Source organism: Mustela nivalis, assembly GCF_964662115.1.
Source record: "Mustela nivalis genome assembly, chromosome: 16".
Taxonomy (NCBI): domain Eukaryota; kingdom Metazoa; phylum Chordata; class Mammalia; order Carnivora; family Mustelidae; genus Mustela; species Mustela nivalis.
In genome coordinates, this window is record NC_139035.1 from 29,116,887 (window position 1) to 29,187,002 (window position 70,116).

General features: G+C 51.8%; 1 protein-coding gene and 2 long non-coding RNA genes across 9 annotated transcripts; all 3 read right to left on the reverse strand.

The window, feature by feature from the left end:
* Positions 1-7,038: 7,038 nt before the first annotated feature.
* LOC309850186 lies at positions 7,039-13,572 on the reverse strand. Its single transcript, XR_014304123.1, has 2 exons — positions 9,915-13,572; positions 7,039-9,703 (listed from the first exon to the last, which is right to left on the reverse strand). It is a non-coding gene; the product is annotated as an uncharacterized lncRNA (long non-coding RNA).
* Positions 13,573-14,608: 1,036 nt separating this feature from the next.
* LOC309849693 lies at positions 14,609-25,230 on the reverse strand. Its single transcript, XR_014303841.1, has 2 exons — positions 23,243-25,230; positions 14,609-14,843 (listed from the first exon to the last, which is right to left on the reverse strand). It is a non-coding gene; the product is annotated as an uncharacterized lncRNA (long non-coding RNA).
* Positions 25,231-50,059: 24,829 nt separating this feature from the next.
* On the reverse strand, positions 50,060-59,052 carry H3-3A (H3.3 histone A). 7 transcript variants are annotated; one of them, XM_082704145.1, is made up of 5 exons: positions 58,984-59,052; positions 58,663-58,739; positions 56,964-57,114; positions 55,584-55,737; positions 50,060-50,554 (listed from the first exon to the last, which is right to left on the reverse strand). In XM_082704145.1, exons 3-5 carry the CDS (start codon positions 57,089-57,091, stop codon positions 50,426-50,428), a joined length of 411 nt encoding a protein of 136 aa, XP_082560271.1. In that variant the 5' UTR covers positions 57,092-57,114; positions 58,663-58,739; positions 58,984-59,052; the 3' UTR covers positions 50,060-50,425. The 7 variants fall into 7 exon arrangements, with proteins under 7 accessions (XP_082560271.1, XP_082560272.1, XP_082560273.1 ...); XM_082704146.1 differs by having other exon boundaries at positions 58,980-59,043; XM_082704147.1 differs by lacking the exon at positions 58,984-59,052 and having other exon boundaries at positions 56,964-57,109; positions 58,663-58,799.
* Between the last annotated feature and the right edge of the window lie 11,064 nt (positions 59,053-70,116).

Consider the following 70,116-nt stretch of genomic DNA (forward strand, 5'->3'; position numbering starts at 1 on the left):
TGTCTCCCCGGACAGCACCACCCGTCCCCCCTGACCCTGGTGCACCTGCTAGCAGCTGTGAGGCTAAGCAGACAGGAGACTGCTCTGGGCTGGGCTTGGGTTTCTTCGCTGGGAAATGGGCGGGTGGGACCAGATGACTGGTCGTGGAGATGTTTGGGACAGCCGTTCTTCCATCCTGGGTTCGCCACATCAGCAACATCCTAGGTGTGATCTGAAGCCGGCGCCCGGACATGGTGGACAGGGAGGGACAGAGGAAAGAGGAACCCACTCCAGATGGGTTGAGTGAGCCCAGGAAATGGGCCTCTGAGGCTTGTCTTGGGGCCTGCAAGATGGTGGATCTCTGCCCACCCGATCCTCGCTGTTCTCAGATCGGCCTCAGCAGGGTTCGGTCCTGTACCCCCTCCCTCCTGATGGTCCCAGCCCCACATCCCCGTCTCAGGGCCATCCTAGGGGCAGCTTCTGGGCAAGGGCAACCAGAACCCACATTCCAAGGACGGGAGGGGCTGAGGAGCATCCGGGAGCTGGGGTCCAGCTGCCGGGTTAGCCAGGACTCACATCCTCACGATGGGTGATGCTTCCCTGTGCAGAGCTGTCCCCGTTTGTTCCGGCACCCCTCCTACACCCCAAGTTCTGGGGACACATTTAAAAGAAGAGTGAGTGGCCAGAGCACATTCTGGACTTGTACCTATCCCAGAGGGGGAGTCACCATCCACCCATTGACGCTCGCTGGGACTGCCCACCGCCAGGCTCAGCCAGACCCACCAGGCTGAGCTCCTGGGGCTGTTCCAAGGCTCACAGGCTCAAAGCCTCAGCTGAGAACTGCTGCATCCAGTTTCACCCTCTCCCAACACCACACCTCCCTAAAAGCATATAATTTGCAGCAAAGCCCGACCTAGCTCTGGAGCTACTCAGCTATTTTACCTGGAAACCGCTTTTTAAATTCCTGGGTTTTCTTAGTCATTTTGCAGGGCTTTGGTACGTGCGCTCCGGGGGGACTGTCCTGTTTTACCTGTACATACAGGCCATGACCTTGTGTCTCCTTGTTGCCACGTGGGGAGCCACGGAGATTACTGGCTCACAGGAGGAGGGTTTGCAGCCTGAGGAGAAAAACAAAAGCCTCCAGCCCAGAGCCTGTTTGCACTGCTGGAGGAAGCCCCCTGTTCCTTGTTAGGTGCTTCCGGTCCTGTGGCCTTGACCCTGATATCCCCTGAATCAGCCATTCCTGGCCCTGACCTTGTGGATCCCGCCACCAGCAAGCCAAGGGGCCCCGCCCGAGGCACCTCCTCTTCTCCACTGACCTTGCTCCCCTCCCCCCCCCCCCCCCGTCACTTCCTCTTCAGCAGGTGAGCAGGCTGAAGGTTCATCATCAGAGGAAGAAAGTTGGAGCCCCTTGAGACTGGCCCCCGTTTGCTTTTGCCCCATCTCCGTCCCAGTGCACTCTGCAGGGAGGAGTCGTGGCCCCTGGCCACCTCTGGCTCAGCAGGAGGCTGGCTTCTGCCCCTGCCAGACGAAGGTCACCAGCAATCTACGGAAAGCCTGTGATCCCTTTGCATCCTAGCTGCTTTACAATATTCGACCCTGTTTGTTTAGTTCCTTTTTGAAAATCCTCTGCTGGCTGCCAGCGTCGTCCTGATTTCCTGCTGCTGCTCGGGGCGCGCTCCCACCCCTTCCTGGGCCCCCAGGCCCCGCGTCTGTCTCTCCTCAGGCCGGTGTGCCTGGGATCTGGCTGCAAGGGAGGCTGGTTCCTGGGCCGCCTCTTCTGTAATCCAGGAGAAAGGATTTCTTGGATTAGGATTCCTATGGCTTTCTTAGCTGGGGTAGGGAGGTTCTGTGTAAAACCCCTTTGGCAATCAGTAGGTGGTAAACAGTGCTGGCAGTTTTGACAATCTGGGGGAGGAAGGCTCCTGGTTTGGTCTTCAGTCCCCGTGGATAGGCTGTTTCCAGGGACCCTCTGTAACCCTGTAAACCAGATTTGAACATGTGGGTAGCCCTCCTTCTCAGCTTTCACCGCGTTCTCAAAGGGCTCTAACCCAAAATGAGTGCTCCCTGCTCTGTGCTCAGGAAACCCACCTCCCCGCCTCCAACCACCACCAGCTCCTGCCTTTACGGCAGGCCAAGCTTCAACCCAGAGTAAGGGGCCAGTGGTGCCCCTCCAGGGAGTGTTGTCATTCCCACCCCCCAGCAGGAGATGGGGCAAACCGTGGCGCCAAGAAATGCCAGCCCTAGTGCCCCGGACCATACCAGAGGAGGTGGCTATGTGTGCACACAGCACGTGTGTCCCAGTCTGCCTGTCACTGCGGGTGTCACCAGATCATCTCTGCCTCACACTGTCACTAGATGCTGTCCTTGGAAACAGGGATGTCCCCAAGCTACACAAATGGAACTTTAGGGCTGGACCAGGGGCTCTAGAGTGTTCAATACACTGAGAAAATAACCTTGAGCCCCAAACCAGTGTAGATGTTGGGGACACTGGGGCATCGAGCCAGCAAGGGCCCCGCCATCTGACAACTGACAACCTTTTGGGCTGGGATAGACCCAAGTAAACAAGGAAAGGAAATATTGTCCGATAATGAAAGAGTGATCAGAACACGTATGATGATGTAGTCTGTAGCTGGCCACTCATTTAGTGGTGGGGAGCGGCAGGGGGTAGGTAATAGGAATAACCTCTCTGAGGGGAGCTCCAGACCTGAAGTCTGCCTCCTGCAGGTCCGGGGACAGACCCTTCCAGGGAAGGAACCACATGTGCAAAGGCCCTGCGGTAGGAACGGGGTTTGTCCATGTGCAGAAAGATGGCCACGGGAGCTCGGGGCTGGAGAGGGGAACTGGGGATGAGGTCAGGGGGATGGCAGGGGCACAGCTGGGAGGGCTTGGCAGGATGGCAGTGGTGTAGATTGCAGCTGGGTGATGCTAGTCACACTGAGGGACCCGCACCTGGTGTGGTCTGTGAGCAGTGTTAGAAGTCCCCAGGGGTTCTCTGCTGGGGACCTCAGAAGCCCTTGACACCAGGGCAGGCTGGGGGCCACAGGGAGGGGGAGGGAAGTCTCCTGTGGATACTGTGGGGAGGGGCGCGTGGTGTGGGGACATAAGGGTGGTCCCCAGCACCCGGTCCCCCCGTCATCTGTTGGATTCCTCCATGGAGTCCCACTGGCCTCCGACCCAGTATGTCCCAAACCTCCCCAAATCTGCCCTTGCCTGAACCTCCCTCACCTCCGGCGGTGAGCGGCAGTGTCTTCAGATCCTCACCTCATCCCTCCAGAGCCCCAGTGATGCCCACCCTACAGGTGTCTTTCATGCCAGCCACTCCCCCCTCCGCAGGGCCCCCTGCCCTCCATCCCTGGGCCCTTCCCTGTGGCGCAGGGAGCTTTGCAAAAGCATGTGTCCTCCTCCCTCTGCGATTGGAAACCCCGTGGGTCCCCAGGTTCCAGATAGATGCCAAACCATGAAGACAGAGCTGGTTACAGTGCTTTCCTCCACTGGGAAATAATATGATACTGGGTCCCCACTGGGTCCCTCCCTGCTCCCCAATGGCCTCAGAATTCATCAGAGTTGTCATGCGGGGGCCTTTCTTCTGGGTGTCTGTGCTACCCACCCATGGACGCCCTGTGCTTGCAAGGCCACCCCCAGAGCCGCACAAGGGAGTCCGCCTGGCTCTACCTGACCTCGACCCTGGGGCTGGAACCTGGGCTGGACACAGGGCTGCCCTCTTCCTCCAGGGATCCTGCAGTGCCTGTCCCCGCACCCTCTTCCCAGGGAGAAGGGAGAAGACTAAAGCCAGTCAGAGGAGGGGGCAAATCAAGGGGAAAGGGGACTTGAGCTCCGGGAGAATTGGGTGGCATTTCCTGCACACTGGCGGGCCCCACCTTGTTGTGGTCCTCAGCCTGAGCCAGGGGAGCTACTGCGGGGGGCCGGGCATCTGGGGAGGGGGAGGGGCCAGGAGAACGGAGGTGGGGCCTCCAGCCCGCCTACCCATGGTGTCCCAGCCTGCCCCCTTGCCCGGTCCTCACTCCCACCTCTGTGGCCTGGGCATCCAGCCCGGTGGCAAAGTTCTGCTCAGTGTGAGGGTGGAGGGGGACAGGGAGCCGCTTCCCTGCAGGGAAAGCCAGGGAGTCCCCGCCGGGGGGAGAGGCGGGTGTCCAGGTCCGCAGCAGAGCCCCAAGCAGGGAATAAGACCAGGTGAAAGCTACCTTCTGGAGTTCATTTCCACCTGACAGAAGAATCATGCCATTGCCCAGCGTTTCTGTGCCTGCTAAGGGGCTAAGTGCCTTAGACACAACGTCACTGATGTCACAAAGCCATGTGCCCTGGAGAGGTAAATAATTTGCTTAGTGCAGACAGCACGCACTTGGCAGAGCTGACACCAAGACAAGTGGCCGAGAGCCCCTTCCCGAGGGCAGGTCGCTGCTCCGTGCCCCCCGCCCCCACCCCACCTGCTGTCTACATGGACTTGCTGTGTGACTCTGCTTCCCTGTCCTGGTGCGTCCTGAGCTCACCTCGGGAAGTTGTTCCGAGGGGTGACGTGAACTCACGAAGGTGCTGGGCAGGGGCGTCTGTATCAGACGGGGTGGGGGTGGGGTGGGGTCTGGGAGTGGCTGGAAGTCGGCCTCCAGCGCTGAGCCCCTGTCCTGGTGGACTGCAGCCTTCCTCCTGGAGCCGGACGATGACACGTGTGCCTGCTGCTCTCCAGGCGCCTGTGAGGTGAATGAGTGTCCCTAGATGCCCAGCCCTGGGACCCGGGCTCCCACGCTCCTGGCGGGTTCCTGCATCTGCTGGGAGGACTGCTGTTGCTCATTCTTCCTCTTGTTGCGCTCGCTTTTGTTCAGCGGCTTTTGTTGCTAAAGCCTGTGAAGGCCTTAAAATTGATATTGTGTTCGTATTTGGAATGAATTTTTTTTTCAAGATTTTATTTATTTGACAGAGATCACAAGTAGACAGAAGGCAGGCAGAGAGAGAGAGAGAGAAGCAGGCTCCCTGCTCAGCAGAAAGCCCGATGTGGGACTCGATCCCAGGACCCCAAGATCATGACCTGAGCTGAAAGCAGCAGCAACTTAACCCACTGAGCCACCCAGGCGCCTGAATTTTTGTTTTTAAAATACCATTGAAATATCTATCTTAGGGGCGCCTGGGTGGCTCTGTCAGTTAAGCGTCTGCCTTTGTTCAGCTCAGGTCATGATCCTGGGGTCCAGGGATCCAGCCCTGGTTTGGGCTCCCTGCTCAGCGGGGAGTCTGCTTCTCCCGCTCCCTCTGACTCTCGTCCCTGCTCATACTTTCTCTCTCAAACAAATAAATATCTATCTTACTGACTTTATCTTCCACCCCTTACATTTTGTGCCGGAGGCAAGTGCCTCACTCACCCTCATTCCATCCCTGCCCCGCTGGGCCAACTGAGTGGCGTGTCTTCACAATTTGGGCAGCTGGCTTCCCCCAAAGCCAGCGATCCAGGAGCAAGGAAGAAGCTGCAATGTTTCTTACATCTGCCATTTACTCTCTGTAACATGCGTTGGCCCCACTCAGTGTGGAAGGGACGACACAGGGATAGGAAGACCAGGACCCAAGAATCACGGCACCATCTTGGATGCTGGCTACCAGGTCTCCCGCCCTGAGGCTCAGTGGTTGGGACAAGCTCCCATAGCCTGGAGTCAAGGATCTGCTGGTCGTCCCTTCATTCTTTACCACATCATCCTCAGGCCTCAGGCCCTGAGTGGTACTGACCCAGGCCTGGACTGTGGGGAACCATGCAGGCCCCACTCACCCGATTTCCGTTCATTGGTCTAGGGAGAAAGTCCCCGACCCAATCAGCCCTCCCCAGGGTTTCTTAATTTGGGTGGGAGTGAGTCAGAACTGCCTATCAGTAACTGTTCACAGCTGGATGGGAGCTACAAGCCATGAAAGACGAGAGAACTCATTCCTGGCCTCCCCTCCCATTGTCTGTGAGCCGTGACGTCACGGTTCTGCCTGGTGCATTGTCAAGGTTTTAGAGCTGATCAACCCCCACCTTCCTCCGAATCACATTTGAGTTGGGTTTCTGTCACTTCCTCACCTTCTTCCTTGGTGGCCATCTGTCGAAGATGATACTGGAGTTCTATTACCTGGGGCTCCTGCTGAAAGTGTCAGGGGCCTCATCTCAAATTTACTGAGTCTCAGGGGTGGGTCCAGGAATCTGCAATTTTAACAGTGAAGTTTGGGTGCTCTTGTGCTCAGTGTCCTAACATGAGACAGACAGCCACTCCCTGCCTCTGCTCTGCGGAGGCCAGGGCGGCCAGTGGGGATGTGGACTTCAGGATCCAGCACGAGGACCCATGAAGGGGGGGTGTTCACAGCTGTAGGGCAGAGCGGAGTTAGGAGCTGTGGGCATTCCAGGTGGGAGGGAGGACTGCCTGGGTGGGGAGGGCGGTGGCTGGAAGGGGAGAAGCTTCTTCCAACTGTACATTCTCAGTGAGTGTTCTCAGCAAGCCATGTCAACTCACGGCCGCCTTCGTCCCCAGGTAAAAGAGGAGCTTGGCCCAGTGATTACAAAGCTCCCTTCTAGCTCTGGAACTCAAGCCAGTGACCATGGGAGGTGAGTGATTTCCTTTCCAGAAGACTTGGTCCTAAGATTGTTCCCTGGCAGAGGGCTGATCCCTCTTTGTTTGTTTGTTCACTCTTCCCCAGGGGCGGGGTTCCCTCTGGGAAGCGGGTGCCAAGGAGCCTGGGCACTGCTGGCCTTAGCCCTGTTTCCACAGCAACCAGCCACCCCACCAGCAAGATATGGGTTTCTCCTGGTTGAGAACCGGAGGAGCTTGACCCCCTCTGGGCCGGCCATACTGCTGGACTGGACAAGAACGGAGGACTGGAACACCCAGGAACTGGGATTTGCAGGTCCCAAACAGCCTTTCATTCAGGCCAGTAGTTCTGGGAGCAGCAAGTAGCACCCAGGAACTGCTTAGAAATGCCAGTGACTGGACTCCACACTAGACCCACTGAATTGGGAACTCCTGGGGTAGAGCCAGCCCTCTGTGTTTTCCTAAGTCCCCAGATGTTTCTTTCTTTCTTAAAGCTGTATTTATTTATTTGAGGGAGAGAGATTTTGAGTGGGGTGAGGGGCAGAGGAAGAGGGAGAAGCAGGCTCCCTGCTCCATCCAGGGACCCAGGGATCATGACCTGAGGTGAAGGCCAACAAGACACTTAAACGACTGGAATGGCAGTTCATCCCCAGCCTTCGGCTTTGTGTTTCATTATCTGATGCTGTGAGACACCACCAAGCCCAGAATGGAATCACCTCAAACAATGTGCCTGTTAACAAATCTGCAATTTGGGTTAGGGTAGACTTCACGGTTAGGGTAGACTTCACGGTGCTCGAGGACCCAGGGGGATGTCCCAAGAGAGAGCAACCAGAGGCACTGGGAGCAGGACCACCACTGAACTTCCCAGACATCTCCGGTCCCAGCAGAGGCAACGGAGCCCAGCCCCACACAGGGTGTGCATGCTGCCCTGGGCTGAGGATGCTCACCCATGAGATGGTGCGCTCCACAGCAGCTTGTCTCTTTGTCTGTTCCTCCTCCACAAAGCCCTTGGAGTACCTACAGTGTGCCAGGAACTTGGGCTGGGGGCTCATGTTTCTCTGCAAATTCATTTATTTAACTTTATTTAAAGAAGTCAGGCCAGAGACCCAGTCTTAGGAGCTGAGGACAGTTACTGGTGCTGGGAGAGGCTGTGGGGCTGCCGTGGGAGGACGACCTTAGTGGGGGGGGGGAGGGGGCGGACGCTGAACTTGAGGACAGAGAGGATGAGGAGAGCTCCGGAATCCTGCAGCTTTCCTGGATAGAGCGGCTAAGGGCCACACCCTCCCACCCCTGGACATGTACTATGGGGGCTCCAGCCACCTCCCACATGTCATCCTATCTGATTGGGCACTAATCAGTAGAGCGGTGCTCAGAACACATGTTGGGGTCTGTCAGTGCCTACTTCCTCCACCCAAGAGCAGGCCCCTGGGCAGGGGCTATCCTAGAGCCATTCCGCACCTCAGTAACCAGCAGAGAGACCTCCCTCTCCCCCCACCCAGCTGCCTGGCCCGTGTCCCCAAAGGGGGAGCGCAGAGGACCCTGCCTGTAGCCCCCGCGCCCCCCAAGTGCTCCCTGAGCTGCTGCGAATTAGAAGGCAGCGCCTGTGGACTATCGCGCGCTTCCCCCTCCCTCCACTCAACCTCCCAGCGGTTTACTCAGACAGGCAGGCCTGGGAGAATTCGGTAGCGCTTCTAGTTCAAGGTCTGGACCAGAAGTCCTCCAGGCAGCCACCCGGCCTCATCTTCCTGGCGTGGGCGCCATCTAGTGGCTGCCCCTGCGCAGAGCCGCTGCGCTCCGGCCGGGAGCAAAGGCTGCTGGGAAGATGGCGGAGCAGGAGGACCTCGGGCTCAGCTCTTGACGCGTCGTCGCCTGGAAGCACCAACATCGGCATAAATAACTCGGAAAGCAACCGGATAGCTGGGAGAACGGACTTTCCGCGACCTGACATAGACAAGAGGCCACAGCGAAGCAGATAAGACCGGCGGAGAGGTGGGCCCCGCGCAAGGGAGGGCGGCGCGGCAGGAGGAGGCAGCAGACCTGCACACCCGCGGAGCCCACGCGGAAGACACGTTTCCGGAGCATTTGACTGGGAAATCCGGAGGGGCCGAATAGCTTGAGTTCTTAACCAGCGGGACTTAACATCTGGGCTTTTAAAAGTTAGCAGCTTGGCTCTGGGAGATTGGGCGGGTGAGAGAAAGCCCAGTCCTTGCCCTAAAAGGACAGCAGGACAAACAGCCCCTGAGGTACTGGGTAGAACTAGCAGTTTGAAAAATGCCTGGGGTATACTAGGGAGTTTTTGATTCATCGCAGCCTGTGTCCCGGAGGGACAGAGGTCTGTGAGGACCCCTCCAGGGTCAAAGGAGCTTGCAGGCGCTTCCCTCTCCACCCTAGTGTCCTAGCAACCTGCCTGTGGGAACCAGCGTGGAGACTCTCCACCTAACCAGCTCGCACCACCAAACAACCCCTCGCTGCTTCTGTGGAGCCACCCCTCTGGCCTGGCCTGTCCAGGTGCGGGAGGACCCTCCCGCAGGGAACCACCACCAGATTGCAAAACCTTGCTAACTAACCCTGCCCCTCCCGCGCACTGCAGATCCATCCTCTCTGATCAGTCTCCGCAAGATCCATCAAAGCACCGCCACAAGCCTGACAGTTTGTGAGCAGCCCAGAGGAGGGCCAGCCCGGGGAGAGTGGAGGACAGCCACTCAGCCAGTCAGCCTGCAGGCCAGGCCCCGCCCACCACCAAAAGCTTCTCAGGGGACAACACAGGGAAAGTGCCTGCAGTTTGGGTTTACTTCATCTCTGGTAGATGCCTGGTCTGTAAGCCCAAGTCAAGCCCAAGGCGGCTCCTGACTGGCCCACCAACACCACTGCGACCAGACTCTGCCCACAACAGGCAGAGAGGCATCGCTGGCAGGACTGAAAGCAAACAGAGCTCCACCACAACAGTAGGACACCCCTGGGGCAACACATGCAGGAGACACCCCTGAAGTGCCAGGTTCTGGGGAACAGGGGACATTGCACTGCGGGACCTCTTCATCATAAAGCCACTACTTGCAAGTGCAGGAGACATCACTAACTTTCCTAACACAGAGAAACAGGCACAACAATAGACAGAATGAGATACAGAGGAATATGTCCCAGATTAAAGAACAGAAACAGGGCGCCTGGGTGGCTCAGTGGGTTAAGCCGCTGCCTTCGGCTCAGGTCATGATCTCAGGGTCCTGGGATCGAGTCCCGCATCGGGCTCTCTGCTCAGCAGGGAGCCTGCTTCCTCCTCTCTCTCTCTACCTGCCTCTCTGCCTGCTTGTAATCTCTCTCTGTCAAATAAATAAATAAAATCTTAAAAAAAAAAAAAAAAGAACAGAAACAAATCACAGCAAGAGACCTAAGCAAAATGGAGATAAGAAACATGTCTGATACTGAATTTAAAGTAACGTTTGTAAAGATCCTTGCTGGATTTGAGAAAGGAATGCAGAACTTCCATGAGACCCTCCACTAAGAGTTAGCAGTCTTAAAGAACGAATTAGAGCCACTGGACTTACCGAATGGAAATAAAAATAGACCACCTGGAATAAATAGCAAGCAAGAGAAGTAGAAGAATGGATCAGCCACCTGGAGGACAGAGTCTTGGAAAGTAATCAAGCTAAGCAGATGAGAGGGGGAAAAATAAACAAAATGAGAATAGACTCAGGGAACTCAGTGACACTGTCAAGCATAACAGTTGCATGACAGGGATTCCAGAAGGAGAAGAAAGAGAAAGGGGGGGGCAGATTTGTCTGAAGAAAGAATAGCTAAGAACTTCCTGAATCTGGGGAAGGTAAGAGAAATCCAGATCCAGGAGGCCCAGAGAGTCCCCAAAGAGGCCTGCACCAAGACACAACGAAGATGGCCAAAAGTATTGTTAAAGCGATTTTTTTTTTAAAGGATTTTCTTTATTCATTTGACAGAGATCACAAGTGGGCAGAGAGAAAGGAGAAAGCAGGCTGAGCAGAGAGCCCAATGTGAGACCCTGGGATTACGACCTGAGCCGAAGGCAGAGGCTTTAACCCACTGAGCCACCCAGAGAGAATTTTAAGGGATGCCTGGGTGGCTCAGTTGGTTAAGCAGCTACCTTCAGCTCAGGTCATGATCCCAGCATCCTGGGATCGAGTCCCAAATCGGGCTCCTTGCTTGGCAGGGAGCCTGCCTCTCTGTCTGCCTGTGCTCACTCTCGCTCCTCTCTGACAAATAAATAAAATCTTAAAAAAAAAAAAAAAAAAAAAAGAATTTTAAATGGAACAAGAGAAAGGAAAGCAGTGATATACAAGAGAAACCCCATACGGCTATCAGTGGCTTTTTCAGCAGAAACTCTGCAGGCCAGAAGAAAGTGGCATGATAAATTCCAATGGCTGAGAGGAAAAAATCTAGAGCCAAGAATACTCTATCCAGCAAGGCTTTCATTTAGAATAGAAGGAGAGGTAGAGTCAGAAAAAACAAAAGTTAAAAGCCAAACCAGCCAAGTTCCTGTCACCCAGGATGCCATCGGCCTTTGGGTCCCAAATTCACAGTCCAGCTGCTCTCCTGCCCGAGTGAGTGTGCCACGGCCTGCCACCTGCTCAGTGCCAAGTCAACACGCCTTCACCACAGTCTGACGAGGACTCAAACTGACACTCTTCCCCTCAAATTTCAGCCCCTGTACTCAAGTTTGTGCGCAAAAGTGGGCATAATTTTAACAGCAGGATGAAGCATCCCCAACAGTGACACTAATTCTGTGGAATATATCACGGATAAAAGGAGTGTGCCAGGCTGAGGACATCACCAACACTCACATCAAAGAACAATACATACAGCATGAAGCTAATTACTAAAAGAATCCCAAGAAAAATAAAACAGGATGAAATCAGAGAGGGAGACAAACCACAAGAGACTCTTAATCATAGGGAACAAACGGTTGCTGGAGAAGAGGTGGGTGGGAAGATGGGGTACCTGGGGGATGGCATTATGGGCGGGCACTTGATGGAGTGAGCACTGGTGTTCTATGCAAATCACTGAACTCTACCTCTGAAGCTAATAATACACTGTATGTTAATTAATTGAATTTAAATGAAAAGGAAACCCACAACTGGCAGGCAGTTATCAGTAAAAAGTTTGAAAATGGATGGAGGAGGGGCTGGTCAGGACAGTCCCCTCTGGAGAGGGAGGATTGGGGGAAGGGTGTGGGTGTAGGAAGGCCTTTCCTTTCACACACCCTTTCTGTGTATCTTTTTAGGTTTCTAAGACACCAGGGAAATTAAGCAAACAAAACCCGTTGAGTCCCTGCAAATGCCCTAGATGCTTCAGGGAGGGGCAGCCTGTACTTCCTGACTCAAACCATTTTTGGGCTGCCAGGTTCCAAGTGGCTCACCCCTCTCCCCTCAGGATCCCCTCAGCCCTCTGCGGCTTCTTCCGTCAAACCTAGTGGCCCAAACAGCACTGCCTGTGATGCTGTCCGCTTCCCCTGACACCACACCCAGCCAGGGGGGCTTTCAGAAGCCTCTGCAGTCTTGGTGCTCCTGTTGGAGCCTCCTCCAAGTGCTCCTATTGCGCCCTTGGTGGCCTTAAGCGCCAGATACCTGGGCAGCCGGCCAGTGTCCACACCGCCTTCCTATTTGGGAGCGATCCCCATTGCGTGAGGCGCCATGGGTGGCAGGGTCTTTCTTCCCACTTTGAAAACTGAAGGCGTCCAGTTCCTTTCTCCCTCTGTGGTGGGCTGGGCCATGAGAGCTCTCCCAGGAGCAAGTAGGGCAGAGATGGAGACATTAGCCTGCCTTTACCGCAGTGCTCCTGCCACCAGTCCACATCACCTCAGCCCGCCCACAGCTCTTCTGCTAAAGGTCTCCGCGTCTGGTTTCCGTAGCTGGCCACCTCCCTGTGGGGCCTAGGCACCTTTCCAGGAGTTCATTTCAAGTGCCACAGACACGGGTGTGGGTGATACCTGGTCGGTGCAAGAACCTGCAGTCCCCGCAGCAAGGGGCCGCTGGCAGAGCCATAAGTTGTTATGAGGACCCCGGTGTTGAGACTCCGAGAAGGTGACATTCCAAAGGCAGTTTCCACCAGCACAGGAGACAGTGTTGCTGGCTTTTCAAAGTAGCTGACTTAAGGCTTGATAAGCGCCCAGTGGGAGCGTCCTCCTGGACGGGCAGGTCACCGTGAGCTCATCTCAGGCAGGAGCTGGAAAGCGGAGCCTGCCTGGGTGCGCACACGCAGGTATGCAGTAAACGGCCACTTTGACAGGCAGTAAGCTCTACTTCCCATTCCACCCCTCCTCCGACTTGTCCTGCGGGGCCACTTCCCAGGTGCCTTGTTTCCTCTCTGGGACTCTCTGCCAGCCCTCGGACCCTCCTCAACCTCACCCCCACCTGGCCAACCTTCTCCAACCGACACGCACCGTGCAGCCTCAGCTCCTCCACTGGTTCCTCCTGGCCCGGGAAAGCCCCCGGGTACCCCGCCCTCCACCCCCGCCCTTCCAGTCCTCTGTGCTCCGCCACCTTCTCCCCAGCCACCCCTCCACCAGGCGCAAGTCCCAGAGAGCGCAGGCGGCGGCCCTCGTGGCTTCTTTCTCACCCGGCTGCGTGGGCCGCCGCGCCCGCGTCCCCACCTCGGGAACCTCCCTGCGACACCGCCCCCTCTGCGTGGGCCGCCCCCTGCTGCACCGCCCCCGGGGGCTGGAAGGTCAGGCTGAGAGCAGCCGCCCGCCTGGCAGCACGCAGGAGCGGGGCGCAGTCCCAAGTGGCGGCGGCGGCCGCAAACCGGCCTCTGTTCCGGTTTCTTGGCCGCGCTCGGCGCCCCTGCCTGCGCTCCGCAAATGCCCGCGGTTTTCAAGACGCAGAGGGCAACCTGTCTCCCCACGGCGCCGACGGCGACCCCTCGCGACCGCGGGGCCACGGGCGGGGAGCACGGACTGTGGGGATGCCCTCGCGCAGCCGGGCTGGAGTCTGGGCGCGGGGGGTGACGACGTACTGACGGCGCTCTCGGCTCAGGAGGCGGCCGGCGGCTGCGGACAAAGGAGCGTGGGCGGGGCCTGCGGTACGGCAGCGGGCTGGAGGGCGGGACCTCGGGGCCTGGGGGCGGGGACAGTGGGCGGGGCCTTGTGGCGGTGGGCAGGCTCCCGGCCCCGCCCGGTGGGCCGGGAGCCGACCCGCGCTGCCACAACAATAGGCGGCGTTTCCGCTCGCTGCCTCTCTCCGCGCTCGCTCTTCCGCACAGGCTGGAGCACGGGGGCACTTCCCTCGCGGCTTATAGACCCGGGAGGCCCTGACGATGTCATCGCCTGGACAAAAATTCGGTCTCAGCGCAAATATGCTTTCAGAAGGGCACCGCGATCGCGAGGCCCGAACGCCCTCGCGCGGGGTCCTCGGCCGCTGCAGGCCGGGGACTCTGGGCTGCCGGCTTCCGCGCGCCGCGGCCACCGGAGGGCGCCCGGACGCTGTTGCCCTCGTCCTCCGAGGACCCCTGTCTGGGACCCAGGCCCGGGAGATGCTGGCCAGAGGCCCCCGACGGGCCCCCACAGCCACTCCTGCCTTGGGTCCTGCGCCGGCCAGCCAGGGACGGCCAGCGGCAAAGGGCCACCCTGGGGGAACCCAGCCGGGTCGCTGTGTGACCTCAGGGCAAGTGCTGGCCCTCCACGTGCCAGGGTGTCCTGCCTGTCTCTGTAGCCAGGGCGATTGGAGACTATTCCGGACCAACCCCTGGTCCCCACCCTGGAGGTCCTACCGGAGGCCCTGTGTATGGACCTCCCCAGAGCAGGCATAGACCAAGTGGTACAAACTGCCTTGTTACAATTCTTTTCCAATCAAGCCTTTTGAGGGTGGGAGCGAGGTCCTTTGTGGCCCAGGCACACCCACCCCAAGGCTGTCTGCGTTTTCAGTACAAGCCTGGGATGTCATGAGCAGACCATTCTTTAAATACCCTGGATAATGGGAAATCTGGCCCACCCAGGAAACAAGCTTCACTGGTAAAAATAGATAGAAGGCTGTTGGGGAGTAAAATGTTTTATTTGCCCTGCAGAGTCTTTTCTGGCGGGTCTAAGAATCACAGTGACAGGAGACAGATTAACAGCAGCAAATCAAATTTAATTTCACACCTACTGGAACTCCATGTACAGAGAGTTCCAAGACAGAAAGGGTAAACTGAGGGGTGCCTGGGTGGCTCAGTGGGTTAAAGCCTCTGCCGTCAGCACAGGTCATGATCTTGGGGTCCTGAGATGGAGTCCCGCATCCGGCTTTCTGCTCAGCAGGGAGCCTGCTTCCTCCTCTCTCTCTGCCTGCCTTTGCCTGGTTGTGATCTCTGTTTGTCAAATAAATAAATAAAATCTTAAAAAAAAAAAAAAGGGTAAACTGAGTCACATGTGCCATCATATGTGCCTGGGGCATCTCTTAAGTGGGGGACCACCATCCACAGGGCGCTGTTTGGTAATGAGATGTCCACCCTGCCATACAGATGGGTCGCTGGGATAAAATCAATCTCTGGTAATAATTCTCATTCTGGGAAGGACCCACCATTTGCATCCCTCCAGGTAGTCAGGGGAGGGGAGTAAGTTTCTCCAGAGTCTGCTATATCCTGATTGTCCTTACCCCAGAGAGTCCACATGCCAAAGTGGCACATTTTGGGGCGATTTGCCCTGAACCCCTTCGGGGCCACAGGCAGGTACAGGATTGTGGGGAGCTGGCCCGGGCCTACCAGTGTACCATGAACAGCTGCAAAGGACACAGTTTCCTCCGTGGCAGGGAATTAGGATTCCCTGCCACTTGGCTGGAGGATATCAAAGCTGGGCCCTATCCTGCCTCAGTTTTCCTTCTAACCCCCACTTCCCAGGACAGATTCTTTGGCTGCTCTACGTGCCTCAGCTGAAAGGAACCTGGAGATCATGGACAGAGCAGTCTCCCTGGCCAGGGCCTCCAACCCTGCCTGGATTGGGCTCTCCTGGGTGGGGACTCTGGCCTGGGGACCCTCATCCCTTCCCTACTCCCCTCTACCTCCACTTCCCGCCTCCCCCCATTACCACATTCCTGAACTTGCTGGACATTTCTCTGGACTCATGCTGGTGGAGATGGCATCTAGGTCTCAAGGACTCCATGTGAAGCTTAGACCCTGTGGCAAGGACAGACTGAACTGCTGGGCATGGTAGGAGCTGGCCACACAAGCCTTGCCCTTCCTTGGGCCATGCTGTGCTGGGCAGGCCCCCACGGGGGTGGGGGTAGATAACATTTGCTCATTCAGTGCTTTTCAATCCCCTGAACTTGGTGAATTTTTCATTAATTCCCTGGAGCCAGCCTCCCACAGAGCTCACTGCCTTGGCTGAGCAGGGCAAAAGCCCCTGAAGCTGGGGTTTGGCAGAACCCTTTGCACCCCACCTGAGCAGCCTTGGGCCTCCTCTGGTGGGGATAGCCTGGCTGGCCCTACCCAGAGGGTGAGGCGGAGGCTGGGCAGCCTGTGGGAGGGTCATGCTCCCCAGGGCCTGTTGCTTTCTCCACAGCCTCACCGTCCGTGGACCCCTGCAGCCTGGCTTAGAGGCCGTTAGGGAGAGAGGGATTCCATATTTGTGTAGGATTCACAGAGTGCTTCCTCCTTCCTGATGCCAGCTGTGTGGCATGGGGCAAGTTGCTCAGCCTCTCTGAGACCTAGTTTCATCATCTGTCAGGTGAGGCCAGGAGATGCCTTCCACAGAGACTTCCACTCTGAGCCTCAGGGGACAGCTCCCAGTGGAACTTTCTCTGGCTTCAGCTGAAAGATAGCCTGAGGCTCTGGGGGCTGTGCACCTAGCCCAGACCCTCCTCCCCAGAGCCTCTTGGCCTTCCAGCCTCCCACCTGTCACCCAGGGTCATCCAGCAGAGTCTGGGGTCATCCGACAGTCCCTGCCTGTGTGACTGGTGATCTACCGATGAATATCGAGAGCCATTGAGGACCTGGGACAGGGGTCTGGGACAGGGACAGATGTTCCACGAGGAGAGAAAGAGCTCCGCCCAGCCAAGTCAGGAGGCCCCCCTCCCTGCCTCGCCCTGCCACCGAGTGCCCTCTCCCCAGGGACATCATCCCCTCCCCCAGGGCCCCTCAGTGTCTCTCTGCAGTCAGCCATTAGCCAGGAAAATTTGTTATGCTTCATCCCTTCTCATCCTCTTTCCCTATAAAAATACGCCAATCTCAGGAAAAGGCCCTTCCACAGCCCCTCCTACTCCGCAAAGCAGCCCACTGAGGCAGCCAGATGCCTGACCTCAGGACCCTTCTCTTCCTTCTTCCTTCCTCCCTTCCTGTAGCAGCAACGCTAAGGTCAGAGGCGTGACAGAAGTGACAGGTGCCACAGAGCCCCTCGTCCCCCAGCCCTCCTGGTTACCCTGGTGAACCCAGACAGAGGCCACTGGAGGTGAGGAGCCTCTCGCGGGGCTGACACTGTCAACATGTATGGCTCAGCCCCCCCACGTTCATTACCACTACCCTTCACTGCCTCTCTGTTAATGTCAGGGGCTTCTCTAATGAAACTTTCAGCTGACACTGTGTCTCAGGGAGCACCAGTTCCCTGCCCGAACAGCTCATCTGACCAGGGAGAGTCCCCCCAACTTCTGACTTACTTCCCCCCAGGCTAAAGGCCCCAGATACAAAAGGCCCCTGGGTCCCCAGGCAGGTGATAACAACCCAGCCAGGGAGTATTAGGGTGGTGCGGCCGGGGAGGGGAGGGGGTCGGTCCCCCCATACTTTTCTGTTCCTTTTCAATTATGAACTGTGTGACTGTGCCATCCACCAGCCAAGTAAATAAGTCAAATATGTACAAAACCAAAAACTAAATGAACATACTGTTGGAAAGAATAAAAACAAGGTAGTAAACCCAAACCAGAGTCCCTTAAGCTAAACCCCAAGGCACCAAACCGAGTCTTACCTGAATGACCGTTTCAGCCCTCCCAGAGATGTGATGGACTCTGAAACCAGTCACCTAGGAATCTCCCGACCAGCACTGATGAGGTCGTCGGCCCGAGAGACCCTGTCACCCCCTAAAGGAGAGTGACCTTGCCTAACCAACCCACTGTTCAGTCCGGAATAACTTTCTTTCTCCTGCTTCCTTCTGCCTATAAATGTCTCGTTTTCTACAGCTCCTTGAAACTCTTTTCCTTTTCTTTTTTTTCCCTTTAAAAAAAAAAAAAAAGCTTTTGTTTATTTGACAGAGAGCACACATGCAGGAGAGCAGCAAGCAGAGGGAGAGGGAGAAGCAGACTCCCAGCTGAGCAGGGAGCCCAAATCAGGACTCAATCCCAGGACCCTGAAATCATGACCTGAGCCAAAGGCAAACACTTCACCAATGGAGTCCCCAGGTGCCCCTCACATTATCTTTTTAACAACACAAATCTCAATAACTACACCATTGGGGTGCTTAGCTTCATCAGGGCAGCTGGGGTATTGTCCTGGAACTAACTGTTCACGTGGCTCCCTTCCGCACCCGGATCCCAGAGATTCTTGTCCCTGAGAACTGTGTCTTCCTGGTTTCTTTCTGCAAAGTCTTGTGCCCGTCATTAACCACAGGAGAAGCGAGAAGGCTGTTGAACCGGCTCAGGGGCATAGATCATTTTTCTGTGACGGCAGGAGGATCCCAGCTTTGCCCTTAGGACCTTAGCCATGGGGCTCAGGCCACCAGACTGTCTCATTCTTGGCATGGCAATAAGAAATCGAACACCAGTCAATAACGACCTTATGCTCCGGCCCTCAGAGAAGAGCAGAAGGAGGGATGGGGCCCTTCTCAGCAGGAGGGTCATCCCCATGGCACCCTGAGGGGCTGGAAGGTAGCGTGCCTGTGCCCGAGAACCCAGAACGGGTCCCAGATCTCTGTGCCTAGCCCAGCGGCATGCCTTGCATGCATGTGGAGCAGGTACAAAAGGCCTGGCAGAAGGGAAGAGCTGGGTCAGACTCATAAAACTGCCTGAGCTTTGAAGGCATTGCCCCGATCGACACGCGGTCCCATCAGCACAGGTTGGAAACTTTTGGGGACAGCGTCTGACCAGTTGCTGGCTCACATGGACAGCCTCTAGAAAGGTATTTTTTAAATTTAATTAATTTATTTATTTTAGAAAGAGAGTAGGAGTGTGAGTAGGGAGGGGCAGAGGAGGAGAGAGAGGGAGAAATAATCTGAAGCCGGCCCCACACTGAGCAGGGAGCCCGACTAGGGGCTCGATCTCATGACTGGGAGTTCATGACCTGAGCTAAAACCAGGAGTTGATGCTTAACTGACTGAGCCACCCAGATGCCCCTAAAAGTCAAAACAAGAAGACAAAACCAAGCCGTTGGCAGCAGCTTCACACGGGGTGGGGTGGGGTCGGGGGGAGACACACCACAGGATTTGTCCAAGCAAGCCAATGAACACACAAAATCCAGCAACTACAGCTCAGGAAGGGACCAGAATCCAGACCTAGTATGACGTATTCGCTAGACTGTCTATCTGTGGGACACCTGGGGGGATCCATTGGTTAAGCATCTAACTCTCGGTTTCCACTCAGGTCATGATCTCAGGGTCATGGGATCGAGCCCCACGTCAGGCCTCACGCTTAGCACAGAGTCTACTAGTTCCTTTCTCTCCCACTTGGCTTACACACACTGTCTTTCTCTATCTCAAATAAGTAAATAAGATCTTCCAAAAAATAATGTATATATAATATATAACAAATATAATAAAATTATATATATAATATGTATAAAAATAATAATATGAAATAAGATGTCCATTGGTCAATAAGCATTAAGAGATGTACAACAAACAAACAAGAAACACCAGGGCACCTGGCTGGCTCCGTCAGTAGAGCATACAACTCTTGGTCTCAGGGTTTGTGAGTCCAAGTCCCATGTTAAGTGTAGAGATTACTTAAAAAAAAAAATCTTTGAAAAAAATTATGAGACGTGCAAAGAAACAGGCAAGCACATTTGTCGGAAACAAAGGCAGAAGAGATCTAAATTGCCAGATCCCACTGTGGCCACGCAGTGTTATGGGAGATCAGCCCTTTCCTAAATTTTGCAATCCGAGTTGTTTCTAGTGGGTTAAAAAGCATCCTGAGGAAGATTCCTTGGGAACTGAAGAGGCAGTCTAATGAGGCCATGCTCTCAGAAAAGTAAAGAAGGTCCATTACCAAGTGCCCCCCCAACTCCCAGGTGGCATCCTACACAGGATATGTCAAAGATCGCTATTGATCACTATCCTGCCTTCCCATGAAGGGATTCCTGCCCTAATGGGCCCTGGAGGGGTGCCAGGGTCCCTCCCCTTCCCCATCCCATCCTAGGCTGCTGAGGGGTGCCTGGTGAATAGATGGAAATACTGTGCCGTGTTGTCCTATGCCCTTCCATTTTTAACCTGTGGAAAACTAGAAAATTTTTACAAAGGGAAATTACCAAATTTTGTAATTTAAGTAGTTAGTAGAGGACATTGATGGAAAAGAGTAAAGATGGAAATCCATCATGGTCTAAGTGACATTCTAACACATGTGGTCTTTATAGTGGACTTCCCTAGAAAATAGTCCCCAGTTGGGGCACCTGGGTGGCTCAGTGGGTTAAAGACTCTGCTTTCAGCTCAGGTCATGATTCCAGGGTCCTGGGATTGCATCAGGCTCTCTGCTCAGCAGGGAGCCTGCTTCTTTCTCTCTCTCTGCCTACTTGTGATCTCTGTCTGTCAAATAAATAAATAAAATCTTAAAAAAAAAAAAAAGGATGTTGATATGTTGACGTAGTCTTACAGGGCCCTGGGGTTGGGGGGGGTGGGGGGAGGTCTTTGAGCTAGGATTGTCTTTTGACCTTAGCAAAGTGTCAACACTGAGGCACTTGAGTCCCTAAAGGACTGTCACTCTGCCTGTTTATTTTTTTTTTTTTTAAAGATTTTATTTATTTATTTGACAGAGAGAAATCACAAGTAGATGGAGAGGCAGGCAGAGAGAGAGAGAGAGGGAAGCAGGCTCCCCGCTGAGCAGGGAGCCCGATGTGGGACTCGATCTCAGGACTCTGAGATCATGACCTGAGCCGAAGGCAGCGGCTTAACCCACTGAGCCACCCAGGCGCCCCACTCTGCCGGTTTAAAGGACTTGTCAATGGCTGTAGGCAGTAAGGAAATGTCATCATTTTTCTTCTGCCTTTGTTTCCCACATCATTATGACCTATATTCTTAAAAAAAAAAAAGAGTGACAGAAACTCCCTGAGAGGCCCAGATGTTGGACATTAACTCTTTCCTTCCCTCCCTTTCCCTGTGCCAGGTTCCCAAGAAGAGGTCCTGATCCTGCCATGGTTCCACCCCTGATCTTATTGACCTTGGGGAAGTGGGAAGGGCAGGGCTGGGCGGGGGAGTGGGGAGGGGAGCCTGCAGGGCCGGTGGGGGAGCAGAGAAAATGTATTCTGACATACCAGCTAGAAACTACCTGCTTGGCTCCATATGGATGAAGCTCAGTCCCCCCCAAAATAGAAAGTTCTTTCATTCCAGTCCAGGTTGTGAGATCGTGGTATTTAAAAAAAAAAAAAAAAAAAAAGAGTCACTTTTAAGAATTTGAGTAAAAATTGTTTGGACTGGCACAGTGCCAAACAGGAAGTGGTTAGCAGTGCTCTGTGGGAGCCTGGGGCAGGACTTACATAGAGAAAGTGCAGAGCAGAGAAAGGAAATCATTTACTGGGCGATGGCTTAGGCCTAGTCAGCTTTGTGATTGTCACTCTTGCTTTGATTTCCTGACCTTGAGGCATTTACTGACTTGGATTTCACCGCCTTAGAACCACATCAGTTTAGCGGCCTCGTTTAATGAGTTGAACAGTGGATACCCCAAAGATGTCTGCCCCCTTTGCTTCTGATGGGGAGCAAAAGATGGGTCCCCAAAATATGCAAACTTAGTATGTCGATTATTTTGAGCAGAAGGCAATTAAAACCCAACAGACTCAAGAAAAACTATTAGTTGGGGCGTCTGGGTGACTCAGTGGGTTAAACTTCTGCCTTTCACTCGGGTCATGGTTTTAGGGTCCTGGGATCAAGCCCCTCATTGGGCTCTCAGTTCAGCAGAGAGCCTGCTTCCCCCTCCCCCTCTGCCTGCCTCTCTGCCTATTTGTGATCTCTCTCTCTGTCAAATGAATAAATAAATAAATAAATCTTAAAAAAAAAAAAAAGGCAAAAGAAAAACTATTAGCTCTCAATTACTTGAAAATTTTTAGGTAGGGCCCAGAAGGATATCTGTTACCAGAGATAACTTTTTATCTGAAAGACCTATCTGTATGAGGGCAACAACCCAATTACCAAATACCTGCTCTCTTGCCCTGTGAATCACCCTCCTCCCCTCTGGAGCACAGCTTCCACCTCCTTCCTTTGCTCTGGGATGTGTGGAAGCCTCAAGGGACCCTGTCCATACATAATTAAATTTGTTTTTCTCCCATTAATCTATCTTATGTCAATTTGATTACTAGACCAGCCTAAGAGTCTAGGAGGAGAGAGGGAAAAAATTTCCTCGGGGTTGTTCTGTCCCCTAGAGGAAGGCATTCTGCTAGCCATTTCTTAAGAAGGTGCTTTGCTGGAGCACCTGGGTGGCTCAGGCTGTTAAGCGTCTGCCTTCTGTTCAGGTCACGCATGGACATGGACAGGTCTGTCCATGTTGGACTCCCTGCTCAGCAGGGAGTCTGCTTCTGCCTCTGCCTCTGCCCCTGCTCATGCTCTCTCTCAATCTCTCAAATAAATAAATAAAATATCACAAAGTTAAAAAAAAAAAGGTGCTTTGCAAACATCCATTCCCTCCTAGAGAGCTGGGGCAGGGGCGGTGGGAATAGGGCCCATCCTTTTAGTTATCAGGTCTCAGAAGAGACGCCATCAAATTGTACCGAGAAATAGCTGTGGGATCTGCTTTCTTCTCTTCCCTCTATTCCCTCCGACTGTTCTCACGCACGATCAAGTCTGGGCTGTGCGACCACCCTGGGACCAGGGTGGGAGCCCCGTCAACACTCAGGGTGGGCCCCGTGTGAAATGCGCCTCCAAAGTTGCAAGGGAAAGACAAAAGAACCAGGAACAAGAAAAATAAAAGGTATTGAAATAGGCTTAGCTACTTTGGGGTTTTCCTTTGTATTTATTTTTAGCAAGGATTGTGTGCCTAACTCTGCATTATAATAGCTGATGTTACCAGTCACGCTTCCAGGCCCCTGCGCGGTGCAGCCTGGCAGGCTTTCTGCAGCCAAAAGTGAAGGCAGCTGGCGGGCCTGGCCCACCCAAGCGGGGAGAGGACCCCTCCCCAACTCCTCCCGGAACGCTTGGCAGCACGAATGCGAACAGAAGCAGGGCTCTTTGGGTCTGGCTCGGGCCAGGGGAAGAAAGCTCGAGGCAGCCATGCCTGAGGACCTAAGCTTCCAGAAAGCCTCCGCTGCTGACTGTAGCCAGCAGAGGGCTGAGACGCCCCGGCTGATCCCCAAGCCCGGCGGCCCGGGAGCACATGTGGCACCCAGATCTCCGTGAGCTCGCGCGCGCCATCGCGCTCTTTCCTTGGAAAGCGGGTCGGGGAAGAGTTTCTTGACAGCAAGTCCCACCTTAAGACGCCTGAATCTGTCATCTCCTTCTCTCTGGTTCTCCCGCCAGCCGGGAGAAACATGAGTGGCCGAGGAGGGGGTCAGAGGGCGGTGGGGGAGGGGACCCTGGCGACCACAGTGAGAAGGTTCATGAGACAAATTTCCTTTTGTCCAAGTGTTTCCGAGTTTGGCCCTGGAGTAGGGACCTACCTCCACGCGGAGTGGGACAGAGTCCCCGCGCAGGTGGAGCTGATACTCCTGACGGGGGAGGATCCCCTGTGTCCAGGGCTCCTTCGGAATACTGGTGAAGAGACAATGTGATGACTTCCCTTCTCACCAGGAGACAGTTCGTTAGCACTGGAAGTGTCCTTGTCGGGAACCCACACTCCATAAGTGCCTATGTCAACCGCTTCGAATCCTACCTACACTCGCACGGGAGAGGAGTTACAAATCGAGTTGAAGTGATCGGTGCTCCGGGTGTGCGATTGGCTGAAAGCCCGAGCAGGCCTCTCTCGGGTGACAGAGGCGGGCAGCCGGATCGCCAGCCCCGCGGTGCCTCCTGATTCCGTGGTCCCCCTTTAGGGGGCGATTCTGTTGGTGGACACTGTGGGAAGAAATCTGGCGCATTTCCTTCCAAAGGGACCCTGTCTTGCAAGGCAGATGTCAAAAACCTGGGACCTCGCTTGGGCAGCGGCGCTGTGACCTGGAGCAGCTTATTTAACGTCTCTGAGCTCCATTTTCCACTTCTTTAGACCGGAGCTAACGGTGAGCTCTCAAGGTGGTTGGGAAGACCACGCGAGCTTTTTAAGGTCTGCAACGCCCGCCGGCCGTGTGGCTGCGCCAAGGTCAGGACGGGCTTCCGGACCTCTGGGCCACACTGTCGCGGGCGCCCCAGGAACGCGGTCCGTCCATCCTAGCTGGGGCTCCCTGCGCCGCCGTTCCTGCGCCCCCCGCCCCCTAATCGCCCACAGCTGGTGGCCCAGGAGCTCTCTCCGCCGCCCCCCGCTCTTGTCGCAGCCCCGGGGCCCCTGTCTCCCCACGGCGCGCGGTTCCCGAAAGCCTGAGCCCCACGCGGGTCCCGCCGCCCCAGCCTCCCACGGACGAGAACGGGCCCGGGAAGCACACCAGGCTGTCCCCCGGCCCCGGGGCTGCAGGCAGCTGCCAGCAACTCGAGTATTAATAGGTACAAACTTCCTGGAAAGATTTTCGTCTCCCTGACAGAGGCCCCGCCTTCCTCCGCCAAGATAAATAAATACTGCGCCGCTCCGAGGTCAGGAGGCCGGGAAGCCTGGCACGGTTCCCGGGCGCCCCGGGAAGGGGCGCTTCTTTGTAAGCACCGCCGGGGCGCGCGCCCTCCTCCCGGGGCCTCCCCGCTCCCTCCTCCCCCAGCCCGGCGCCCGTCTCCCGGGACCCCGCGCCTTACTCCCCGGGCCCCGCGCGCTCCCGAGGCTCCGGGCGCCCGGCTCCAAACGGCGGCCGCTCGGCCTGCACCGCCCGGGAGGCCCGCGGGCGGGATGGAAGACCGAGTGTATGTAGGCGCCGCTGCGCAACCTCGGCCTCCCGCCCCAGCCTCGTCGCCCCCCGACCAGACCGCCAGGGCGCCGGTCGCGGGCGGCGGTTCTGCGGGGCGGGGGACGGTGAGGGGCGCCCAGGCTGGCCCGCGACGCGCGCGGCTGGGGTCCGCGGCTCCTCCTCCCGGGACAAAGCCGGGTCTGCCCTCCGCGCCCGCCCGAGGGGCCGTTCGTCCTTTATGATCTTAACCCCCCCACCACCACCACCTTGCGTTTTGACGCGCTCTGCTCTTTCCGAGTTCCCGGACCCCCGGGATCGGCCGGGATTCGCTGGCCCGGGAGGAAGCAGAGCGGCCTCCGCCTTTCCCACAGCAGTTCCAAATCCGCGGCTCTCCGGGGCGCCCAGGCTCCCCGCACCCGCAGCCCGTCCGCAGAGAGCATTGCCCAGGCGGCCCGCGGGTGGCGCGGCCGGGCCCCAGCCCCAGCTTCCGGCTGGGGGAGCAGCTGCCCCTGGATTTGCTCCAACTTTTCCCCCTGCCTGGAAGTCATTCATTCGTTCATGTTGAAATATGGATGCAAGGCCTTATAAATTCCAAACATCAATTTGGGCACTGGGGCTCGAGCAGCAAAGACAAACACACACACACACACACACACACACCCCACCCCATCCCTCCTGGAGCTTAAACACAGTAATGGAAGAGACGGAATAGCCTCAGAATACAGAACATGTTACGTAGTGTAAGGGCTAAGAAAAAAAAATAGCAGGGGAGCAGGAGACAAAATGTCTGGGAGAGGTGGGTTCTGGATCAGGGACTGGGAAAGCGACACGGAGTTCGAGCCAGTCCGACAGACACATCTGGCGGCCTTCTGCGCTCCGGGACAGCGTGGGGAGGGGGTGGCAAATGTGGCTGCAAGAGGAAGCCCCTGAGAAGCCCGGGATGGAGAGGCAGGAGCGGGGGCGGGGTTGGTCACTCGTTGGAGAACCTCGTGCGCCTTTGTAAGGACTCGGGCTCCTCTCCCGGGGGAGATGGGAGCCATGCAGGGTTCTGAGCAGAGGAGGGACTAGTGTGACTTTTTTTCCCAGAAGTGCTGAGTGAGTGGGAACAGCTAGCTGTTGGAGCAGGGCCAGGAGCTGCGAGACCACACAGAACGTGGTCAGGACAAATCCTCAACCTGGCAGAGCTGATGGGGCGTGGCCAAGGAGGGGGACGGGTCGGGAGGAGCCTTGGGATCCTCGAAATGTCCTGAGGGAGAGACCAACAGAATTTCTTGCCGGGCCTGAGAGGCGGTGGGAGAGAGAGAAAGGAGTTAAGGAGAAGAGTAAGGATTTGGCCTGAGCAATAGGAAGAGAGTTGTTGCCATTAACCGAGAGAGAAAACTGGCCTTGCTAGGTCGGGGCGGTGTGGGGCGGGGAGGACGGTGGGGTGGGAGACAACAGGAGCCCAGTTTGGAACAAGCTAGGTTTGAGGCACCCATTAGATGTCCCATTGCGGGGTTGAGTAGGCACCGGTCAGACGGGTCTGCAAGGCAGAGATGCGCAGGCTGGACGATAAATAGGGGGAAGTCACCAGCAGGGACAGCCACAATTTCCGGAATGATCTAGCTCTGAGCAATCCGGGACAGTAGCCACCAGCCACGTGTGGCTACCGGGCACTTGAAATTAGTGGAGATTGTGCAACCGAAGAACTAAAGATTTCATTTTAATTAATTTAATTAAAAAAAACCAATAACATGATTCAATCATTGGAAAATGTGTGTGTATGAAAACATTTGCATGTGTAAATCTCCTTTTTTACTCTAAAGCTTATGAAATCTAAATACGGATCAAGAATTTAAAAAAAAAAAAAAAAAGAACTTTCAGGGATGAGGGACCTGCCTGGCTGGCCCAGTGAGAAGAACATGTGACACTCCTGATCTCAGGGTCTTTTTTCTCTTTTTTAAGATTTATTTATTTATTTATTTGAGAGGGAGAGCATGAGTGGGAGAAGGGGAGAGGGAAATGGAGAAGCTGACTCAGGCTGAGCAGAAAGCCAAACATGGGGCTCCCTTCCGGGACTCTGAGATCATGACCTGAGCAAAGGCAGATGCTTCATGTCGGAGCCACCCAGGTGCCCCTGATCTCTGGGTTTTAAGTTCAAGCCCTGCTTTGGGTGTAGAGATTACTAAGGAAAAAAAAAAAAAAAGAAAGAAAAAAAAGAATTTCCAATGAAAATTTGGTGTCCACATTGAGAGTGTAGGTGTTAAATACACACAAGATTTTGAAGATTTACTACAACAAAGTAAAATATCTAATAATTTTTACATTGACTATATGTATAAATGATACTATTTGGGGATGCCAATGTCACCAGTGACATCCTGTCTTCTAATTGACCTTGCAGAGACCTGTCTTCCTGGTGACACCCACTTTTAGGGGTTTGCAGAACACCACACCTGCCTCTCTGCTTCTTCCAGACTTTCTGCCAGTCCCTCCCCAGCACTCTCTCTCTCTATCTGACAAATAAATAAATAAAATCTTAAAAAAAAAAAAAGAAAAGAAAAAGAAGGAAAAAAATAAACAGTACCGGTTGGGCTATCTAGGGTTAATAAATATATTACTAAAATTAACTTCCCCTGTTCTTTTTCACTTTTAAAAATGGCTACTAGGGGCACCTGGGTGGCTCAGTCAGCTAAGCGCCTGCTTTCCGCTCAGGTCCTGATCCCAAGGTCCTTGGACTGAGCCCTGAGTCTGGCTCCCTGCTCAGTGGAAAGCCTGCTTCTCCCTCTCCCTGTCCCCCTGCTTGTGTTCCCTCTCTTGCTGTCTCTGTGTCAAATAAATAAAATCTTAAAAATAAATAAATAAATAAAAATGGCTACTAGAAAATTTTTATTTTTTTTATTTTAATTTTTATTTAAATTCAATTAACATATAATGTATTATTGGTTTCAGAGTTAGAGGTCAGTGATTCATCAGTCTATTTAACACCCAGTGCCCATTACATCAGGTACCCTGATGTGATGGTGCCCATCACCCAGTTACCCCATTCCCCCAGCCCCCCCCCCCTCCAGCAACCCTCAGTTTTTTTCCCATGCTTAAGAGTCTGCTATGTTGGTGCCTGGGTTGCTCAATGGGTTAAGCCTCTGCCTTTGGCTGGGGTCATGATCTCATGATCTCAGGGTCCTGGGATGGAGTCCCACATTGGGTTCTCTGCTCAGCAGGGAGCCTGCTTCCCCCTCTCTCTCTGCCTGCTTCTGTCTACTTGTGATCTCTCTCTCTCTGTCAAATAAATCAAATCTTTAAAAAAAAAAAAAAAGAGTCTGCTCTGGTTTGTCTCCCTCTCTGATTTAGTCTTGTTTTATTTTTTCCTCTCTTCCCCTATTTTGTTTCTTAAATTCCACTATCAGTGAAATCATGTGATAATTGTCTTTCTCTGATTGACTTATTTTGCTTAGCATAACACTCTCTAGTTCCATCCACCTTATTGCAAAGGGCAGATTTCTTTTTTCTGATGGCTGAGTAGTATTCCATTATATATATATACATATATATATGTATATATATATATGGTTCATCTTAAACTGGTGTTGGCTGGTGCCCATCCAGGGAGGGACTCTGGAGAGAGAAGGGGGGGTCCACGGATGGAGAGCCAGGGATACCCCCAACACAGAAGCTCATGAAATGAGGACGGATGGACAGAAAGTCTGGAATAAGCAGAGAGGCAGGTGTGGGGTCCTGCAAAACCCTAAAAGAGGGTGTCACTGGAGGAGGGAGTGAGCCTCCCATCAAGGGTTGCTGCAAGGTCAATTACAAGATGGGATGTCACTGGTGACATTGGCAAGAGTGTAGTTTTGAAGGCGCAGCAGTTTAGGAGAGAAGGGAGGAGGAGGGACACCAGGTTTTGCTGTACAGGGAGGAGAGAAGGGTGGCTGAGGAGGGACTTGAGCTGGACACGCTCTCTTCCAGCTGGGAGAAATGGCAGCACTGTCTCTGCTGACTGGGATGGCCAGAGGACACTGGAGAGCTGCTGAAGCCCCGTCCTTGAGTGGATGGGGAGCAGAGGCCTTGCCTGGCCGGGCCCAGAAGCCTCCGTAGGTACTAGAAGGAAGGCACGGAGCGTTTGGGTCCTGAGGCCAGCAGGCAGGTGAGGTGGCTGAGGCAGCTCACAAGCTGTTCTGTCCAGGTGCCACCTGAAGCCACTAATCAGGCTCCAGATGGGGGCTCCCACCTGCCAATACTGCCCGCCCACTCTGTTTTTTTCCCTAAGATTTTATTGTTAAGGGGCTCCCGGGTGGCTCAGTCGTTAAGCGACCGCCTTCAGCTCGGGTTATTATTCTAGGTTCCTCCGATCGAGTACTGCATCCTGCTTTTTGCTCAGCAGGGAGCCTGCTTCTGCCTCTCCCCGCCCCTCCCCCAGCTTGTGTGCAATCTCTTTCTTTTTCTCTGTCAAATAAATAAATAAATCTTAAAAAAAAAAAAAAGATTCTATTTTTAAATCATCTCTACATTCAAGGAGGGGCTGGAACTTACAACCCATAGATCGAGTCCCAGGGTCAACTGACGGAGCCAGGAAAGCGCCCCCCCCCACCCCACACCCCGCCCCGGCCAGAACTGCTCTTTTTTAGGACAAGCCTAGGAAGCAGCAACCGGAAAGGAAGTAGCATCTCTCCTTTGCTTCGGGTACACCCCAGGGCCCTCCCTTCCTCCTCCCCTCCCCTCCCCTCCAACTCCCTCCTCTCTTCTCCTCCTCTCCTCCTCCTCCCCGGCAGCGCTGGTCCCGCCCCTTCCCACCTCTAGGGTCACTTCCTCTTCTGGCCCGCCGAGGCGGGCCTGTGGCCCTGCCCACACGGGGAATGTCCTGCCCCATCCTCCCTCCCATCCCCCTTCTGGGAGTGTGCTGGGGAGGGTGCAGGCTACCAGCGCTCCCCGTCGCTAAGACATCCGATTTCTAAGTCCTGCTCTGGCTGGCCGGGACTTTGTAGCTGATGCTGAGTATCTTACCAGCCTCCCTCCCACCACCTTGCCATCCTCTCTCCCCCTCAGACTAGGTCTTGGAGGACTCCACCAGCGCTCCCCAGAGCCCAGCACAGTGCCCCCTAGGCGGTAATGAAACGGAGCTGGGCCTTTGGAAGAAGCGGTGCCTTAACCTAGCGTCTCCCAGTACGTCCACTCGAGGATAAGAATCCTCTGTGCTGGCTCACACAGGCGTCCTACCTATGGGACTGAGGCAAGCAAGGCCCAGAGTAGTCAGATCAGCCGTAGGCACTTTTCCTAAATGGACTTGACCTCAGACCCTTTCAAATGCTTATTAACAACACCCCAGGCCATGAATGTACTGGGGAGGACAGAGACCCTTGTCTCCTGGGAGAAGGTCCCCAGGGACCCATCCAAGGCCAGATTCAGGCCCTGAATGCACCTGCTCTCAGGCGCTGTCTGCGCCCCTCCTACCCACCTGGCTTTCAGCAGCGGTTTCAAGTGTGGGGATTCCTACCCTTGGAAGGAGGAGGACTGGGGGGATCTCGGGTCAGCCCATTGGTGTGGCGTCCCCTGGGCCAGCAAAGCCTGCCTCAAAAGCCATCTCTTCCCTGGACACTGGCCCCATCCTCTAGGGCACAGTCCGCAGCAGTCACTGCTCTAAAAAATGCAAGGTCACAAAACACATCAGGGGTAGGAATGACACTGATCTGACAAAAAGATTCTTCTCTTTCAAGTGGCTCTTTGGGACTTTCAAGTGTTGTTTACTAGTCATTACGCAACTGAGTGAGGAGTGACAAATTTGAAAACCTCAAAACAGCTCTGGTTAGACGTCACTGCCTGCTGAATATACTGCCTTCCACAGGCGGCTCCAAGATGCACCAAGTCAGTCAACGGCAAACTGCGCCTGGACCTGTAAAAATATGATGTGCATGGAGTATTTTAGGGAGACTTATTTAAGACAGAGGATCCTCTATGTGAAAGTCAATGAGTGAACATTTTATTTGCCAGGCAGTGTTCAGGAAGACGTATCTTGTGTAAAACAGTGGAGTCAAATGGAATTATGAGTGTCTGTCTCCTACATACAAACCCCTTGATTGGATGGCAGCTTCACTGTTCAATGATGGCTTTCACTCTCAAGGCTGCCTTGTGCCACAAGGGGGCTGCAGGAGCTCCAACACTTGACTCTCAGTTCCTGCAAGGAGGAAGGTGCAAAGGGTCAAGGGGCCCCCTTAAGAGAGAAGCCCCACCCAGCAACCCATACCATCATGGGAGGCAGGAGTGGAGATTTCAGTCTTGGCCCTCACCAACTATCTGAGGGCTGATGACCAAGGGAGAGGGGACCAGCGCATATTGGGGAGGCCACCAGCAACTTCTGCCACAGCATCTAAGGCTTGTCTCTCCAGGAGCCTGGAGGGGAATGGTTCTATGCTTGACGTCAGCCCTCAGCCGCCCTGGGCCATCCTGTCATCCAGAGGCAGAGCCAAGAGGCCTGAAGTCAGGGAGGCTCTGGAGGTGAGACAGGCTTTAAAAGGGGCAGAAGCTGAGTGGCAGTGAGACGGTGGGTGAGGGAGAGGACAGACGTAGGCAGGGGGTGGCTGCCAGGGTCAGGTGCCCCAGGAACTTCAGGGCCAGCATGGGCCCGGGGAGGGGGGGTGATGTCCTGCCCCACTAGCAGCTTCAGGCCGGCCTGTGACTGCCTACCTGGCCTCTGTCACCTTGTCCTGAGAGCATGCAAGGCCACTGAAAACTGCAAAGATGTAAAGACGTTCTTCCCAAGGAAGGCACCAAAACTTCACAACAACCCCTGTGGAAGGCAGACAACTATTATCATTCCATTTTACAGATGTGACAACTTGCTCAGTGATGCTCCACTCCCAGAGGCCATGTCGGGGTGTTGAGCCCTGGAGTTCTGGGCAGTGGCTCCCAAAGTGAATGCCCCAGGTCACAGGACTGACAGGCTGTCTGACCCGGAAGCCCACATTTCTGTCCAGCAGACCTGGCAGGGGTGGGGAGGGGAGGTCAGGTCTTCGACCGCTGGGGAGGCAGGGAGGGGCCCACTGAGTCCCCACCTTGTGCTGGAGAGCCTTCTTAGAAGTGTCCTTCTGGGGGTGCCTGGGTGGCTCAGTGGGTTAAAGCCTCTGCCTTCGGCTCAGGTTATGATCTCGGGGTCCTGGGATCAAGCCTCACATCGAGCCCCGAATGGGGCTCTCTGCTCAGCAGGGAGCCTGCTTCCTCCTCTCTCTCTCTCTCTCTGCCTGCCTCTCTGCCTACTTGTGATCTCTGTTTGTCAAATAAATAAATTAATAAGAAGTGTTCTTCTGGGGCTATGGTCACGTGTTTTGGGCATCTTGACACGCTGACGGTCACTAAGCTGATGGATAGCTCAGGATCCATAGAAGGCTTCTGCCCCCTCGCCCCTCGCCCCCCGAGGGTGAGGAGGGAAGAGGACAAGCGTAGGGTTTGGCTGAATTGAAGAGTCTTGGGGATGCAGGATGTGAAATCAGCCTAGTTTCTTTGTATTTCTGTGAGTTTGACTGCGTCTGGGACAGATCTGAGACCCTGTAGGTCACTCACCTCTTGGTCTGTGTGTGATGGGGGCGGTGGGTGGAGGAATGAGGGGACTGAGGGTCTCTTCACTCTGCTTTCTGCTGTCTCTGATCAGAGTCCTTTCTAGAAGCCGCGCTTCCTCTGGGTACCCTCTGCCCCCCCTCCTAGGAGCAGAATGTAAAGACCAGCACCTTTCCCACTCCCACTGACCAGGAAAGGCAGTCTATTCTTGACATTTGATATCTATTTTTAAAAAATAACTTTGTCAAGTCATATTTCACATGTTGTCTCCTGCACTCATTTCCAGTCAACTCAATGACTTTTTAGTAAATTCACCCGGTTGTGTAGTCATCGCTAATGACTTCGGTGTCCACTACCAGGATAAGATCCCTAACGCCTCCTTTCTCCCTGCCCCAGGCAAGCACTCATCCATTTTCTGTCTCTATAGACGTGTCTTTTCCGGATATTTCACATAAATCAACCATACTGTGTACTGTCTCTTGTGTCTGGCTTCTTTCCCAGTGTGGAACGTTTTCGAGGCTTCTCCACAGCCTAGCCATGGGTCTGCGCACAGTGGCTAGACCACATTCTGCCTATCCGTCCACCAGGGGATGGATATCTAGGTGTTTCCGATTTGGGGCGCCTTTGAATAAGGCTGCTGAGAACCCGTGTGTGTAGCTACTTTGGATCCGTTATTTCCATCCTCGCAATCCTGAGTCGTGGGTCTTATCACCCTGAGGATCATGGACAATCAGTAAGAGTCCAAGGGCTCACAGCCACTACACTTTTTATCAGTTCCCCAAAGTCCCTTTTTTCACATTTTCTGTTTCTGAAACCAGGATGCATCTTGTAGTCAATGACTTGTCAAGCTACTTGACCGCGTTTCCCCCTTTCTCAGCCCCGGGCGAAATACTAGTATTTCACCATCGAGGGCATCTTACATTTGTCAGATACGACATTTAGGTTCACGCTTGGTGAGTCAGGATTCATGGTTGCCAGTGACGGGCTCTGGGCAGTGGCCAGCTGGGCAGAAATCCAGCTCAGAGGGCATTTACTGGCACGGTGGTGGAAAGGGATCTGGGAACAGGTCATTGGCCTGGAGGAAGAGCTGCCCGCCCTTGGAAGTGGGAGTGGACACCCTTAGGTTTCTGCGGATCTCTCTTCTCTGCTGGCTGTGTGTGGATCCCAGGAAATGACTCTAATTGGCCCTGCCTGACTTACCTGTCCACCTCTGGTCCAATCGGGGGAGCCTGAGGAGTGGGGTACTGCTACGGTCCAGGCTAGGCGGATATGCCATGGCTTGTGGTGGGAAGGTAGGTTAGGAGAAGAAGGTGGGTGGAGCATGTGAGCAGTGTGCCACCCCCATTGCTTCCATAGGCTACGACCCTAAGGCGCCCCTCGGTGTCACTGTAGATCTTTCCGACTAAGGGGTCTTTGGAAAGACTATCTGAAGCTTATGGTTCATTCCTTCTGTCGTGAGATAATGTTGGAAAGAGGAAAATTATACCTCCAAGAGCTATGTTGTTTGAAGGATTTAATAAAGCAATGAAATATGCATGTAATAGACTAGGTGTAATTATGTTTAAGCTTCTCATCAAGGAAAGATTTGTTTGCAGACAGTTATCTAATAGAAACAGGAAAGAATCTTTTAGGATTTGCCATGTTGAATTTAAGTCCCAAAGTATTGGCTTCTGTGTAGCTGTCTCTTTGAACTATGTACCGTCTCTTCAGCATCTCTGCGAAGTGCCTAGCACTCTCCCGCTTCTGCCCTTGGCCTCTCTTTCCTTGATCTGAACTGCCTAAACCCCTTTGCTGAGGATCCAAATCCCACCTTTGATTTAATATCTCTGCCTTTACAGGAGTCTCCCCATAGTTCCATCTGAAGGCACTCTCCCCCCCGCCCCAGCTTCCCACAGCCCCCCCGGGCCCGCTCTGGTGTGAGTATCCTGTTCTAAGTAGCAGGATATTTTCCTGAATATTGATTGTTTTTTTCCTGCCAGTGTTTTTATGGTCCCATTTTAGGGAAGTAGCCGGGCTCTCCTGTACCCTTGGCTCAGGGACGGTGAAGTCACAGGGCTTGAGACTCTCACTTCCAGGGTTATTCGGGTCCAGGCTAAGCTGTTGTATATGTGCTGCCGAAACAAGCACAAGGCTAAGCTCTTGTAACAAAGAAACACCCATACAGTCATTCAAAACAGAAGTTTCTGTCTGTGTCCTGTACCAATGCCAAGGGGGGCAGAGTGGCTCAAGACAGGTCATCCAGGGACCTGGGCTGCCAAGATGCCATTGTCCCTCCATCCCCTAGATGATCATCCGAATTTGCAGCTGGGACCTCAGCTCTCGAGAAGGGAAGCATTTAGAAGAGGAGGTGCCCAAGGCTGGGACACAAGGCACCATTGCTTCTGCTCCCGTTGCGTTGTCTGTAATGAATGCCAGCAAACATGGCCTCCACGGGTGCTAACCTGAACTCCGTGACCGGAGAGGAGGAAGGTTGAGGGGGGCCTAAATAGCAAGTTACCCCTTCCTCCTTTCTGGCGTTAGCATTCTCAGAGCTGGTGTCATTGAGGAGGCTATGCTGGGTGCCCAGCAGATGGGGAGACCCAGAGGACAGGGTCTGGGGACAGAACGGGGTTCCTGCTCCAGTTATCTGTTCCTGCAGAATAAACACCCCAGACCTTAGTATTCAATAATGACACAGCTGACAGTGCTTGCAAATATGCTATTGGGGCCGTGCTGGGTGGGGACAGCTGGGTCCCCCTCTGCGGTGTCAGCTCAGGACTGGACTCAATGGCTGGTGGCTGGAATCACCACCGCCGCTCTGTCACACGCACACGGGGCGTTGGTTGGGACCGCCCTGGCACCAGGGGCCAAACACCTCCACCAGGCCTTTCTACATGGCTGCTGGAGCTTCTCCTAGCCTGGGGCTCGGGCCTTGGGAGCAGGCCTGCGGTGGGGGGGGGGGGGGCTGCACTGAAGCAATCGCCTGTTCCAATGTCACCTTGGAATCCCATAGCTTCTCTCCTGCCACATCTGTTCAGCACAAGCCATGTGCTGAGGATGGTCCGTGCTCAAATCTCTACTTTTGATTGGGGGGGGGGCGTCGAAAAATCTGTGGGCATATTTCAAAGCCACTGCAACTCCATGGAGCCTACTTGCTCTCAGCGCCTAGGAAGGGACAGTATTTTGGGGGCTGGCTGCTTGGAACACAGGGGGAGACAGGTCCTAGACATGGGAGTCCACTGCACCCGAGAACCCCAACTTCTTTTCCTTCTTTCTTTCTTCCTCCCTCCGTCCCTCCCTTCTCTCTCTCTCTCTTCCTTTTTTCTTTATATTCATGCAAAACCTGTACACCAATGCTCATGGGAACCTTCATATGCACAGATCAACGACCCAGCTGATTGGCCCCTAGAGCCCTGCTCAGCAGATGTGATGGAGGCTGTCACAGGCACTGAGGCAGCCGGGTCTCCGCGGCACTGTGCTGCTGCGCAGCCACGTGCTATGTGAACCCACGCAGATGGCATCCCGGGGAAGGCATGACTGTCGGGGAGGGAAGGTGTGAGGGACTGGGCGGGGGTGGGGCCATTCTGCATTCTCATCACGGTGATGGTTACATGAATCCGCATGTATGATGACGCCCTCAGGAGTGAGAAGAGGGTCAATTTTTACTGTACAAGAGTCCCTCCTTGTCCACAGTTTCACTTTCCGTGGCCTCAGTGACCTGTGGTCAATCGCAGCTAGGATCAGATGATCCTTCTTCTGACTTAGCCTCAGAAGGTCAAGGGTAGCCTAATGCTAGGTCACCTGCATGCGTCAGCTCACCACGTGGGCTTTTTATCAGCTCACATCATCACAAGAAGGGGAGCACAGGACAATGAGATAGTTTGAAAGAGAGAAAGACCATAATCACATAACTTTTATTACACTGTGTAATAATTGTTCTATTTTATTCTTAGTTATTATTGTTAGTTACTTACTGCACCTAATTTATGCATATATTTTAAAGATATTATTTATTTATTTGACAGAGAGAGAGGACAAGCAGAGAGAGCAGCAGCGGCAGAGGGAGAAGCAGATTCCCTGCTGAGCAGGGAGCCTGATTGGGGGCTCAATCCCAGGACCTGATCCCAGGACCCTGAGATCATGACTTGAACTGAAGGCAGGCACTTAACGACTGAGAACCCTACTATGCTTGATTTACAAATTAAACTTGATCATAGGTGTGTAATGTATAGGAGGAAAAAAAAAAAGTCTCTGCAGGGCTCAATAGCTATGGTTTCAGACACCTACTGGAGGTCTTGGAACCCATGCTTCATGGATAAGGACCGTTTAAACTCAAACACTAAAATGAAATTATGCTTTTCAGCAAATGGTGCTGGACAAACTGGACATCCGTACACAGAAAAGAGAATCTAGACACAGAGCCTATACCCTTCGCCAAAATTAACTCTAACTGGATCACAGACCGAAATATAAAATGTCAAACTATAAAATTTCTAGAAGATACCAGAGAAGAATACCTAGCGGACCTTAGGTACGGTGATGACTGTTAGGTACAGCATCATGATCCACGAAAGAAATATTAATAAGGTGGACTTTATTAAAATTAAAAACTTCTGTTCTGTGAGGCACCTGGGGAGTGCAGATCTCTCCCTTGCCCTCTGCCCCTCCCCCACTCTTAAATAAATATAATAAATATTAAAAAATAAAAACAAAACCCCACTCTGCTCTATGACAGACACCATCAAGTGAGCAAGAAGAGAAGCCACAGACTGGGAGAAAATATTTGCAAAAGACACACCTGATAAAGGACTGTTATCCAAAATCTGCAAAGAGGGGCGACTGGGTGGCTCAGTGCAGTGTTTGCTTTCGGCTCAGGTAATGATCCCAGAGTTCTGGGATGGAGCCCTGCGTCAGGCTCCCTGCTCAGTGGGAAGCTTGCTTTTTCCTCTCCCACTCCCCCTGCTTGTGTTCCCTCTCTCACTGTCTCTCTCTCTGTCAAAAAAATAAAATAAGCAAAGAACTCTGCAAACTCAACAATGAGAAAATTAATCAGCAGTTTAATAAATAGGCAAAAGATTTGGACAGACACCTCCCCAGAGAAGAGACACAGATGGCAAGAAAGCATATGAAAATATGCTCCACATCATCTATCAGTAGGAATTGCAAATTACAAGAAGACACACTGCTCACCTATTAGAATGGCCAGAATCCAAAATGCCAGTGACACCAAATGTTGGCAACAGTGTGGATCAACAGGGACCCTTATTTGTCGCTGGTGGGAATGCAAAATGGTTCATTGGAAGACTTTGGAAGACAGTCTGAGAGTTCCTTACAAAATTAAATCGGGGACGCCATTGGTTAAGCAGCTGCCTTCGGCTTGGGTCATGATCCCAGCGTCCTGGGATCGAGTCCCACAAGGGGCTCCTTGCTCGACAGGGAGCCTGCTTCTCCCTCTGCCTCTGCCTGCCATTCTGTCTGCCTGTGCTCGCTTTCTCTCCCTCTCTCTGACAAATAAATAAAATCTTAAAAAAAAAAAAAAAGAGAGAGAGACAAAATTAAATGGATCCTTGGGGCGCCTGGGTGGCTCAGTGGGTTAAGCCTCTGCCTTCGGTTCAGGTCATGATCCCAGGGTCCTGGGATCAAGGTCCGCATCGGGCTCTCTGCTCAGCGGGGAGCCTGCTTGCTCCTCTCTCTCTGCCTGCCTCTCTGCCTACTTGTGATCTCTCTCTCTGTGCAAATAAATAAATAAAATCTTTAAAAACAAAAACAAAAACAAAACAAAATTAAATGGATTCTTACCATATGAAACACTTTGTTTTTTTCCCAGAGGGTGTTGCAAACTTAGGTCCACACAAAAACCTGCACATGGATGTTTACAGCAGTTTTATCCATAACTACAAAAACTCTGAAGCAGCCAAGACGTCCTTCAGTGGGTGAATGGATACACGAACCGAGGTGCATCCAGACAGTGGAATCTTATTGTTCAGCACTGACAGGAAAGGAGTCATCCAGCCACAAAAGAGACATGGGGGAACCCAAAATGCACAGTACTAAGAAGCCAATCCGAAAAAGCTGTATGCTGTATGATTCCAACTCTTTGACATTCTGGAAGAGGCAAAGCTATGGAGGCAAAAAAAAAAAAATCAGATTTGAGGGAGGGAGATGAGGGGGGGCACAGAGGAGTGTTAGGAGCGTAACACTGTTCGGGGTGACAGAATGTGCAGTGCCAAGCATAAACCCTAAGGTCAACTAGGGCATTAGCGGCAGAGGGAGAAACAGACTCCCTGCCACGCAGGGAGCCCAATGCAGGGCTCAATTCTGGGACTTTGGGCAGTCATGATGTGTCTGTGTACAGTCATTGGTTGTAACGGATGTCCCACTCTGGTGTGGATGCTGACAGTGAGCTGGACGGGACATCAGACAATGGGAGGGGGCAGGGGTATAGGGGAGCTCTTCATACATTTTGCTGGGAACCTAGAACTGCTCTAAAAAGTAAAGCCACCTGGCCAGCTCGGTGAGAGGAGTGTGGGACGCCTGATCTTGGGGTTGTGAGTTCAAGCCCCACATTGGGTACACGGTTTATATAAAAATAAATAAGTAAATCCTCTTTCCAACAACTAAAAAATAAATAATGAAACGAATGAAATCATGGCACCTTATTTGCTTACTAACTAAATTGTGCAGAGGTGGGCAGGGCTTCCAGAGACTTCTGACATCACTGGGGCTCTGGCTACTTCTGTCTACTGCTCTCTCTCTTTTATTTTTTTTTTTAAGATTTTATTTATTTATTTGACAGACAGAGATCACAAGTAGGCAGAGAGGCAGGCAGAGAGAGAGAGAGAGAGAGAGAGAGAGGGAAGCAGGCTTCCCGCAGAGCAGAGAGCCCGATGCGGGGCTCAATCCCAGGACCCTGAGATCATGACCCGAGCCGAAGGCAGCAGCCCAAACCACTGAGCCACCCAGGCGCCCCTGTCTACTGCTCTCTTGGCTCTTCCCACTTCTGCACGTCCCAGTGATTTCCCTTTTACAGAAACAGTTCAGGGCTCATGTTTGTGCACAGAGCTGTCCCGATGGAGAATGTTCTTGTCCTAACATTTGAAGCAAAAGTCCCAGAATTCTTGTTGAACCTGTTTAGTCTAATGCCTCCTCCTAACCCATTTCCTCGGTTAAGAGAAGACATCGTGCTGCCTGGCTCTGCCTGTGGTCACTTAGGAGGGCTTCAGGGTGGGTTTGATCCAGCAGCATAGCCCTCCCTTCTGTATTCTGGTTTATTGTTGTTGTTCTGTGTTCCACCTCTCATCTGGTTTCCAGTGTCAGCTTTCATCCTAACGCTAGTCACAATGAGGTCGCCAAGCCTCTGGGAGCTTCACACTTCTTCAGCTGCGGGAGGCGGGGGTTGTGTATATATGTATGGGTGGTCACTTTTGGAGTCTGTCTCTGAAGAGACATTTTTTTCTTAAAAGTTCCCATTGGGGGGCGCCTGGGTGGCTCAGTGGGGTGGGCCTCTGCCTTCAGCTCAGGTCATGATCTCAGGGTCCTGGAATCAAGCCCTACATTGGGCTCTCTGCTCAGCAGGGAGCTGCTTCCCTTCCTCTTTCTGCCTGCCTCTCTGCCTACTTGTGATCTCTGTCAAATAAATAAATAAAATCTTAAAAAAAAAAAAAGTTCCCATCAGGGACACCTGGCTGGCTCAATTGGAAGATCACACAGGGTTGTGAGTGTGAACCCCACACTGGGTGTAGAGATTACATAAAACATTAAAAAGAAAGAAAGAAAGAAAGAAAGAAAGAAAGAAAGAAAGAAAGAAAGAAAGAAAGAAAGAAAGAAACCCATCACACATCCTTTCCACTATCAGGGGCCCCAAATGAGTCACGTGTCCCTGCCCTGAGCTGTCCAACTGAGGCAACTGTGTGAGCGGCATTGTCCTAAGCCTCACTGTCCACCTGGAAAGCCCTGACGGGAGGCAGCTTTCCCATAGCTCATGGGCAGTGTGGGGATGAGTGGCAGGTGCTGTGGAAAGGGAGGACGGGTACACTGAGAATGTCACCGCACTGTCACCAAGGGTGATATGGGTATAAGTGTCCCTGTACGAAACCACCCCAAAATTGCTGGCACAAAGCAAGCATTTTTCTTTGATGCAGACGGTTTCCATGGGGCAGGATTTGGGAAAACACACAAAACCAAAAAACAACAATGGGGCAGTTTGTTTTTAGTCCAGGGTGTCTGGGACTTCAGGCTGGGATGGGGGGGGGGGGACTAGAATCACGTGAGCCTCTGTCACCCATACACCCGGTCACAGGGCTGTTGCTGGAGCCTCCTGGCAGCGCCGATTCCCCGGGAGGGCGTCAGATTTCCTAAGGTGGCTCTGGTTCCAGCTCACCACTTGGCTGCCCTGTCACCCTCTGTAGCGCGGGGTCGCGTCTGCAGCCTTCCGCTGACCATATGAGAGTCGTAAACCTGTCCGGATACAAGGGGACAGTAACTAGACTCCCCACTCTTGATGGGGGGGTGGCAATGTTCTGGAAAAGCATCATGGTGGCAAGTACGCCCAGTATCCCTCAGGCCCCACTGTGCCTGTCCTGGCCCCTTGTCCCCTGGAGGTGTGTGTCCCTGAGGGCACCCCCACAGCGCTCTGGGTTCTGAAGACAACGTCAACATGAAAACTTCTCATTTTCAATCTCAAGTATTGATTTTACTTCTACACAAGAAAAAAATAGAATTAGCCTGCCACAGACACCATTGTTAAAAGTGAGGTTGCATTAATTTAGGTAAAATATAGTGAGTAGTGAGTCTATTTATTTATTTTAAGATTTTATTCATTTGAGAGAGAGCCCAACAGGGCAATGGGTGGGGAGGAGCAGAGGAATAGGGAGAAGCAGGCTCCCCGCTGAGTGGGGAGACTGACAGGAGGCTCCATCCCAGGACCCTGGGATCACGACCTGAGCAGAAGGCAGATGCTTTACCGACTGAGCCACCCAAGTGCCCGTGAATCAGTTTAAAGAAATACGTTAGGTGAGGACCAGAGCAAGCATGAGACATGTTTGCAACACGGGCAGGTGCTGGAGGACGTCTCCGGGAAGCACCAGGAGGAGAACCACAGTGTGGACCCCGCGGGCTTTGGAGCAAAGCCCTGTGTTTCTGCAGAACGCCGTTCTTCTGGCTTTGTTCCATCTGGGTCCCCGGTGGAAGTCGGGTGTGTGACTGGGGCTCACCGAGTGGCCATGCCTCCTGACCAGGACACAGGATGGGGCCGCACAGCACACACCTCCTTTCACGTAGAATGCACTGAGATTGGGCCTCAGTGAGTTCTGAGGGCACAAGTAAGTGGTGTGAGCAGGCAGCTCACATGCCTTCCACAGAGACTCTGGCTTCCTTACCCCCTTCCTCCCCTAATCCTAGAACCTCATAGAAAATTCCTGTGAGCAGCTGACTGGCAGGAAAGAATTCAGGTCCTGTTTACAGATGATTCTGCACGATATGCTGGCCCTGACGGACCGTGGACACCTGGAGCCTCCCACCCCAGTCCAGGGAGGCCCCGAAGGACAGTGGTCAAGGAGATTCTCCCCACTTGGCAGGACCTGGGCCCAGGTAACCAAGCGGCACCCCCTCACCAGTGCTCATGGTGGCACCCATGATGTATGTGCCCGCTGTGGGCCTGAGCAGGGGGCCTAGCCTGCCAGCCACCCAGCAGCAGGCAGATTGCACAGGACCATTCCCATTGTGAAAGATTCTGGATTCAGAACCGACCTTCCTGCCCTCAAGGTGTCTGCCACCACTGCCATGCCTGGGCTGGCCTTACTGGCTGTGCTGACATTCCATGCAACATGCGGCTTCTGATCAAGGATGTCATGTCACATCAGAAACACAGCCGCAAAGCATGGTGCCCATGGAATTAACTGGTCTAACCATATATCTTCTCACTCAGAAGCAGCTGACCTATTGGCTGGTAGAATGACCCAGTTATGGGGCCTGTGGGGAGTCACCACAGTGAGGGGATGGGCTTTTGTCTTCCTGGATCCAGCGGAGGCCACCATATGGCCCTGTCTCTCCCACAGGGCGAGAATCCAGAATCCAGTGGGCCTCGGAAGGAGTGTGGCTGCTGTCACACCTGACACCCCACTCCTGGTCCCCACATTGGTCAGGAGACAGAAACCACAGCAGCTGTTGCAACAGAGAACTTTGATTTTTTTTTTTTTTTAAAGATTTTATTTATTTATTTGACAGAGAGAAATCACAAGTAGTCGGAGAGGCAGGCAGAGAGAGAGAGGGAAGCAGGCTCCCTGCTGAGCAGAGAGCCCGATGCGGGACTCGATCCCAGGACCCTGAGATCATGACCTGAGCCGAAGGCAGCGGCTTAACCCACTGAGCCACCCAGGCGCCCCCAGAGAACTTTGATTTTAAAGGGTTATTATGAATGTTTAGTGTGTAAGAAAAACATGTTAACTAGTAACTGAACAAGTCAGGAGAAGACCATCCAGTGTTGTAAAGGCAGTAGCAGCTGGAAACAGCCTGCCTCCTCAGAAGCAGGGACTGTGAGGCTGCGGGACTTCTGGGAGTTTGAGTGCCCCTGTGTCTGAAAAAGGGGGATTGATGCCTAATTCTCAGGGTGCCTGTGATAAGGAGCAAGAAAACAGTGTGGCTGCTTGGCACATGGTGAAGATAATCCAGAACCTCTGTTCGCCCAGGATATGAAACCAAATACCCTCCTTTAACATGTCTGTCATCCGTTTGCAACACTAAGTTTCTGGAACTCTTGGGCTAAGCCATTGTTCTTCGTTTCCGGACAGTGGGACCACTGGCAGACTTCCGCCGAGCCCCCACCCCTGACCTGGCAGGGCAGCGGGAGGGAAGGAGGCTCTGGGGAGGTCCCAGGTAGAAGCTAGCTGAAATCCCTAAGAGAGGAGGTAGTGTCCTCTCTTTGGATGTGCCCTTTCCTTGGAAAAATTACCCTGCTCTGCTGAGGACCGCTTGAAGCGGCCTTCTCTCAGGTAGTTGCCAGGTGGGGGTAAAGTCTCTGATTTACTAAACGGTCCTGTTAAAACCTCAGGGCAAGGCCTTCTTGAAGGGGATACTTGTGCTGGGTTCCCCTCCACAGGCCTTCCCACGTCCCTTCTCCAGACCATGTGAGAAGCTGAGCAGGGCCTGTAAGGTGCCCAACCCAGCTCCCACCCATGCTCAAAGTCATCTAAATACCCGCCCACCTCTGGTGACCCCACGAGCTGGATTCTCCAACACTTGGGACTCCCTTTCCCATGGGGCAGCTCCTCAGGCCTTGCAGTGACCTCCCAGCTGATCTCTGCCACACTCCGCAGGACTGGTTCCTGAGCAAGACCTGATCCTGAAGCCTGGTGGGGTGTCTCCAGTCCTGCCATCCTCGAGGCCTTCGGGGATACAACCTGGCTGAGCGCTCAGCCCCAGCACCTTCCCTCCGCAGTGTCCAGAAGGGCGCGCCTCTGTTTGGGGACCTGGGAGGCCACCCCTTCATCCTTTCTTGCAGCTCCCAGCAGAGGCTGAGCCCTAGGTAAAGATAAGGCCAAAGCCTGAGGATTGCAGCCGGGCAAGTGGGGGGTGCAGGGGCTCCCCAGAGTGTCCCAGCTCTGCGGCCTGGTCACTCGGAGCCAGGTGCAGGCGGCTCGCCGGCGGGGCACGCGGAGGACGCGACGGCGGGGGTCCACGGGCGACCGGCGTCTCAGTTCCCGAAGAGGAGGAGGTTTTCTTCCTCCTCCTCGGGAAGCAGCTGAGCACTGCCCTGCTTTGTCTGCCCGGGGCCGCGTGCAGGCCTGCGGACGGCAGGATGGGCGGCACCTTCCGGGCCACGCATTCGGGCCGGGGTCCCAAACTCGGAGGCTGGATATGCTGCGGGAACAGCTAGGCCGCATCCCGCCCGGGAGGTTGAGGTCGCGGCGGGCGCAGCCGGGAATCGCGGCTGGGGCCTCGAGGCAGAACGAGGTCGGAGGGGCGTGGCCGGGGCCCGGCGGGAACACGAGGGGCGTGGTCTTAGAAGGCGACTTCTCCCGACACAGTAAGGGAGGGCGCGGCGGGACTCCGAGAGGCGTGGTCTTGGAAGACGTGATCTGACAGAGGCGTGGTCACAGAGGGTGTCCGAAGTTCCCGAGGGGTACGGTATTGGAAAACGTGACCTGGGAGGGGCGGGATTAAGGAGGGTGTGTTCTTGAGGGGGCGTGGTCACAGGGCACAGGGGGCGGAGCTAGATTTCATGAGGGGCGTGGTCCTGGGAGAACTCGCTCCGGGAAGGGCGTGGTCAGGGAAGGGAGGGGATAACCCCGAAGGGGCGTGGTCTGAGGGTGCGCGAGAACCGGTGGGCGTCGTCCTGGTGGGCGCGGCGGTATCCCGAGGGGTGTAGCCTGGCGGCCGCCGCTAGAACCGGCGGGGCGAGGGGCGGAGCAAGTAACGAGGGGGCGAGGAGTGGGGCGAGGAGTGGGGCGGGGCGAAGGGGCGGCTAGGGCTGGGGGCTGGCCCGCTCGGGGGCTCGGTGTGGAGGTCTCCTGTGCCAGAGGGAGGGGAGTGGAGAGGAGGGGAGAGGAGGCCCCAGGGGAGAGAGGTCCTGAGGCGCTCCCAGAAGAGTGCGGGAGCGACAGCAGGGCACAGGGGCGACGGGCTGGGCTCGAGGGGCGTGAAGGACGGGCGTCCCAGAGCTGAGGCGGACGGGACCCCGGGGGACCCCCGTCCGGTCCCAGCTGCCCCAGTGTCGGCTGTGCGCCGAGCATTCCTCGCGCGTCCCCAGACGTCCTCCAGTCACTACGCTCAGTTTTGCCTCGCCAGCCCCATCTCTGTGATTAGCATTAAAACGTTTTCATCCCCTCGGAACCTCAAGGTGGAGAGGTACTACCTGGAACCCCAGGGTTCACGTACAGTGTTTATTATACATCTTTAAAATGCTCACTCCTGGGGGTGCCTAGCCGGTTCTATCGGTGGCGGACCCCGCTCTGGGAGTAGAATTAGTTAAATAAATAAACTCAAAACAAAATGCTCACTCCTAAGCCACATGAAATCACCTCCTGTTGCTCCAGTGGTCCCTGTATTTCAGACTGGTAAACAGGCTCGTGGAGGTTACCTGTCCTGCTGGAGGTTAGGGGATAGGCCAAGCTAATGTCCTCCCTGACGCCTCAGTTGCCCACGTTGGTGACAGCGCAGGGATGCAGCCTGGGGGTCCAAGCAGGCTGATTCTCGCGAAGCAGAACCACGGCCCCAGGATGGGTCCAAGCCTGGAGCAGGGCTGGGCAGGGGAGGTGGAGATCCCTTGCTGTCTCTGCGGTGCACGCATCGACAGCCGGCCGCGGGTTCCTCAGGAGAACCACACGGGAGACAGCAGGTGTTCTGCAATCAGTACAGCCTTACTGGGCTGTAAACAGGTGAGGAGCAGAGTCAGATATATGGTGCCCCACTCTCCTTAATTTTTTTTAAATTTTATTTATTTGGGGGCGCCTGGGTGGCTCAGTGGGTTAAACCTTTGCCTTTGGCTCATGTCATGATCTCAGGGTCCTAGGATTAAGTCCTGCATTGGGCTCTCTGCTCAGCAGGGAGCCTGTCTCTCCCTCTCTCTCTGCCTGTCTTTAAAGATTTTTTAAAATCTTTAAAAATTTTTTAAAAATTATTTGACAGAGAGAGAGGCGCTGATGAGCAGGGGGATCGGAGAGGCAGAGGGAGAAGTAGGCTCCCCATGAGCAGGGAGCCAGATGCAGGGCTCTATTCCAGGACCCTGGGATCATGACCTGAGCCAAAGGCAGATGCTTAACCCACTGAGCCACCCAGGTGCCCCCAGAACCTGAACTCTTAGCCATGAAGTTAGACTACAAATAATTACTGCCTTTAAATATATATATATATATATATATATATATATATATATATATTCTCATTGCTTAGAACTTTCCAAAATACATTTAATGATAGTGATGAAGAAAAGTCTTTACAATGACTTTAAGAGAATGCCTGTTACCTAGGGTTTCACTACTACTGTTACTGATTTGACTCACTTTATCACTGATAAAGCAATGCCCACCTGATCCTGTTTCTTTTAGGGACCAAGGCTTAATGGCATAAGAAGATCACTATCCAGGGATGCCTGGTGGCTCAGTTGATTAAGGTCATGATCTCAGGGTCCTGGGATCAAGTCTCCTGTCAGGCTCCTTGCTCAGGGGGAGCCTGCTTCTCCCTCTGCCTGCCACTCCCCCTGCTTGTGCGCACGCTTTCTCTGTCAAATAAATAAAATCTTTTTTTTTTTTAAGATTTATTTATTTGACAGACAGAGATGGCAAGTAGACAGAGGCAGGCAGAGAGAGAGAGGAGGAAGCAGGCTCCCCGCTGAGCAGAGAGCCCGATGTGGGGCTCGATCCCAGAACCCTAAGATCATGACCTGGGCCGAAGGCAGAGGCTTAACCCATTGAGCCACCCAGGAGCCCAGGAGTCACACAGGGGGGTCATGCAACTAAATTATTTTAAGTGGGGAGTGACCTGAAATGACTTATTTTAAGATTTTTATTTATTTATTTGATAGAGAGAGATCACAAGTAGGCAGAAGGCAGGCAGAGAGAGAGGGGGAAGCAGGCTTCCCACTGAGCAGAGAGCCCGATGTGGGGCTCGATCCCAGGACCCTGAGATCATGACCCGAGCTGAAGGCAGAGGCTTAAACCACTGAGCCACCCAGGCGCCCCTGAAATGACTTATTTTAGAAGTGTTTTTCTGGGGGCTGTGGTAAGGGGCCCGAGGGGGTCAGATGGGGCTGCTGCAGACGGACTGATGGAGGATGTTGGGGGTGGGAGTGGGGGTGGGGAGGGCCAGGGAGGGGGCAACCTGTACAAGGACATGAGAGGCATTCAGAGCCAAGTTTTGGTTGCACTTCTTTAGATTAAGAATCAATAGGATTTAGGGGCGTGTGGGTGGCTCAGTGGGTTAAAGCCTCTGCCTTGGGCTCAGGTCATGATCCCAGGGTCCTGGGATTGAGCCCCACATCGGGCTCTCTGCTCAGCAGGGAGCCTGCTCCCCCCTCTCTGTGCCTGCCTCTCTGCCTACTTGTTATTTCTGGCAAATAAATAAATAAATAAATAAATAAATCTTAAAAAAAAAAAAAAAGAATCAACAGGATTTAATGGAGGTGAGAGAGAGGGAGGAATTCAGGGGGCTGCTTGAGACTCAACAGATGGGGAGGCAGGCTGAGGGTTTTCTGGGGATTTCTATAGTCTGCCCTCATCCCCCAGTCCCAGTTTTGTCTTTTTTCTGATGCTTGCGCTGTCAGGACTGGCCTTCATTTCTGGCACTCCCAGGAAAATGAGCGACTCTTCTATTGCTCTCAGAGCGCAGAGAGTGGGAATTGAAGAGCAAGGTCTGGGATTTAGTCCCCTGGGAGGCACAGTCCATGTCCTCCGTGAACTGGGTGGCCGTGGCCACGTTTCTTCAGGGGTAAGATCAAAAAACTACTATGCACATAGTATATACCTGTACTAATAACAACCCCCCCGGGGTGCATGGGTATCTTGGTTAGTGGAGCATCTGTCTTCGGCTCAGGTCATGATCCTGGGGTCCCAGGATGGAGCGCCTTGCTGGGCTCCTGCTCAGCAGGGAGACTGCCTCTCCTTCTACCTCTCCCCCTCCTCACATGGGTGTGCACTCTCAAATAAAATCCTTAAAAAAAATAATCCCGTTTCATTACCTCATTTTTAAGTAGGAATTAATCTTCTACTTCATAGTGTATGTGCTGCCGAAGCGAGCACTCACCTACTTCATAGGAATAGAATACATGTCAAATGTTAACAGATCACAGAATATTGAGTCAAGCTCATTACAATGGCCAGATATTTGTGTGTGACGAGTGCCAACTTCATGTGTTTTGTCCCCATTTTTTCTAAATGTTCCCATTTTGTCACATACAACGTATTATGTTAGTACCTCAACAGTGAACGGCTAAGTGCTTTTTTTTTTAAAGGTTTAAGAATTTTTAAGATTTTATTTACTTTTGGGCACCTGGGTGGCTCAGTGTGTTAAGGCCTCTGCCTTTGGCTCGGGTCATTGTCCGGGGGTTCTGGGATCGAGCCCCGCATCGGGCTCTTTGCTCCGCGGGGAGCCTGCTTCCTCTTCTCTGCCTACTTGTGATTTGTCTGTCAAATTAAAAAAAAAAAAAGATTTTAGGGGTGCCTGGGTGGCTCAGTGGGTTATAGCCTCTGCCTTCAGCTCAGGTCATGATCTCAGGGTCCTGGGATCGAGCCCCGCATCGGGCTTTCTGCTCAGTGGGGAGCCTGCTTCCTCCTCTCTCTCTGCCTACTTGTGATCTGTCAAATAAATAAAATCTTAAAAAGATTTTATATACTTTTATTGGACAGAGAAAGACCACAAGTAGGCAGAGAGAGAGGGGGAAGCAGGCTCCCGCTGAGCAGAGGGCCCGATGCGGGGCTCGATCCCAGGACCCTGAGATCATGACCTGGGCCGAAGGCAGAGGCTTAAGCCATTGAGCCACCCAGGCGCCCCAAAGTGCTCCTCATTTAAAATGAATGGTTACCATACCCATTTCATGGGGAAACACAAATATGTAACAGGTTTTTTAGTTCAGAGTTTTAGAGCAAAATTTAGTACAGATTCTAAGTGAGCTTAAGTCAAAGGATGTCTACCCTATTGGAGACACCCGCTTTCCCTAGTGAGGTTTTCATAAATGGGCCCTATCATCTGTCCCTTTGCACTGCAAAGCGTGAACTGGGGAAATTCATGGAAAACTGGCTTTTGGGGTGCAAACTGGCTGGCTCAGTGGAGCACATGACTCTTGGTCTCGGACTTGAGGGTTCACACTTACTTAAAAAAACAAAACCCTTTTTGTACTTTGTACTGCAATGAGCACTCTGGCCAGTACCCCGAAGTCATACCAGCTCCTGCCTGACGTTTACACAAAGGATTGCACTAAAAACTACAATCCCATGTCAAGGAGTTAGAAACAGCCTCTAGAACGAATTTTCTAATTCTCTCATAGATTTTTGATGAATATAAAAATGCAGTTACTGTTAAAAAAGAGCCCAGGAGCAGGATGAGCAGCTCCATGTTCTACCCTATTGACTGGGAGTTCTCTGCCCATTGATTACCTAATTCGACTTGGTTTCTAGAGCGGCTTCATGCACTCAAACGTTACAACTAATGTCAGTCCATTAAGGGATGTTACAGGCTCTGAAAGGCTTATTACCCACATTTCACACTTATCAGTCCAATGCTAAATGAGACGGTACTCAGAGTGAACTGCTGCTGCTTGATCAGTAACTTCCGGGTTAATACACAGCATCTTCGAAGAGCCACATCCCCAATGCACTAATTTTTGAGTTTAAAACTTATTGTTACATTTGCATTTAAACTGCCATTGAACATTCAAAGTTTAATAGTATAGTCATGTTTATAAATGTACCTTCACTAGTTACTTAGATTGGACTATTTCCACAGGATTCTTCTGTTGGCCGGCTAGTTTTGGGAATTATTGGTTTAGGAAAGAACATACCGAAAGAGTTGAGATCTGGTTTTCACAAATAGATTTACTCTGCAAATTTTATTTTTCTAAGCTCTTACTTCTAAGTGTTCTCTGCATCCAACGTGGGGCTTGAACTCATGACCCCAAGATCAAGAGTGCCATGCTCTTCCAACTGAGCCAGCCAGGGGCCCCCAGTCTCTGCCGATTTTCAATCAGGAGGAAAGCCAGGAGCTCCGGGTCCCTTCCCACGCAAAACTTCTTTCCGCATCTCGTCAACAGCCTTGTCTCAGACAGAAGGTGACGAAACACCTGATGATACTAAACTGACTTTTAATATGGAAATTTCAAGTGGCTTAACTCTACGGCCAAGGTGGATAATAAAGACCAAAAGCAGGTATAGTTTAATGTATTTTAATAGCAAACTTACAGGAACAGCACAGAAGACAGACAACATTAAAAACATGTACTTGCATGTAGGACAACTCAGTTAGAAAAGTATAGCGAATGGATGGATCTACTGTATGATAAAAATGCTACAAACACCATTTAGTTGCCGTCAATAAGAAATTTACTTGTTTTAAAAAAATCCAAATGCTGGCATTGTCCAGAAAAATTTAACAGGTTTATTTATAATTGTTATAAAGTTGAACTGCTGAAACGTGTTCACTGAAACATTTTGACTTGCATTAATGCTTTATATGTCCCCGCATTTATATTAAAAATTCACACACAAATGAAAATGGAAAAACTGCCAATACCTGATTTCTGTCCCCTAGTTTTCCACTTGCAATCATATACTTAGGTACCTTTTGACCCCATGGAAAAAAAATATCTAACATTCAGAACTACCAATAACAGGAAGAAGAGAATTTTTTTTTTTTTTTAAAGAATGAAATGTTTTCCATCATGTGGATTCTTAAGCACGTTCTCCACGTATGCGGCGCGCTAGCTGGATGTCTTTTGGCATAATTGTGACACGTTTGGCATGGATAGCACACAGGTTGGTGTCTTCAAAGAGGCCCACCAGATAGGCCTCACTTGCCTCCTGCGAAGGAAGGAGAAGAAATTAACACCATTAGACCAACAGTTAAGATGTGTCTGCATCAGTTAAAATGATGAGGTCTCTGAACCCTCTGAAAACCTTCTTCAGGTGATGTGGCCCGTGTTACTGATGCTTCCATGTAAACAGTCTTGCAGCTCTGTCCCGATGTTGATGAATGGAGAAAAGCTCAAGTTTAGAAATCTTCATCCAACTACACCGAAGTCAAATGATTGGATTACTAAGAAAGTTTAGACTTTTCTAATATTTAACATGTGATTTCTATAAACTGAAAGGTCTTAAGGAGATCCAACTTAACCCAAGAAATCCCATTTAAACATAAAGATCCTCTCCTTGTCCTTTCAGTGATAAAGGAAATCCTGTATCCAATCCAAAGTAATAGTCCTTCCTCTTCACCAGTGCCCTCCTTATTCTGAACCCCAGCCACACTCCAGTATCCACCTGACCCCTGCCTTGCCAATAATCCATTACAGCTGACCACTGGCTCCCATACATGGTCTCCATCTACCTTTCCCCTTTTATACCTCAGAGTTTGATCCCATGAGGACTATGGGTCCCAGAACATACTATATCTGTGTCTCGCTGGCAGACTTTGACATATTTGGCCTAGATGTGCCCCCTTCCAGGTAGATGTACCTTCCTCTGTGCACCCCAATCTTGACCCTCTAGTTTTTCCCAGTACACTTAAGGATTCCTCAAAGGCACTCTCTTATCTCTACCAGTGCTCACCGGGTGCGTGCCATAGGAACTATTCCCAGACATTTGGCATGGGAAGAGAAAAAGAGGAGCTTCTACCTGTAATTAACTCTTAACTGTTTGTCTACCTTCCAGCTGCGTGGATGGGGAAGCGTCCTTCAGCTGAGGCTGTAATATCTGCTTACTCATTCTGGAACACGGCCTGTTGTCACCAACCCTGGGCATCAACCCTGCGGTGCTAGTGGACGCCGAGCACGAAATGAGCTTATTTGGCCCTGTCTCCTCCTCCATAGGAAGTTATTTCTCTGTTCAAGATTCTCAGGAAAAGGAGTGTCTGGGTAGCTCAGTGGGTTAAACCCTCTGCCTTCCGCTCAGGTCATGATCCCAGGGTCCTGAGATCGAGCCCCACATTGTGCTCTCTGCTCAGCAGGGAGAGCCTGCTTCCCTTCCTCTCTCTCTGCCTACTTGTGATCTCTGTCAAACAAACAAATAAAATCTTGAAAAAAAAAAAAAAAAAAAAAAAAAAAAAGGATACTCAGGAAAAAACAGGTTTTTATAGTTCTGATTTTTGTCCTAATAAGAATTTTCCATTGTGGCATCTTGAGGCCATGATAAACTACAACGGCACACACCAACTACTTGAGCAATTGAGGCCTCCTGTGCTACACAATACACAAGCTATATAGATGGGAACGGCCAGACTGGCTTTTCACAAACATCTGATTTTGCAACAAAACTCCTGAGATTTGCTTTTTTGCTCTTATGCCTTTCTTCTATAAAAATGTTTGATCCAAATTTTACCACCTCTACGTGTTTTTCTACTGCAATTCGTTAAGGAGTTCAAATCTTATTTACCCATTAAAGCCTAGCTCAAGACTTCCGTGAGGGTAGCCATGAACTCCTAATTCCTTAGTACTCCTGGGCCTCGTATACCAGCCACCTTTTTTTTTTTTTTAAAGCTTATTTATTTATTTATTTGACACAGAGAGAGAGAGAGAGAATATCACAAATAGGCAGAGAGAGGAAGAGAAGCAGGCTCCCTGCTGAGCAGAAAGCCATGCTGCCAAAGGCAGAGCCTTTAACCCACTTAGCCACCCAGGTGCCCCCACCAGCCATCTTTTAATGTAAGTTACTTAACAATCTCATGATGGTCAACAAATACTTACTTATTTTAAAAAATCCAACCCTAATTAAGTTTGCAACCTTTATGTAATGTAAACATTCCAAAGAATGTGTTAACAGCCAAAGACCTCATCCGGGGATTCGTTCTTCGGATGTTTTAAGAAACAGGTACAAAGTCTGGAAAACACAGCATCCTATTGACTGCTCTAACAGGTTCACAACGCATATCAGATACCAGAATGATGTTCCTCAGGAAAGATACCAGTTTAAGTCTGTTCCCCCCAGTATCACTGCACGATGACCCGCATCTGGAATGCTCTTGCAAATTGTAGCACTATGAGGCACTACATGGACATGTCAGCAATAGGCCCTGCGATTCTGAGAGCACTGCAGAGTGCTAGGATCTAGATGCCCTGCTACTAGTCCAATGAGGCCCACGGCAGCCTGGGGCTCCCACCGCAGTCTTAGAACCTGGCTACTGCTGGTCTTACAGGCCTGTGTCTGCTCAGCTCTGGGCCAAGTACTGCATACTGACAGGGGACTGGACCATGACCTTACTTCCAATTCTGTCACACCGGCCCTAAGGTCTCCTAAACATTAAGGCTGTAATGGGAATTAAAGACCGCCCTGTAAATTTACAGCCCAACAAACACCATTTTCGGATAATAGCAAAAGAAAAAACATCTCACACTGCAAGGAAAGGCTCATTTACAGCATCCTGAGTAAAGTCAAGGTTCCTCCACCATTTCAAAACACCGAGATCTGTATTTCTAACACAAGGATACCTTAGTCCAAACTCTCAGACGTTAAAGGCAAAAGTTGAACTTTAAGTCCATCAACTCCTGAGTATCTTGTGGCAGAGGCAGACTGATTCCCCCACCCTGCGCCTGCACCACTGCCCCTCTCATTTAGCTTTGTCAGGCAAGTTGTCAACTGTGTGATTCTGAAGCCAGAAACACAAACCTCTGGCATTTTGTTTTCACCACTCTCTTCTATTACTTTATTTCCATTAGCAAATTCTTCATCTCCATGTCTTTAAGAAACCTGAAGTGTGGGACGCCTGGGTGGCTCAGTTGGTTAAACAGCTGCCTTCGGCTCAGGTCATGATCCCAGCGTCTTGGGATCGAGTCCCACATCGGGCTCCTTGCTGGGTGGGGAGCCTGCTTCTCCCTCTGCCTCTGCCGCCACTCCCCCTGCCTGTGCTCACTCGCTCTCTCACAAATAAAATATTTAAAAAACAAAACAAAACAAGAAAAACAACCCCCCCAAAAAACCTGAAGTGTATGTATAATAAACACATGCACAAAAAACTAAAAAGTTCCTCTTTCCAGTAAAGACCTAACTGAGAAGAGTACCAGAGGCAGCAGAGGCAAACATTTTGCTTAAAACCAACACAACCACACTTACTAATGTAGGACACACCCCTTAGTCCAGGGATAATGGAAGTTTACACATGAATTAAAAAGACATAGCCTTCTACACAGATTGTTTAGTCATTTCAATTTACCAGGCACCACCACTGACAGGTAAACTCAGACATGTGGGACTCCCAAGGATAACATGTTCTTTTTTTTTTTTTTTTTTAAAGATTTATTTATTTATTTGACAGAGAGATTACAAGTAGGCAGAGAGGCAGGCAGAGAGAGAGAGGAGGAAGCAGGCTCACTGCTGAGCAGAGAGCCCAATGCGGGACTTGATCCCAGAACCCTGAGATCATGACCTGAGCCGAAGGCAGCGGCTTAACCCACTGAGCCACCCAGGCGCCCAAGGATAACATGTTCTTGAAGTGGACCCCCGCTAACTAGAAAACAGGACTAGCAACTCTTTATCAAATGCTTGTCACTCTCAGTGATGTCTCTAGTTAAAAACAGAGTGGCTAAAATGTGATTTGCAATTGTAGTAATCCATGAGACCTTAAGATAATCAGAATATAAAAACAGAAAAAGAAAATAGTTTTAAGTCACAACACTGGAAGGTTTTAGTAGTTTGAAATGTCAGTAATTTCCATTCATTGAGAATCTAATGGATGCTCACTCCTGGAATCCACCAATCAAATGAAGCCCAGACTAACCATAGAAACAGCTCAACCAATTGCCTTTCGGTAGAGAATCCACCTATCGAATCTTCCTCACATATAAAGCAAAACCTCGGCCCAGCAACAGCAGCCTTGAAAATCCTCCAATGGAGTCCACGTAGATGGTGGACCCTCCCCACCAGAGCTTCTGATCCACGTCTGTGGGGCCTAGCAATTGGCATTTTTAACCACCCCCAACCCCATGCTCTGCTGGAGGTGGCAGTCTTACCACACTTTGAGGTTCACTCATCTAAAGAAGGCCAAACACTATAAAATAGGTTACACTTTCCCAACTGATTTAATTACACCCTTACGCCTAATCAAGTATCTTCCTTGTGGGCATTTCACGTTTTAATCTTGGCACAAAACACAAGTATTTCAGATACATAACCACCTCTAAAACTCTATTTCTCAGAGTTCTGATCCCCTGGTGCTAATATTAAACTCAACAGCTTCCCATTGAAGTGGAAATCCGTAATCCTCTCTAGCTAACTACAAGTCCTGAAATCCCTGTCCCTTAACAGGCACAGTGTCATCTTGAAGCACACCTTTTCTTACGATCAGCCATCTAGTCCTAACTACCCGGTGCTGCTTCTACCTCAATCCTTTATTCTTTAGTCCGACCTGCTCCCCTGCCCAGACACTCTGTGGTCTCTGCTTGCACCTGCTTCTTCAGAGCCAGTAAGACATTCATTCTCCACCCTTTTGCAGTGGTCACTCTTTAAGGCTGATCAAAGCACAGACCTCTAGTCCGACGTCTTCAGAATGTCCTGAAGCACCCACAGACGAACAGAGCTATTTTCCACTTTCAGCATTGTTCTCCAGGCAACGTTTAAAATTTTAAAATGGTATATAGGCATGCACACTAGGCTGTGGCATCAAATGGGCTCAAATTAGGACTCTGTGACCCAAGTAGGTTCAAATGACATTTCTGTGTTCAAGGTCTGTATATGACCTTGAGCAACGTAACTTTTCTGACATCTCAAGGGTGATGTGAAGGTATCATCCATCTTACAGGCTTGTGACGACAGAATTCCATCAGCACATATGAAGATTCAGAAATGTTCTCGGTACCCAGCAGGGCAACCACCTCTAAAGCACCTTTCCCACCCGCCATTTTACCTGCAAAGCACCAATAGCTGCACTCTGGAAGCGCAGGTCTGTTTTGAAGTCCTGAGCAATTTCTCGCACCAGACGCTGGAAAGGAAGTTTGCGGATCAGAAGTTCAGTGGACTTCTGATAACGTCTAATTTCACGGAGTGCCACAGTACCAGGCCTTCAAACAAAACAATAAAAAACCCACGTTAAAGAAATAGTTACCAACTATATAAAAAACCTAAAAGGATAAGTGGTTAGCTTTAAAGAAATGCAGTCATTTTCCAAAAAATAAACCACCCATTTTCTGTTCTTTAGTTTCTGTGTAAAATCTCACTGATCAATCGGTGATGTAACTCTTCAAGCCTTTAAGAGTAATGACAATACCTTTAAAGCAAAAAGCATGGTATTAAAGTGGAGTCTTGGCAGGGAGTTTATTCAAGTCCCGCTCATCAACTTCGTCTATAACACAGACATGGCAGTAACTTCTGTTATTACTTGGGAGGGTGTTAGGACACTAATAAAAAGTCCCAGTTCAGACTCTTCTCAACTTGGTACAGAACTCCTCCCACCTACACCCTCGACTCTTCTAAAAGACCTACCAACGCCACACAATGAGCCTCATTTAAAATACTTGTCAATTTAAGTTTGATTCCCCAGAGTACGTTTGACTACTGCTCATCCCTCAGGAATGACTCCATTTGAACATTCACAGCTGTGCAGTACATCTTCACATGGAAGACGTTTTGTTCTTTTACTAAGTAACTGTCGACAAAAAATGTACCTCAAGTCTGACTTACTTTCTTCCATCGAATGAGCTTTTATTTTGGAATAACTATAAAATCATTTGCAGAGGCTAACTACGGACAACTTCTGCCCTCTAATGGCAGATGCCCTTAACAACACTGCTCGGGGTAGTTCAAAACCCACTGTGCTAGCAGAAGGAAATAAACCAATTCAACTAAATGAGGGGTGACAACTTTACTCAAACAAGACATGCCCCATCTTGGTTACTGGTGAAATAAGTTAGTATTAAAATGTGTCATTATACCAAAAGGGACAATGTCTACAGAAATACAGAAATGTATTTTAAAAATACTTTACTCTTTAAAAAATATTATTAACATAAGAAACTAAAGAAAATGTTACTCTACCCCATAAACTTTATTAGTGATTCAGTAAGTTTCCTCTGGGCAGTTTCAAAATGAAACGTTCCAATAAAACCCAACACTAAATTTTATATGTATATATTTTTCAAGGATTAGTAAATTTTCAAAATAGGAAAGACACGGGATTCCCTGAAGCAAAAATCCTGCTCATCCTACATCTTTTGCGTCTATTATATAAATACTGCTTCCTTGGACAGACTTTGTCCCACTAGTTCCTCTTTTTTTTTTTTTAAAGTACCTGTAACGATGAGGTTTCTTCACCCCTCCGGTAGAGGGCGCACTCTTGCGAGCGGCTTTTGTAGCCAGTTGCTTCCTTGGAGCTTTACCCCCGGTCGATTTGCGGGCAGTTTGCTTTGTACGAGCCATGGTACAGAAACCTCCTTACTTACCTACCAGCATTAAAAAACAAACATCATGTATGCAGCTACCAAACGTCCAAGTTATCCTGCCATTACTATCACCGCCCCCCCCCGAAAATCTGGAAATTATGACCGGTACAAAAAACAAAAAACAAAAAACCCAAAACAAAAACCTAAAAAACAAAAAACCAACCAAACAAAAAAAACCCAAAAAAACCCACACACACACACACAAAAACAATGTCCGTAATGTTATATAATTCGAAAGGGTGCTGATTACGTCTACCACCAAATAGGACTTCTTGAAACAAAACTAGTACTAGACGATTGTTAGCATTAACGCCAGTCATCTCTCAAAATGCCAAATCTGAGCGACAAACGGCAAAACAAAAAGACCCCTCACAGCCTCTGCTTCAATTTCTTTAATTAAAGCAGAAATTAGGAATGTCTGTAAACATCCGATCCCCGAACAAGTCAAAACGAAGCCACAAACCACAGAAAGGTCGAGTCAAATTTCAGTTTTTTGAAAAGGGGGGCTTTTAGCCCCCCCGCGCCCCCCCCCGCGGCTGCCCCCCAGTGCGCCCGGCAGCGCGCAGATCTCCGCAAATACCGGCCAACAGCCCCAGGGTCGCGTCTCTACAGCTCTCGAGGGCCGACAGGGCCGAGAGCGCCCACGGACGACCGTCCACAAAGCCCGGTCCCCGCGTCCGGCCCGCGGGGGCTCCGCGGCGACGTCCCCCGAGTGCCCGTAGCGGGGCTGGCAGCAGCGCTCGGGCCCCCGGCTGGGCCGCTCGGCCCGCGGAAACTTTCGGGCCCGGCCCCCGGCCCGGCTCCCAGACCCGAGCCAAATGCAAACAATCGCGCCGCCGACCCGCCGCCTCCCCGAACGCCCCACACACCGAAACGCTCCAAAATGCCCCGATCCCCTGCCACGTGCCGCCCTCCAAAATGCAAAAGTTTTTTTGCATTTCAAATGCATCAAGTTTCCGCTTCTCCAAAAAAGGCGAGAAAAATGTCCCTTGGCGAAAAACGCTCCCCCGGCCGTGAAACGGGGAAGAGAGAAACGGGGGAGAAAAATATGGTCGGTGACCAGAGAAGAGAGACAAGATGGTGAAGCTCAGCAACAACTGTGGGGAGGCAGCGAAAAGCGAGTTACCCCGGGGTGGGAAGCGGCGGCGATTTCCAGCCTTTTCCCGCCCGAAAACCGCGGCCCGGGGCCCGGGGGTGGCAGTTAAGGGGCCCGCGCGGGTCGTGGTGAGGGTCTGGGGTCCCGGGAAGGGGCGGCTTGCGGGATTTCGCCGAAGAAAGGGGAGCCCGGGGCGCGGGGAGGAGGGCGAGCGGCTCGGCGCCGCGGCGGCGGCTGCTGTTGGGCTGAGGCGGCGAGAGACGGGGGAGAGCCGCCGCCGCCGCCGCCTCGGGCCGAGGGAAACTCGCTCCTCACCGACGTTTCGGGCCAAAAAGTTTGCGGGCCGAGCCCGGAGGGGCCGCGGGGCCGTCCCCGCAGCGCCGGGGTTCGGCCCCGTGGCGGGCGGCGAGCGGGGCTCGGTCCCGGGAAGGCGGGCGGCCGGGGAAACTTACCCCCCTTCTCCTTCGGCTGGAGCTCGGCGAGCGAGAGGCGGCGCTGGCGTTGGCGAGCGACGGCGGCGCGGCGGCGGCTGCGAACACAATTGAAAGATGGCTGACACCGAGGCTAGCCCCCAACACACGCCGCCCCGCCCCCGCGCCGCGCGCCAGCCAATCACACACAATGGAGGGAAGGCTCGGCCCCGCCCCCGGCCCCCGCTTGCGCCCCGCCTCCGCCCCTCCCCCCGCGCGCCCGTTCGCTGGCGCGCGCTCGCCCCTCCCCCGCGCGCCGCCCGCTCCCTCCCCCCGGCCGCCTCGCGCCGAGTGTGTACAAACACAAAAGACGTGCCGGAGGGCCGCCTGCTCTCGCCTCGACTGCCGGCCGCTCGCTCGGCTGCCCGAGCGCCGCCGGCCCCGCTCCCGCGCCCGGCCGGTCTTCCCCACCCCCCACAATGCCCCCCGCCAGCCCCTCCCCCCCCGCGCGCCCACGTCATCCCGCGCCCAGAGCCCGGGGTCGGGGCGCCCAGGGGCGGTGGGGGAGGGGCGGCGGCCCGGGCGCGGCCGGTGAACGCCCGGCCTGCGGGCGGCGGCGGGGGAGGGCAGAGGTGGGGGAGGGGGCGCCCCGAGCAGCGACGGGGCGGAGGCCGGGGGCACCTCCCGGGACGCAGCCCGCAGGGGTTCCGGAGCTGGCCCGGCCCGCTAGCTCGCGCGCAACTTTCCCCGCAGGTGGCGGCGCGGGGCCGGACGCCTGACGCAAGATGGCTGTGCTCGGCGAGCCTGACAACAATGCTCGGCCGTCGCCTGCCGCCTGGGCCTCCGCCGCGCCGTGCGCCGGAACCGCCAGAGCGGGCGAGCTGGTGGCCGCGGTCCCCGGGCGCCCGGCGGCGGGGCGGGGATGCGGTCTGGGGCCGGTAGCCTTGAGCCGTGTTCCGTTCTCGCGCTCGGGGCCCCCGTCGCCCCCACGGTGCGTGCCCTGTACTTGGGAACCTGGGCCGACCCCGGACGGTCCCGCCGCCATGCGCGGCCTTCCAGGGAGCGAGCCCCGTGGCCAACCCGCGCACGGCGAATGGCGCTCGCTGCTGGGTGCATCTCGCTCGCGAACGGGGGCCTGAGACGGGTGGGGCCCTCGGGTGTCGGGGCGGAAAGAGAGCCGTCCAAGGTCACTTAAGGGAGCTGCAAAAAACTCCAGGCCTCCGTGTCCATATTAGTTAGTGTTAAGTGTTCGGGGTTGTCGTGCAGAACGCCGGCAGGCAAGCCTCTCCGGAAAGCTCGCATGCAAAGAAGCCTAGCTGAGCGGTCCGCGAGGAAGAGTTCCTGCCATTTGGATCAAGAGAGTTTAATTTCCCTCCGTTGTTTTGCTTTGTTTTGTTTTCAAGAAACCAAAATATTTGTTGTTGGGTTTATTCAGGAAAGCTGTTCTACATCCATTAAATTCATTATATTTTCAAGAAATGTAAAGTGACATCGGTAATGTTCTCTGTGTGCTAGATTTTTACATAGTTTCTGTTTCTTGGCTTGAAACATTTCTAAGGAAGGGAAACACTATTAAATAGTTCTGCCCTTGGATTATCTGAACCAACTCGGCTGTCCATCTATAAAATGGAAGTATTATTTATCCCTGTGAAGACAGGTCACAAGTTCATTCTCATTGTAGGATAGAATCCGTAAGAATCTGCGTGGGTGTCTGGTACTTACCTGCTGGATTCAGGAAATCTTCCCACTGAGAGAATATTTACTGAGTGACAGCTGTGTGATAGACACAATTCTGGGTGCTGGGATTGTAACAGTGAACAACACAACAGTCCTGTCCTCATGGGGCTTATGCTTTGCCTTGCACAGGGAAGTGGCACTTGGAGGAGGGACAAGAAGGAAGTCCTCTGGAGCCCCAACAGTGACAGAAAGCTGTATCCCGGAGAGGAGGGCTGTCAGGGCCCAAACGGGATGCTTAAGGAGCGCTAGGCTCAATCCAGAACTGGCTCTACTTCTAAAACTCTTGGACTACTCACAGCCTCAAAATGTAGAGTTAAAAAACTGTGGGGGGCGGGTGGAGGAAGGGAGCAAAAGCTTTTAAGTTAAAACACTTTCCCTAGAATAGAATGCTTATAGCCACTAATTTAGACTTGTTTATAAGTAAAAGTTTAAAAAAAAAAAAAGAATGGGAAGGATTTTAAAAGCACCACTATTAATATCTGCTTGGCTCCTGAGGCAGTCAGATGCTGGAGCTGAGCGGCTGTTTTTGGCTACTCCATTGCCATTCCCGTGCACACCCTCCTATCACTATTTCTCCAACACCTTGATTTAAATGATCATATTTATTTACATGTTTACTGCCTGTCTCTTCCCCCAAAGAACTTGAAGTCTAGGACTGTGGTGGCCTTGTCTGTTTCCCTGGGTTTGTCTATTTCCTCCTAGGGTCTAGCACCATCACCCCACCGCATGCCACACCCCACTTTGGGGCCTTTTCTAATTTGCTCTCCCTCCCCTCCAGGCAATCAGTAACAGTCAGGGCTCTGGAAGTTGTCAAAGATACAACAAAAGTAGAAAGAATAGTGTAATGAACCCCTATCCACCCATCACCTAGCTTTGAAAAGGAGCTCTTCGTGACCAGTCTTGTGCCACATCTACTCACTTCCCCTGCCTCTCCCACTTGAATTATTTTGAACCTAATCCCAGACTTTCTACATCACTTTATGGATAGATATTTCCGTAAGTATGGTAAGAGCCAAATACATGGTTGATAGGCCTATTAAATCTCTCTCTCTAGAGAGTCTCTCTGTTTTGCACTTCATTGAAAAATCCGTCCTGGGGCTTTGGAACCCAGTCCTCTGCCCAAAACTGTTTCCATCCGGTCTCACCCAGTGAACAGTCTTGTGATTTACTCCACTGCTCACACCAGAAAGGCTGGGCATCCTTCTCAATCTTCCCTTTCTCCCTTCCATGGTCCTGTGGTCCTTCCTCTGAAAAGCTCCTTGGGACGACCCATTTACTCGTTCCTCCCCTCACAATCCTGTCCTGTATGATCTCTCTCCACGGTCCTGTCTCTGTCCCCTAACCTCTGCTGCAGCAGAGAGTTACATCAAAAAGTAGAGGGGACTTGGAGTCTTTGATTAAAAATTTCTTTATACATTTTTATATATTCCATAATCATTACAAGAAAATATTCTGTTTCAAGGAAGATACTAAATTAGTGTAAAACTCCCAAATAGAATGTTTTCAAAGGTTTTATTGGAAACGCCGAGGTCATGTCTGTAAACAGATGTTTCTGAAAGTTTTTTTTTTTAAATTTTATTTATTTATTTGACAGAGAGAGATCACAAGTAGGCAGAGAGGCAGAGAAGAGGAAGCAGACTCCCTGCTGAGCAGAGAGCCCGATGCGGGACTCGATCCCAGGACCCTGAGATCATGACCTGAGCCGAAGGCAGCGGCTTAACCCACTGAGCCACCCAGGCACCCTGTTTCTGAAAGTTTTATACCTGAAATGGTCCTAGTCCATTCCTAATCACAACTTTTTTTTTTTTTTAAGATTTTATTTATTTATTTGAGAGAGATCACAAGTAGGCAGAGAGGCAGGCAGAGAAAGAGGAAGAGGAAGGGAAACAGGCTCCCTGCTGAGCAGAGAGCCCGATGCGGGACTCGATCCCAGGTCCCCGAGATCACGACTCAAGCTGAAGGCAGCGGCCCAACCCACTGAACCACCCAGGCGCCCTAATCACAACTTTATAATGAAGATCTCTTAAATTCCCGGTGATCTCATCCTTGAGAAACTTTGTTCACACAAATAGGTGCTAGAAAAGGCAAGATACTGTTGTCAGTACTTCAGACAAGTATACCCATCGAGGTTAGGTATTTAAAATTCTTCCCTTTTGAGGGGTCCCTCGGTGGCTTAATCATAAGCATCTGCCTTCGACTTGGGTCATGTTCCTGGGGTCCTGGGATGGAGACCCGTATTGGGCTCCCTGCTTGATGGGAAGCCTGCTTATCCCTCTCCTATTGCCCCTACTTGTGTTCTCTCTCTCACTGCGTCTCTCTCTCTCAAATAAATAAATAAATAAAAATCTTTAAAATTCTTTCCTTTCAATCATCAACAAATGTAAGCTTGCTCGCTCTTGGTGAGTGGATTTTTAATCCAAGGGTGCTTTTGAAAGGTCACGTATTTAAAAATAATTATGTCGCTCAAATTTGTAAAATGCACATGTGCTGCTGAGCAGTTTCCCTGGGTCTCCACCAAAGTGGGGGTACGCTGGGGTGGAGACAAGTACCCTACAGGAAGACAGAAATGCAGGTTGGTGCCAGGTGCCCTGTTTAGCCTCCTTGGCCCCAATCCTGACCAACTGCGTTTTGGGCTGCACCAGTCCTCCTGGGCACCTGCATGGGTATCCCTCAGTGTCCTTGTCCATGGTGGGTACTGTTCCCTGATTTCTAGGACTGAAGCAGGGATCCAGGGGCTGGAGCGCCTCCTTGGCTGTGCTCACAGTGTGTGCCTCTCACATAGAGCAGTGAGTGGGGGCACCCTGCGGCCATGGGGCATGGGTGACACTGCTCAGGATGCCCTCCAAGGAGACCCAGATAGGGCTGCCCACAACCAGGGGCCCTAGCACCCAGAGGGAGGGGCAAACACGTGCCACTGCAGGGACCTACCTCCTGCCTGCCCACACCCAGAACCCATCAGGACAACCACAGGGCTGCTCTGAGGTCTCAGTTGCAATGTCACTCCCCAGACAGTCACCCCAAGTCCCTATCTACCCTGTCCTTACCGTCCATATGGTACTCGGTCTCCTTTCCAGGCTTACTTTCTCCACATCAACTCTCTGTAGCTGGCTTTTGTTGATGTGTTTCCCGATCCTTTAGTACCCCATTCTGTCTCCATCAACTTGCATACTACTGGGCCTGGGGCCGGACATGTAATAAATATTGGATACAAAAAGCAACCCTATTTTACAGAGTTTGACAAGAGCACTTGGTTTGCCGAAGAGTCCTATCAGAAAAAAATGTACGTCTCGGAGTTAATGAGCTAGATAACCTACGTTGCCTCGGATTCTCCTCGGTAGAAGGAAGATGACAAATATTTTTCTCATGGTGAAGTTGTGAGGGTGAGGCATGCCCATCTGACCAGGGGCTGTCCCTCTTCAGGTTTTATTAATTTTTAAAAAAAGATTTTTATTTATTTATTTGACACAGAGAGACACAGTATGAGAGGAACACAAGCAGGGGGAGTGGGAGAGGGAGAAGCAGGCTTCCTGCTGAGCAGGAAGTGCCCTTCCTCCCTTTCTTTTATTTTTATTTTTATTTTATTATTATTATTTTTTAAATAATTTATTTATTTGACAAAGAATGAGAGAAGGAGAGAGAGCACAAGCAAGGGGAGCAGCAGAGGGAGAGGAGGAAGCAGGCTCCCCCTCAGCTGGGAGCCTAATGCGGGATGCGGGACTCGATCCGAGGACCCTGAGATCATGACCCGAACTGAAGGCAGAGGCTTAACCCACTGAGCCACACAGGTGCCCCTCCCTTTCTTTTAAAGATTTTATTTATTTATTTGAGAGAGAGGCAGAGGGAGAGGAAGACAATCCCAAGCAGACACCTTGCAGAGCTCGGAACCCGACGTGGGACTCAATCTTACCACCCTGAGATCATGACCTAAGCTGAAATCAAGAGTTGGACGCTTAACCAACTGAGCTACCCACGCAGCCCTGGGATTGCTTTTCAATAGTCCAAGCAATAATGCAAGCAATAATGTACTCCTTCTTCTAGTAACAAAAAAGAGTAAATCCTCTCTTATATTACCCTTCTCACTCATAGCACTCACAAGAATACTTGGGATACCAGACCAGTGAACTTATCCCAATTACATTAAAGACCTTTAAAAAAAGATTTTATTTATTTATGACAGAGAGAGAGTGAGAGAGGGAACACAAGCCATGGGGGAGCTGGCTGAGTAGGGAGCCGGATGTGGGACTCGATCCCAGGACCCTAGGACCATGATCTGAGCTGAAGGCAGATGCTTCACAGACTGAGCCACCCAGGCACCCCCCACCCCAATTTTTTCTTTTTGATAGACTATTCTTTCCCAATTATGTTAAGAATTTTAATGGTAGAGGAGTGCCTGGCTGGCTCCATTGGAAGAGCATGTGACTCTTGATCTCAGGGTTGTGAGTTTGAGCCCCACATTGTGTGTAGAGATTACTTAAATCAATAAAACTTAAGAATTTTTTTTTAAAGCCCCAAAGTGGGGCTCAAACTTGGGACCCTGAGATCAAGACCTGAGCTGAGACCCAGAGTCAAACACTTCACTGACTGAGCCATCCAGGGGCCCCTAGCTGTATTCATTCTTACATGCAAACTGTGACCTCTTGGGAGGCACGAAGGTCCAGATTACTTTTGGGGGTATGTCATGCTTTATTTGGGTTCAGTCCCCTGCCAGGTAGCAAACCAAGGTCCCCCAGGGCAGAGTCTGGGTCCAGTACTTCTACAAGAGGTTTAGGGAAAAAGTTTAAGGAAACAGTAGCCACGTTACTAGAAGCCCCACAATGTTCCTCAGTGAACAGGATCAGGAGGGAGGAAGATCTTTTTGTGCTAAGCCCGTGGGAGTGTTAGCATCTCATTGGGACACACACAGAGACTTAGTCTCCCTGGGTGATCCTTTGGCCTTCGAGCACAGTCCTTCCCTGGATATTCCCGCTCGCTCATCGTGGACACTCCACTAGCACTCAGAATCAACAGGAGAAGCCCCTTATTTTTTCAGGGACAGGGAGCATTTGGGAAGGGATGATGCCTATACTTTCTCCAGAACACTTTTAAATTTTATTACGATTTTAGTTTTCTTCTTATCAGAAAGAAGGAGACAATTACAGTAACTACTTCCAATACTTGGAGTTTGTGTTTTCAGAGATTCTGACTTCTTTCCAGTATATGATATTCATTTGTCAACAAGCATAAACATGATACTCATATGCCCACTTCACTCTGGGTGTTTTCTACAATATAAAATATTGTAGAATTAATGTAGGAATTTACATGAGCCTTGAGGGATGAGTGGAAGGGTGTTCCAGGTGGAGGGAACAGCATGGACAAAGGCATGGAGGCAAGCATTTTCATAAAAGCGGGGCTCATCCATGAAGGCAGGAACCTCCAGATTGGGGGTGAGGGCCACCAGGCTTCGGTTCCAGACGGCCTGGCTTGTCAGGCTGGCAATGGCCTGGGGCAAGGGTCAGGAGGGAAAAAACACCATCAGACTGCCTTGTAGGGGCCTCCTGTTGGCAGCAGGGTGGGTGGGCAGCAAGTTTGAGAGGGCTTGAGACCCAAGGCACAGACTGTGACGACGTGCATGCCCCTTGAGGACATCGCTTGAGGTGAAATGAGTCTGAGGAAGACAAACAATATGTGATCTCATTTATATGTGGAATCGGAAACAAAACCAAACTCATGGATATGGAGAAGGGGTGCGTGTTTGCCAGAGATGGGGGGTGGGGGGTGGGGGGTTGGTGGGTGGAAGGGGTCCAAAGGGACAAACTTCCAGTTGTAGAATAAATAGATCAAGGAAACCGCACGGTGACACGGTTGATAATATTGCACCACACATTTGAAAGTGGCTAAGACAGTGAGTCTTAAAAAGTTTTCATCACGAGGAAAAAGGTTTTGTGACGACGCGTGCCAGTTGTTCACTAAAATCCTGGGGATCGTTCCACCTGACCTATTTGTACACCTGAAACCAACATAATGTTACCTGTCAATTATTCCTTCATTTTTTTTTTAAGATTTTATTTATTTATTTGACAGAGAGAAATTACAAGTACACTGGGAGGCAGGCAGAGAGAGAGAGAGAGAAGGAAGCAGGCTCCCTGCTGAGCAGAGAGCCTGATGCGGGACTCGATCCCAGGACCCTGAGATCATGACCTGAGCCAAAGGCAGCGGCTTAACCCACTGAGCCACCCAGGCGCCCCTCAATTATTCCTTCATTAAACAAAAAAAGGAAATATTTAGTCCCATTCAGCAAGTATAATTGCGTATTTACTAAGTGCCAGACACTTAATAAGAAAACATGAAAAACTGAAGGCGAAGAGACTTGTGGAGAGACCTCAGAAATGTGTCTTTTTTACATTTAAGGACACAGTTGATTTTACCCTCCCGATTAATCCAAGAGGATGTAGCTCTTCAGCAAAGATAGTTTAAGAATTTGATTATATTGGGGTGCCTGTCAGTGAAGGGTGTGACTTCTTGGTCTCGGGGTTGTGGATTTGAGCCCCACGTTGGGTGTAGAGATGACTTAAAAATAAAATCTTTGGGGTGCCTGGGTGGCTCAGTGGGTTAAGACTGCCTTCGGCTCAGGTCATGATCCCAGGGTCCTGGTATCGAGCTCGGTATCAGGCTCTCTGCTCAGCGGGGAGCCTGCTTCCCTATCTCTCTCTGTCTACCTCTCTGCCTACTTGTGAGCTCTGTCTGTCAAATAAATAAATAAAATCTTAAAAAAATCTTTTTTTTTTTTTTGTAAAGATTTTATTTGGGGCTCCTGGGTGGTTCAGTCGGTGAAGCGTCTGCTGTGGGGTCACGTCATGATCTCAGGGTCCTGGGATTAAGTCTCAGGGTCCTGGGATTAAACCCCCACCCCCGTCAGGCTCCCTGCTTAGCGGGGAGTTTGCTTCTCCTTTTCCCTCTCCCTCTGTGTGTTCGCTTGCTCTTCCCCCACAAATAAATACATATTATTTATGTATTTATACATATTATTTATTTGAGCGAGAGAGAAAACCTGAGCCAGGAGGAGAGGGAGAAGCAGACTCTCCACTCAGCAGGGAGCCCAATGTGGGACTCAATCCCAGGACCCCAGGATCATGACCTGAGCCAAAGGCAGGCATTTCTCCAACTGAGCCACCCAGGTGCCCCTGGTCTGAGCCTCTTAATGGACAAAAGCACTTGAAGGATCTGACTCTGTATGGGACCTGTGAGTGTTACTGTCTGCCTCCCCTCCTGGACGAGTAGCTGGCTGGTTTGTGTGTCTGGCCAGTGTTCATGACCGCGTTAGAAAATGAGAGTCATCCCCATGTAATGCACTTAGGCACACCATTGAAAAGAGTCATGTGGGCCAACAGTGCTTTCCAAGGGATTCACAGAGAAAGCAGACCTTTCCTATGAGGCAGCGTGCCTGGAGCTGTTTGGAGTTTGGCCTCAGACTCAGATCTGCCAAAAGCCTTTTCTTCTGGAAAAGCTACCCGGGTCGTGATGGCCGTATGCCCACTTCTTTGCCTGCCGCCCTTTGTTTGCTGGCGGCCTCACATGCAGCCTGGGAATTGTGGTTTGGAGCATCATTCGAGGGCTTGCTTTTGCTTTTGTATTTTTCCTGCTCACCTGGCTTAAAGGACAACCCCTGGTCGGTTCACCGTCTTTGGCACGTCACATGTTTATTGTCCATTTTGTACCTGTACCTTCCTTTCTAAAACAGGGTTCAGTGGACGTGCCGTGAGGATCCTCTTGAAACTTCATCCTGACCCATGGGTTTGTGGGGGAGGGGAGGCGTGGAACAGACACCACAGACATTGCCTGATGCTTGTTCGTATAGCTCTTCTGGAAAGCAGTGTGTGATACGCATCAAAAGTCATAAACATATTCATGCTCTGAGCTTATAATTCTGCTTGTAGAATGGAGGACAAGCTTAAAATATAGAAAATGTGGGGTGCCTGGGTGGCTCAGTGGGTTAAGCCTCTGCCTTCGGCTCGGGTCATGATCTCAGGGTCCTGGGATCAAGCCCCGCATGGGGCTCTCTGCTCAGCAGGGAGCCTGCTTCCCTCTCTCTCTCTCTGCCTGCCTCTCTGCCTACTTGTGATCTGTCTCCCTCTGCCAAATAAATGAATAAAATCTTTAAAAAAATAAAATAAAATATAGAAAATGTGTGTACCATGCTATTCACCGATGAATTAATACCATTATATTATACCATAATACCATTATAAACAAATAAAAATATGATTAATGTATTTCAGGGACCTCCTGAATGAAATATTATCCGTCCACTAAAATGCCTTCTTTAAAAATGTTTAGGGGGCTCCTGGGTGGCTCAGTCAGTTGAGCGCCTGATTGATTTCAGCTCAGGTCCTGATCTCAGCGTCAAGAGATCAAGCCCCGCGTCAGGCTCAGCGCTCTGTGTGGTCTTCCTGAGATTCTCTCTCTCCCTTCCTCTGCTCCCCCAAAACTTGTACACACATGGGTGCACTCACTCTCTCATTCTCAAATAAATAAATAAATAAATAAACAAAGTAAGTAATGTGGTTGGAGAAAGTAGGATATAAAATTGCGTACTTGTTTTTGGTAGCACGCTGGGAAGATGGTATCCTTAGTAGCTACCCATACACCAGAACGCTGGTACCATGGGCAGGATGTTTTTCTTCCTAATTTTTCAGGCCGTTGTTAATAATACGATTGTATTCTTTTTACAGTAGAAAGATTTGTAATAAGAAAGATTCTGGCAAGTTCAATTGGAACCAGATGATAGTGTGACGAAAATTTTCAGAAGCGACACCACCAGGACATGTGGCCCAACTTCGGTCTAGGGTTGGGGGGAGGGGAGGGCGGGAAAGAGAGAGGGGCAGGGGAGGGGCTAAAGAGGGACAGAGGAGGGAAGAGGGGGTACCTGGATTGGAGACTGGAATTCTTTTTCCAGATCCAGGACCCATCCATGCATGCACGCTGGCAGGGATGGCTGCGGCCCAAAGTGAATGTGCTGAATGGCTATGCTTGAGGGAGACTCTCCAGACATCCGGACACTGCTGTCAGTGACTCATGGCCTCCTAGGGCGCTGCAGTCCCAGGGCAGGGCTGGCTGTCAGGGGACCAGATAAAATCGATGCCCTCCTGTGGCTGAAACAGTGAGACATCGTAGCCATTGTTCCAGCCGGGAAACCTCCCTGTGGGTCGCGTCATCTTTTGGCACAAAGGCAAGTCCGACGGTCCAGACCAACGTTTGCACCGTACAAAGGCTGCCAACCTCTTAGCCACCATGTAGAAGCTTTCCGGTGGAGTTCAGGTGACCACCTTCTGTCACTTCGTCTGTCCTGGGAGAAGCGCCTTCCTCCTAGCCCTGGCACTCAGCAGCACGCGCCAGGATAGAGGGCTAGAGAGGAAACCAGACGCTCCTTCCCATTCTTGTTTTCTGGTTTGCACTGCACCCCCCCATTCCATAAACTCCAAATTCAGTTTTACTAAAAAGGTATTGCTGGTCTCCTGAAGATTCATCCTGTCCTTTGTTCATTTATTAAAGGATTCATTCAAACAGGCATAATTTATTGCACACTGGAATTCAAATTGCACAGAAAGCCATCCGTTCCCCAACCCCCCTGACCCCGCCTGGTTATAGGCTAAGTTGGAGTCACAGATATTGCTAGGGAAGGGGAGTCCGTTTGTTCAGGACCTGGGGGTCTGTGAGATGGGTCCCACCTGTCTCCGGGGAACAGTACAGATGGCAGGAGGGGAGGAGCCTGGAGAGGGG

Coding starts and splice junctions, on each gene's coding strand:
- H3-3A (XM_082704145.1), bottom strand. CDS start 57,091: ATGGCTCGTACAAAGCAAACTGCCCGCAAATCGACCGGGGGTAAAGCT. Junction 55,738..56,963: donor AAGAAACCTCATCGTTACAG/GTACTTTAAAAA, acceptor TTTTGTTTGAAG/GCCTGGTACTGTGGCACTCC. Junction 50,555..55,583: donor CAGCTATTGGTGCTTTGCAG/GTAAAATGGCGG, acceptor CTTCCTTCGCAG/GAGGCAAGTGAGGCCTATCT.